Raw genomic sequence first — 67,514 nt, 5'->3', positions numbered from 1 at the left:
CTCCCCACAAGCCGTGGGGCTGGGCAAGTGCGGAGTGCTGCTACCGCCCCAGGAAGCCTCAGGCTCTGGTGACCCGGTCCCCCCTGCGCCCCAGGAAGGCGAGAGAAGCACACAGAAGGGCCTGTGGACAGCAGCACCTGCCTGCCGCCTCCCGCCTTTTCCAAGAATCAGCCAGGGAGGTGACCTGGAAGGTCACACTCAGGGGAAGGACTGCCTTCTGGAAGGAACCTTGGGGAGGCAGCCAGACCCGGTTGTGGGGCTCGTGGCACCGGCTCCCAAGCCCAGGCAGTGTGAGGGGTGGGGGTCAGCGGGTCACCAGGCCACCCTTTCTGTCCCTGCACAGCTCTGAGAGTAAGGGCAGCTTCTCCCCTCCTCCCAGATCCCAATGTTTGCCGCCATCGCCGCACAAAACAAGCTTGCTCCACGTCTTCCACGTGATGGCCCTCCAAATATTTGACGACAGCTCGCCTGCCCCTGCTGAGCCTCCTCTTCCCCCGACTAAACATCCCAGTTCTTAGGACCATTCCTCAGACGCGATGGTTTCAAGTCCCCTCAGCATGCTAGGCACTGTCTCCGACCCAGCACCCTGCTCACAGCGAGGCTCCCAGAACGGGGGCCAGGAGCCGATGGCGCTGGCTCCACTCAGGGGCAGCCGCCAACCCTCCAGTCCTCACCCCTACCTACACAGGCCCCTTTCTGCCATCAGTCAATCATGACCTTAATGATTGACTAAGTCAGGTCAATGCTAGGAGATCCCCCAACACCCTTCGCCTGTATCTTTTCCAAAGACCCAATTCTCTTCCAGTGACTTGTCCCTTCAAAGAGGCCTGGCTCACATCTGATGCTCATCACTCATTCATGTTCTTCAAAGCCTGACTGCCCTGGGAAGACTTCCCGGGAAGCTCACGCCCAGCTCAGGCCTGCCCCTGCCCTGGGCAACTCCCCCACTCAGAGACGGCGTGACATTCCCTGGTTTTCATCCTGCAGAGAGTCCGCACGCACCGTCGCATCTCCCTCCTGCCTTCCCTGCCATGCAGGCTGACCACACGGACGGGAAGCTGAACCCAGGGTGTGCGAGAGGAGGAGGCAGAGGGTCCCGAGCCCCAGGGACCATGCCCTTGCCCTACCTGCTCGTGGTACTCGATGCCCATGCTGAGTGTGTTGACCAGGATAGCAATCATGATTCCCCGACCAAAGTACTTGCTGTCCACAATCTTCCGGAAGGTGTCACAGATCAGCCTCCAGAAGGCCAGCACAGAGCCGGGCTCCACGTTCAGCCCCAGGCTCCGTCGCCGTCGACTATGGGGGTCCCGGAGGTCGCCGTGCTGCGCGTCCTGTGTGAACTCATAAACCGCCTCGCTGTCTGAGTCAGGCGTCTCGCGGCCGGCGAGCTCCACCTCTCCTGCCCTGGCCCGGGCACAGTACGGGCAGCTGTCTGGGCTACAGGCTCCACTGTCTGCCTTCAAGCAAGGGCTGGAGATCTTGCAAGAGCTTTGGCAGGTGCCTGAGATAGGAGGGAAGAGGTTAGAGGCTCCAAGATTTCTTAGTTGGGGTGGCCCTTCCCTCAAAGGGTGGATAAAATGAGTAAGGGAGCATGGGGTTGTTACAATGATGGGGGTGCTGGACACTTAGTGGGCCAGGGGTGCTGAGTGCCCTGCACTGTGGGCAGTTCTGAGCAACAGAACGCCCCAGACGCCAAGAGCGTCCTACTCACAGGCACTGATGGGTGTTCTAGGGTCAGGCAGGTGGCCGTGATGTCCTCTGAGGTCCTGGGCAACTCTTATATCCCAGGAGTCCTCAGCAAGGAGCCTAGATCATCTCTGTATCCCAGAGAAGCCAGCCCAGCCTCAACACTGCTCTCATAGTGTTTTCCAAAGAATCTAAGACACACACCCACACGTGTGTGCTCGTGTACACATACACTCACATGTGCACGAGATAGACACTCCATGTACATAAACACATGCACTGTGTATTCACACATACTACTTGCGTGCAGCATATCAAGCATGGTCAAATATATGTGCACATAAACACGTGCACATCACATAATACACATATACCAGGCATCTATGCACACATGGGCATGCACGCACACCAGACAAGAACATCACTCCTGTGTGCACACACATGCACCTACACACATCAGACACGTGTGTACACTTACACATGTGAACACCAGACACATGAAAGCACACACATACACACCAACACCTTCATGCATACACACATACACACACACACATATGCCAGCAGGTGTGTATGCATGCACAGAGACCTACCCTAAGACATCAATGTCCATTTAAATCCAGCTTTGGTATAGAATATGAGAGCTGAAAGGAACTCAGGACCCACCCAGGGAAAGCAGGAACGTGAAGGCACCAGGCTAAGGACCGACCCCCTAGTAGGCATCCAACCCTGTTTCCCCTGCTGACTGCACACGGGAGGGCGTCCTAAGCACCCACTGACAATGACGGGCCCAGTCCTGCCTCTTATACAGGAGGGAACTGAAATGTGCCTGCGTGTGTACGTGCTCGGGTCACGAGGTGGGTGGTGGGAGAGCAGGCCCCAGGTCCTTTTGCTCTGCGTTCTGTGGTAACACCTTCCTGTCCCAGCCCACATACCCACATAACATCCCACAAATACACCATTTCTCCCACGTGCCAAGTCCTTCCTGAAACACAGGTCCTGTGCTGCCACGGCAGTGCGTCTGTCTGTGGAAGAGGGCCCTCCACCCCTGCCTGACGCGGGGACCCCACAGGCAGCGAGCATCTCACTTCCCCTGACAGTGGGTGTTCCGCTCATCAGACTAAGAGCCCCCTATGGGCTTGCTGCTCTAGGCCCATGTCTCCCTGTGGGGAGGGAATGAAAATCATGCTCACATGAGTCCCTTTAATTTGGGGCACAGTGTTGGCCACAGTCATACACCATACCCCCTCTAAGCCTTGCAACCAGGTGGTCTCAACACAGAGCATGGGTCTCAGAGTCAGATGGTCCCGAGTCCACCCCTCACCAATGGCACAATCTGGGACAAGCCGTGTGAGCCATGCAACCTCTCTGAGCCTCCTACTTCTCATGAGTAAAGTGGGGTCAGTAAGAAAGCTTATCACCTACACCGTTTGGAGGAGCCAATGGGATTTTGCCCACAAATCCTGTGAGAGGCACATAGCTCTGCCACACAACTGTGAATCGGTCAACATCTGTTAGGTATTACTGCAAGCAGCACAGAGCGGAGCACGTAGCAGGTGCTTATTACATGATGGTTACTGTTATTATTACAATGTGGGAATTTTGATCCCATCTTAACAGGTGAGAAAATTAGGGCTCAATGAAGCCATATGACTGAATGAAAGTCCCAAGGCTGTGAGTGACAGAATGGGACCCAAGCCTTCTCTGTCCTTCTGACTGCGGACCCCTGACCCTCTCTGGGACACCGTGGGCCCTGGGCCGAGCGGCACCAACATGCTCCCACCCAGAGTCCTCACCTGTGCTCTGGGTCTCTAGCAGCTTGTGCATGGAGCTGTAGCGCTCGGGTGGGATGTTGAGGCTGGTGAGGGTGGGGGGGCCAGAGGTGGGGGCCGCCTCCACAAGCGCCTTCTCTTGCAGCATCTCTGGTGGAGGGCTGGTGTGCACAGTGGGGTACACCTTCCCGCTGCTCACAGTCCTGCCCGATGCCTCAGATGGTGACCTGGGAGGGGGCACCTGGCTGCGGACCGGCTCCAAGTGGCAGTCGGCATGGTAGAAGCTGTGCACAGCCTCTGCGCTCCCCGCAGGGCTCCCGGAGAGGGCGGGTGTGGAGGGTGGTGGCAGCATGAGCCGGCGGGACCCATTGGAATCCTTGTCCTGGATCTTGGGGCTGGCCCGGTGGCCCCGCAGAGTCCCGTTGCCCAGGTGATAGTGGTGGTGGTGGTGGTGATGGTGGTGCACCAGGTGGTGGACAGACGGGCGACGGTGGGAGCGGGAGCAGCTGCCACTGGGCTGGGGCTCCTGGCCCCCGAGGGATGCCGGGCTGCTCAGCAGCCCGGCCCGCACGCCCACGGCCCGGGAGACCTGGGCCAGCCTGCGAGCCGCCTTCCGCAGGATGTACACCAGGTACTTGAGCAGCTCTTCGTAGCAGCTGCCCGGCTCTGAGAAGCTGGCCAGGGTACTGGCGTTGGATAGGAACCGCACGCGCTGCTCCCGCATCAGCTGGCTCTCCCGCTGCTTGGTCTCGGAGAACTGTGTGGCAATCACCACCAGGCACAGGTTGATCATGAAGAAGGAGCCCACCTGTGGGGGTGGGGACAGCAAGAAGAGACGTCCTGAAGAAAAGGGAATCACGATGCCAGCCACAGAGTCCTAAGCACTTCCTATGGGCTAGGTGCTGGGCTTTATACTTGTTCAAATATTATCTCATTTCATTCTCAGGACAGTCTCAAGCGGTGATACTTCCGTATCTTTATTTGACTGGTGAGGAAACAGAGGCTCAGAGGGATTGAGGAATTTGCCCAAGGTCATTCGGCTAATGCACAGCAAAGCTAAGACTTGAACCAAACCCTATGGAATTCCAAGGCATTGCTATTGACCTGATACTATCTTGCAAAGATGTCTCCTAAACTCCCGGCCCCCAAACATGCCTGTCCACAGATTCTGAACACGCCACCCCGATTACTATTAGGAGTAGGGAAGGCTGGGAAATGAATACAGTCTTGGGGGTATGGTGTTTTCACATTGGATTAAGTGTTTGAGATGTTGGCAAAAACCTTGTCACAAGACTCCTTCCAGTCCCAATTCTAACTGTGTGACCTTGATTGAGTGAGAGCTCCTTAACCATGGGCCCTTAGTATCCTCCTGAGCATCGACTTCATCGTACCGCTTTTCCTCGGTGCCGCTCCCCTCCCCCCGCCGGTGACGGACCGAACCCGAACCCTGCCGACTAGCCAAGCTGCCACTGACTTGCCCACACTTCCCTCGTCCCCATCTCCATGCCTCTGTTTCCCCAGGATTCTGGGATGGCTGCTGCTTGGACAATAATCCAGAATGAAAGAAATGAATATTTATGGTAACAAAGCAGTTTTGTTTTTTTTTCTAGATTGTGTCCTAGTAATTATGATAATGAGCTTCACTAGTGTGATTCCAGAGAGCTGTTTAGAAAGATTTTTCAGGGTGTGTGTGGGAGGGTGGAAACTGGGCCCCTTACCTCCCTGTCTGCTTCCTCCCTCCTCCCTTCGCCCCACTCAGAAGGGAGCCACATAGTGGGAAAATCAGGCTTCCCATAGCCACTGGCCTTGCCGCCCTGGAGGCTGGGGACAGGCCCCACTCCTGGCCACTCTTCAACTCCAGGGAATGTTGCGGGGCCAGGAGCAGGTGGTCTGGAGGACTTGTTTTTCTCAGGGCCTACCTGCTGTCTCTCATTCACCCAGATCTGCCTTATTGTGTTTTCACATCTCTCTGGAGCCTGTCCTAAATTCTGAGTAGATCTTTTTTTTTGCCCCTGTTTTTTAATTGATTTTATTGGGGTGACACTGGTCAACATAATTATACAGGTTTCCGGTGCCTAATTCAACAACACATCTCTGTACACCATATTTTATACACCCCCCCCACACACACATGCACACTGAGTAGATCTTAATCTCCTTCTCTCAATATCTACCCCTGTCTGGCTCTGTCATTGGCTTCTTGGTGACACAAAAAAAGTTGAATTCTCAGCTCCAGCCACTTGCTTAGCCTGATGACCAAGCCCTCTGAAGCTCAGAGTTCTCGTTTTGGAGCTGGGGCCCCAAAGCTTGCATGCCTTCCCCCCTAGGGACTAGGAAGATTCAGCAGGCAGCAGCTGTTACAGTGCACATTAGCAGCGACGCCCCACCCCGCAGGATTAATCCACAGCGCATGCCAGGTCCACGATGGGGTCAAGCAAATGAGGAAACATTGGTCTCCTCATCTGTAAGGTGGAGACGATAACTGGGATCGTGGTGAGGATGAAACGCACCAGCACAATAAAATGCACGTGCTCAGAACAGGGACTGGCACTTAATATGTGCTCAATAAATATTAGCTAGAAATAGTAGCAATTAAAATTTTAAACTACGAATGGTAGTGATTTAAACTACTAAATACTCCGCTTTGCCTCTGTCTTCTGCCCTCATTAAGTCTTGGAATTTCTGAGCTGGAAAGAACAAGAGCTCACGCAGTGTTTCTCAATGTCAAACGATGGGAATTCGTGGTGGACCAAAGCTGTTTGCAGGATGTTTATTTACCATCTCCCGCCTGCTCCCTAACAAAGTGCCGCGATGCTAGACCTGGTAACAAACAGGACCAGCCTTTGCCACTTCCAGAGGTGTTATCACCCGGGGTTGAGGATTGCCTGTTTTACCAATGAAGAAACAGAGGTCCAGGGTGCGGCGGGCGGCCTTGTGGGAATGACTTGTGGTAAATGATACAGAGTCAGACCTTGACCTTGCATGTCCTCTTGACTGCTCTTCACAGGTGCCCTCTCTGCCCGCATCTCAATGGGACTTGTCCTGAGAGCTAGAACTTCGGACCAAGCCCGGTTTCCGCTCTCTGGCCTTCCCCGACCCATTTCCCCAGGATCCTCCATCCCCTCGGGGGCCTGAGGAATCACTCACGATGATGAGGAGGATGAAGTAGATGAAGTTGTAGAAGGAATGAGCATCCATCACAAAGTACATGATGTCGACCCAGCCCTCCAGCGTGATGACCTGGGGAAGTGGCAGACGGGCAGATTGACTCCGGGCCCCCTAAAGCCTCCTGTAGTGTCCTCCAGAGGCCCTGACCCCATCCCCACCCTGGAAACACCCATTCCCGCCTGGACTGGGGAGTCTCCTGGCACCCAGGCTGCCCCACCTGGAAGATGGCGATCCAGGCATAGCCGATGTTGTCAAAGTTGATGGCGCCCTTAAAGGGGTTGTGCTCCCCCGCGGAGCAGTTGGTGTAGTACTGGTTCCAGTTGACGCAGGTGGTGTTGCTGGAGCTGTTGTAGGCCTCGTAGTCCAGGCCGCAGGGGGGGCCTCCGCCCCCCTCCCCGCGCAGGGTGGGCACGCTCCTGCAGGAGCGCATGCCGTTCTCCCGAGGCTGGGAGCAGATGAAGGGGTTCTCGTCCTCGTTCTCGGTCTGGTAATAGCGCTCCAGGTCCACGCTCAGGGGGCTGTAGAGAAGACAGGGGTGAGGCTGGGGGCGGGGTCCCCAGGGGAAAGGTCCAGGAAGGCAGAGCTGGATGAGGGCGCCGAGGCATGCCAGGCGAGCAGGGGAGGGAAGAGATTGGGGGCAGGCACCAGGCAGGCATGGGGATTTGTGAGTGGGGACAGAGAGTGTGAGGACTGAGCGTGAAACTCCGGAGTCGGGATATCGGAAGGTTACATCCTAGAGCAGTGGCTGTCCCACGAGACTGCACATCGGGCTCACTGAGGATCTTAGAAAAGTCCGCAGGCCCAGGTTGACCCCCAGACCAATGAAATCAGAATACGTGGGGGTGGAACCCAGTCCTCAATAATTTCTTAAGCTCCCCAAGTGACCCCAGTGTGTAAAGCTTAAGAACCAGACACGTCACTGCTATGAGAACGGATATGTCCATAGCGGCAGGGACTGAGCATGGTCCTAGCCCCACTGCCACTCCAAGGGCGCCCCCCGTGACACTCACAGGCTGAAGTTCTCGGGCAGGAAGCATCGGTTCCGAAGCAGCCCTGCCCACAGCTGGACACCCACGATGCCGAAGATGAAGAAGACAAAAAAGCAGAGGAGCAGGACGTTGCCCAGCATGGGCAGCGTGTCCAGCAGCAGCGTGACCAGGATGCGCATGCCTGTGGGGGGCAGAAGCCGCGCTGGGGGTGCCAAGCTGGCCGGGCAGGCTGGCTGCCACGGGCCTGGCAGCACTCCCGGACGGGGCCCCCCAGGGTCTCTGAGGGTGAGACGCCCGGCTCAAGCTGGAGGGGAGACCGGCGGGCACCTCCAACTCTGCACGCAGCCCTTTGCAGCCGCTACCCCTTCCAGCAACGCCCCCCCCCCAACGTTAACCACTGTGCAGGACCACCAGGGGCGAGCCAGAGTAACCGCAGTTCTCAAAGCACCCTCCTGCGCTGCATCCCACCCACCTAACGCCATCACCACGCGGGATCGCCCCCAATTCACAGATGAGGATTGGGGCCCAGAGACCTGACATGACTTGTCCAATATCACATAGTGGCTACAGGTAGGTCCAGGAATTAAACCAAACTTTCTGCTCTGGAATCCCATCATACACACACACACACACACACACACGTACACACACACACTCCCCTCCTATTCCTGTTCTCACCGGACAGTCAGCTGAACTTTCCAGGTTATTGCCACTGCAGCCATTGGGGAAACTGAGGCAGAGAACTCCAGGAGGGATGTTAGCGGGCAGGAACCTCACTTTGAGATCCAGGCCACCATTTCCCCGCCCAGGAAGTCCTGTTAGAGAAGCTGCCTCCCTACACTGCTCCAGCTCTAAGACCAACCAGTCCCCAAGGTCTGACCCAGCCCCCAGGCCACCAAGCCCCTGTTAAACTCACTAACCACTAATGGCTGGTTTGGATGCCTAAAGTGCTGCTCGTGGCCCCCTGCCCCCTCCAGGGAAAAAGCTCCCAAGCGGCAGCTCATTAAGGGGCTTGGTGACAGCAACCACCTTATCCCAGCCCCTTGTAGCCCAGTGTTCTCACACCATCCTCCAGCCCCACCCCCTTCAGCTCTTCTGAGCTCCAACTGAGATCAATTCCTCAGGGTTTGCATTAAGGGAATTACACCGTGGTTAGACAGAAGCCTATAAATCTGCCAGCCATCACCTGGGGCGGGAGAGGAGGCGAATTCTTCTGAAGCTCCTGTTAACACCAGCACACCTCAACGCCTGGAGGACACTCTGAGCGGCTCTGCCCACCCAGAGGCAGCTGCATCACACATACACACACACACGCATGCACACACACACACACACGGATACATGGACACACACAGACATGCGCAGCAAAGGGGGCTTCTGCTCCATCGGGCAACGAGCCCCAGAGACCTGTCCCCCTGCCCCACTCCACTCCCGGGACTGTAGCAGAGACCGTCTGCAGCTGTAGTTTGGGGAGTTGCAAAGGGGGCCTGAGCAAGGGTGGGGGGCAGGATGCACGGGGAGCCGGAGCTGCCAAAGCTTCGCTGGCTCGGGAAACCAATGCGGTTTAATTTAGATAATGGGCCCGGCAGTCAATTGCTGCAACGGGTTGGAAAGGGGTGGGAATGAAGAAGGGGATACAGGCAGGGGGGTGAGGCATGGAGGGGCCTTGTCTTGAGAGAAGTCATGCTCGGTGTGGCCAGTGCGGTCTCACCAATGAGAACCAGACTGCATGGAGACTGCTCAGGCCAGAAAAGGCCATGGCGCCCTGTACCCGCCTGGCCTCCTGGCCTGCCATCCCCTCTACCGTGTTCTCACCACCCTCATTCCAGGGGAGGAGGGGTGAGAGGAAAGGGTCACCTGAGGCCTTTCTGAGACTCTGACCCCAAATCAGCTTAAAACGAGGACGAGGGGGGCTTTCCAAGTAATTCTTACAGGAGCCCAGGGGTAGGGGCTCCATCTGGGTCTACTGACCCCAGCTCTCCACTGAGCCTTGCCCTGATGGGGTCGGCCTCGAGTGCCCGGCCCTGACGAGGCCTGTGAGTGGCCAGGAGGTAGGGGTGGGGTCTGAAATCTCCAAATTTCCTCTTGAGGCTCTTTGTCCAGGGGCTGAAGGAGGGGTCACTCACTGGGCACCCGGTTAATGGCCCTGAGCGGTCGCAGCACACGGACTGTCCTGACAGCTGAGAAGCTGACGTTCTGCAGGTCCAGCGAATACTCCAGCATCCTGCAGGGAGGGGCCCAAAGGGAGGCCCTTTGAGTCTGAGGCCACCGTGGGGGTCAAAAGAGGTCAATGAGGAATCCTGCTGCACAGGGGCAGCACAACCTCTGCCTCCCCCCGCCTCCACCCGGGGACCCTGCAGAGGCCGTGGGTGCAGAGGGGTACAGGCTGGGGCGCTGCAGGCAGGACAGCCAGGGGAAGCAGCGGTGCAGGCGGGCTGGGGGCAGGGGCAGGGGGCAGGGGCCGGGCCTAGGGCCCTGGCCTCGGGGCAGGGTCTAATCAGATCCGTTTCTTGCCCACACCCAGCCCAGGCTCTCACCCTGCAATAACGATGAAAAAGTCCAGCCGGTTCCAAGTGTCTCCCAGGTAACACTTTTTCCCAAAGATGCCCAAAGCTACCATCTTCACCACCATCTCCACAGCGAAGAAGGCAAAGATGAAGTCATCAAAGGCCTGATGTGAGGAGGAGAGGCTGCTGAAACCGAGAAGGGGGGAACACGCCCACCCCCACCCCCATCAGTGGGGTCAGGGCCTCTTGCAGAGAAGGGGTCAGGGTGATTAAGGTCAGGAGCGTCCGCCTGGTCCCCACCACACACACACTCACCTGCAGGATCCGGCAGCGCTGGGAGTCACAGGCAATGTCCTCGCACGGCCGGAACATGCCCAGAGTTACGCAGTTGAGAAGGATGACCAACATGCTGACACGCTCAAACCAGGTAAACAGGCGGTCAAGGAAACAGCGGGCCAGGGCTGGGGCTGAGCCTACGCCCCCACACCTCACCCCGGTGCCTCCTGTTTCCCGACCTCCCAACCCCACCTGACAGGTGCAATGAGAAGAAGGCCCTGGCCCAGTCCCACCTCGGTCACCTCACCCCTCTGGACCCAGCTTCCTCATCTGTAAAGTGAGAAAAGCCACAAATACCCTGGCTATTTACCCAAGCCATTTGGGGAATAAAATCGATCACGCTTATGGAAATGCCAGACGCCAAGAGTTTGCTGCTGAATCTGAATCCCGTTCTCCCTACCTCCCAGGGAAGATGTGAGAAGCAAACGAGATGATGTGTGTGAACGTGCGACACAGACCTGAAGTCAGATTGTGCCTGCCTGACAGTTTACCAAGCACTTTCACACCATGCCACATTTGGTGTTCACAGCAGGCCTGCAAAGTATCTGGCGTAGATCATATTCTTCTTCCCCCGAAGCCAAGGAAACTGAGGCTCAGAGAGCTAAAGTCATGTGCTGAAGGTCACACAAGAAGCCAGAATGACACGGGGTTCCAAACCCCCGACCCGGGAAAGCTGCTTCTGCAGCTACCCAGGCACGCCGGGCAGGGGCTGCCATGATCGTGCTGGCACCAGGCGGGCAGGTGGAGGCAGACCAGAGGGTCCACAGCTTCACCACTGCTCAGAGTTCAAGGCTGCTTCTTCCACCACCAGCTCCCGACCTCTCCGTGACCTCAGGGGGCCTCTAGACACAGCCACTCATTTAAATAACGAGGACTCACTCGACACTCTGCCCTGTGCTGGACGCAGCCCCCAGCCTGTGCGGAGTGGACAGTACCCTGCACACACAGACCAGGCCACCATCGTACCTTCTCCCAGCAAAGCCCCAGCCCAAACCAACTAAAACAGACTGTTCTGTAGCAACGAGGAGAGAGGGATCTTTCTAAACCCTGAGTCTTTCCACATAAGGGGCTCGCTTCCAGCCCATCGACAAGAGAATGTACAAAATGGCCTCTGTAGCTTACAAATTCTGGGCATCGGACTCACAGCTAAGTGACCAAGCAGCCTATTTTTCTCAAGGAAAATATGAGAGGGAGGGGGACAAAGAGGGTAGAAACAAGCAGAGACTGGGGTCTGGGGGAAGAAGACCTCAAAGGTGGAGCGAGTGAGGTTGTCACAGCAGCTCACAGCAAGACCCCCCATGGCCCAGAGGAGATGGGATCTTCCTGTCGTAACCCCACCTCCGGAGTGAGAAGACTTTGACCAAGGACTCATGACTTTCTCACCAGCCAATCCAAGCACACCGCATCCTACCCTAAACCTCAGACCCCACCCCCTCCCCAGGAGCCCGTGACTCCCTCAGTCCCTTCCTGACCTGCCTACTCGTCCTTTGTCACCCACACCCTCTTCCACTCAGACTGACATCACTTCCCTCCCTCAAGTACCTACCTACCTGTCCCAAGGCACTGCAACTTCCCTAAGCTTCGTGTCCTTGCACAAATAAGTTCAAAAGGAAAAAAAAAGGTCCAGGATTTTAGGGTAAGTAGAGGGAAGTGGGAAATTAAAAGGGTGCTCTGTTTCTATGGAGCTGTTTTTCTGAGTGGAGCTAAAGCTCAGTGAGTCTCTCCCCTAAATGGGGGTCAGCCAGGGGTCACCCCGGAAAAAGGGGGACAAGGAGGGAGCCCCCCTGGGGCCATCATCTGGAAGGGGAAGGACACAATTACTCTCAAGAACTGGCCTTCTTTCCCCAAGCTAGCCCCCTCCTTCCCTCTTCAAGGAGGGGACCCTGTGAACAGGCATCTCTACATGGGAGAAGGGGGGCAGTTCTCCTGGGACAACTGTTTGACCCTCTCTAATGGTAGTGATCCCCTGTGTCATTCTGAGCACCGGTCACATCTCCCTTGCCAAGCAGGAGCACTCTGATACATCTTTTTGTTTTGTTTTGTTTTGTTTTTTAGAGAGAGAGACAGAGAGAGAGAGAGAGAGAGAAAGGAGAGGAGCAGAAAGCATCAACTCCCATATGTGCCTTGACCAGGCAAGCCAGGGTTTTGAACCGGCAACCTCAGCATTCCCAGGTTGACACTTTATCCACTGTGCCACCACAGGTCAGGCTGATACATCTTTATATCATCTACAATGCTTAGAGCAGTGCCTGGCATATAGCAGATGGTCAATACATGGGATGAATGAATGAATGAATGAATCAGTCAATCAATCAGTCAGTCAATCAAACTTCCTGCCTAGAAGCTGGATGTTTCTCCCCATTCATGTTTCCTGCCTTATTTGTCTTGATAGTGATGAAATGATGATAACCAAGGCGGAGGGAAGAGGGGAGAGGCGCAGAAGTGACACCACAGGGGAGCTGTCCCACCTGTCCTCACCTCACACATGCTCACCCTGGGGCCTCTTCTAGCCAAAGTCTGCCTTCATATAACTCCACTTCCAGTTCTTAACTACAGAAGCCCCTTCTCAAGGGCCCCATTGGCAATTCAGCATACTCCCAGACATATCCTGCTCTCTCTCTCCTTCTCTCCTTTCCCTGCAGGTAAGCAAAACCAGACAGGGAGGACACCAAGGCACGAAAAAATTTGGGACAATCTGAACTGAGGAATAAATAATAGGGGTGGGGGCCTTTACCCTTCTCAGGGTTGGGCTTGTTTCCTTGGGAACATAGCCGTATGTCACTGTGCGATGTTCCCCTGTTGCCATAACAACAGGAGGATGTGTCACCAGGTGGTGTGGATTTGTTGCCATGGTAATTAAAAGGACCCCTCACACATGAACTCCCCTTACCCAGATTGCTGTCTAGTCCTCAAGCAGGGAGACCCACAGGTTACCAGGTTGGGGGGGGGGAACCATGTGACAAATCTCCATGGCAACCAAAAGAACGGGGGACACTGGTTGCCATAGTGACTGTGAAAGACCTGTGCAGTCACATGTCTACTGTTGCTATGGTGACTGTCCGGCTGGAGTGGATCCCAAAGGGGGAGGTGGGTAGGAGAAGGGAGGGTCCTTCCTTTCCCCACAACCCACCATCAAAAGCAGAGAAGAGGGAAATGGCAGGGCGAGGGACCCCACTTCCACCCTTCCTCCTCTTCTCCCTCCAGGAGAGAGAACTAGAGCATGTTATCTGCACAACTGAGTCCTACCCGTGGGTCTTTATCAAGAGCCCTTGCCTGGCCTGGCAGCTGTAAGGGAGCGGGAGCTGGGAGAGGAGGGGGAGACCTGGGGCGCCTCACACAGGAGGCACGGGGGCTCTAAGCAGGGCATGGCGGGGAAGGGAAACGGGCCCCCAGCTGCTCCGTTCCCCACTAGCAGACTGGAAATCTGAACCGGAGGAGCACTGAGGAGCACTGGGCCCAGGAAGCCTGGCCGCCTAGAAGTTGGTAGGAAGGTGGGGTGCTGTTCTCGTCCACCCCATGGAAAGGCTGGTGTGGATGGAATTCAGGGACTCGGTGGTCCCTGGGCTGAGGGGGGATACAGGGGCTCAGCAGCCAGGCGCCTGCTAGGGAGGCAGCCAGGGGGATTCCCCAGCCAGCCCCCACTCCCACACGCCCGTTTCCCCGTGGTCTCCCTGCCACCGGCTCCAGCGTGTGGGTGTGTGGGGAGAGAGGTTTCCAGCTGAAATGAAAACCGAAGCCCAAAGAAAGGCAGCCGGGCCCCACCCAGAGACAGAGACGTGAGACAGAGACACAAGAGAGCCGGCCTGCTGGAATCTTTGGAGAGGAAATAGGCCAGAAATCTGATTCAAATGTCTGTGGCTGTGTGTGTGCGTGTGTGCGCATGTGTGCGTGTGAGCAGTTGTGTCTGTCGCCATCCTGGCTGAGGCAGGCCGGGCGGGATGGGAGCCTGGTGGTAGCAGGCGAGGGGTGAGGGGGGCTGGGTGGTGGGGGTGATCCCGGGAATGGCTCCAGCTGGCAGTACGAGTGGTGGGGAGTCCCCCAACTGTTCTGTGGAGCAGAGTGGGTGTGTGACCCAGAAGGAAAGCGGGCCTGGACAGGGGGTGCGCTGCACCCCCAGTCATATTTAGTCCCCTAGCCCCAGACCTGAGAATCCGCTCTGGACATCCCCGGGTTTGAAAATGAGAGGAGGGCATTGGTGAGGAGACAGAAAGAACACCCCTCTCCTATTTCCTCTGAGGATCAAAATGGAGATTGCTCCCTAGGTAAGAGACACAGGCAAACTTGGGGCACTGGGACAGGGGCAAGGAAAGCTCCAGAAATTCCAGTGACCCCTCCCCTCCACACGCACACACTCAGACACACATAGTGACGCAGTCGCACACTCACACTCACTTCTGGAAGCCATTAGGGTTCCTGCCCGTCCAGGCCTCCCCCTCCTCCTCCCCCAACTCCTGGCAGCCTCCTCTTTCCCCCTCTGGCCCCCCTCCCCTTCTCAGCATCCCAAATGCCAGCCTGTGATTTCCAAATGAGAAAAAGCTGTGCTGGGCTCTGAGCTTGGAGAAACTCCTACACAAACTTCCAGATGTGACACAACAGCCGGAGAGGGAATGCTCAGGATCTCCTTCCAGGGAGGGGAAGCGCGCTCCCTCACACTTGAAGAAACACATACTGGAAAGTCCGCCACACTTCCCTGTCACCTGGGGAGAGGGGGCCTTTCTGACTGAATTGACTGTCTGGAGGCACCTCTGGTCTCCCCAGTACCAAAACATGAACTTCCCAGTCCCTCCTCCTTCTGCTGCTCTCCCTCCCTCCCTCTCTCCCCAACACACACACACACACACACACACACACACACACACACACACACACACTTCTACCTGGGTCTAGATCTCTCTAGGAAACCTTGTCTCTGAAAGAGGCCAAGAGAGGAGGGGACTGAGAAGAATGACAAGAAGAGTCCAACCAGCTTCAGTTAGGTGGGGGAGGTGTCCTCAGGTCCCTCAGGCTCAGAGGTGCAGAGAGGAACCTTGTGTAGTAGAGGGGAGCTTTGAAGAAAACAAAAAAACAGAAGGAGAAACACGGAGGCCCAGAGTCGGTTCAGAGCCCCTCGGGGAGTAAAATACAGGTCTCCCTTGACACTTGGGCGCAATGGGAGTGGTGGGGGCACCCTTAGGCAGCCCCCTTGCCCAGAAATTGTTCTCAACCCATTCTCAGCCCATCTAGCCGAAGTGGCTTGTCTGGATCCAGTGATGACATGCCCCATAGCCCAGACTCCCACCGCCCCAGAGGAAAGCTTGCTCCTACCCTCAAGTGAGCAGGAGGCTGCTACCTCTCTTTTCATTCCAGTCTTGTCCACTTGCCTCCCTCCCAGAGCCCAGTAAGGAAGGAGTCTGCCCCCAGACCATCCATTGGCACCTGGAGGCAAGGCAGGAGGAGACATGCTAGCCAAGAGGTCTGGATTTTGTGGAAGGGGAGGGAAGGGGGCGAGATCTCTCGACCTCCCCTGAACCCCTGAGAAGGAAGGGATGGGGCTGGCACTTTTTCTCATTCATGGAGATGGTGGATAGTTAAGGGTGGAGAGAAGGGATGTTTGGAGTCCATACTTTTCAGAGATGTTTGGAGTCCATACTTTTCAGAGACATCATTCCCTATCTCCATCTCTGCCATAGAGAAAGGGCCTGGGGGCAGAGGAAAAGTCAGAGCTCCAGATGAGCCTATTCAGCAGATCCACAGGCCTCTGAGACCCCCAACTCTCTCTCTTCCTGCAGCTCAGAGAGTAAGGAAGAGGGGGCAAGGAATGGAGAGAGGGTGTGATGAAGGGAGCCTCCTAAAGACCCACAGGGTGTACGGAAGGGGGGTTGGGGGGGGGACCCAAGCTCACATCCCTGCTTTGCGCACTAGAGGCAGCAAAGCTGCAGAGTGAGGGCGGCACCAACCTTCTTCCCCTGCCCCCCCACCCCCGACTTTTTCAAAGCAGTGTCCTGGTTGGGCTGTCAAGGGTTACAAGAGAGACCTGCAGTCTCCCAGCCTGGGCCCCAAAGAGCCCCTGAGCTGGGAGGAAGGAGCAATGAGAAGCTGTCAAGACCTGGGATGGCAGCACACCCTCTCCCCTTTCCTTCCGGCAGTGGTGGGACCCACTGGGAGCCTGGAGCTTGGAGCCTGGCATTAGTCTAGCGATGCTTTGAGCTCAGGGCTTAGGAGTAGAGGCCTTGGGGACGAGGGGGCTGGGATATCCCACATCACTCCAGACTGGGCAGAGGACAGGTAGGGGGCAGTACTAAATCTCTACCCCTGGAATGCAGGACTTACATTCCATAAACCCATCCAAGGAGTAGGCACTGGGGCGGAGGACCCGAGTCCTCCCTACTGAACTGGCCTAAGGTCTCACTATCCCAGACCTGCCCTGGGATCCAGTGGGAGCACTCTTTATTTGCAAAAGGGAATGGATAACTCAAGCCGGCTTAATCCTCTCTCCCGCTTGCCAAAGCTCTTGCCACAGTCGTTCCCTCCACAAGAAAAAAAATCTAGCACAAAACTCCCAACCCAACCTTAAGCATCCCGCATTGAATAAAGAACTGTGGAGAAGGGAGGCGGTCCGGGCCTCGGGCTCCGGCTGAAAGGGTCTCTACTCCAGCTCTGGGGGCAGACAGCTTCCCCTCCACCACATCTTGTTCTCATTCTGCGCCCCTGACATCAGCCGCCGCTGGAATCTCCTTGTTGTGCCTCCAACCCGCGGGGTGGGGGTGGGGGTGGGGGGATTAGAACCTGGTCCCCGCCACCCCTCCCCCCCCCCAACAATTCCCTCTGGGTCAGTAAAAACCTCAGCCTCCACTACCAGGTCGAGGGATCAGACCCTCGAATCCACTGCAAACTTTAGAGCAGAGGCAGAAGGGAAACCCAGGAGACTGCGATCCCCCCTCCTCCGGTCCCCGCAGCTTCCTCCTCACCCAACCCCCCAAACTCGAAAACCAAACCCAGCTCGCTAACCGGCAGCGGGTGGAGTAGAGAGCTCCCAGGCTCCCGAAGCTTCCCACATCTGGAGGATGACGACCCTCTCCTGCCCACATCTGGAGAGCATCCAGAGGCAAACCAACGGGGCACGTCTCCTCTCTTTTCCTGGCCCGGATCCCAAACCCCTCTCCCCAAGGGGGACTGAGGTGTATGTATCGAGGTGGGGTTCGCCAGGGTATTTGCCAAACCTGCCCGCGTCTCCGCTCTCCCTCGGAGGCCCCCTCACCTCCCTTAACAGCCCCTGTCTCATCTGATCACCCTCCAGGCTCACTGTTCCGACTCACCTGGCCGTTGGTGCCCTCCGGTGGCGCGGCCCGCCCCCCTGCGGACCCCCCCAGCCTGGCCGTCGTGGCCGGGAGGATATGGGTTACAGACCGTGCGGAGACACCAGCTCCGCGGGCGGCTGTCCTGGCTCAAGTAGAAGAAGACCACTGGGGCCAGCGCCGGGTACGGCAGCCCCTCCGCCTCGGAGTCCGCACTGCCCGGGTCCTTTTCCGCCGACCCCGGCCCCGGCCGGCCCCCGGCCCCCGACAGGTCGTTGAGCCGCATGAAGCTCCGGGGCTGTCCTGACTCCTCGGCTCCCGCTCCATCCTCCTCCTCGTCCATCCTCTGGCCAACCGGGGCCCCGGGCGGTCTCGAGAGGGGCGAGCGGTGCCCCTCAGAGGAGGTGTCCTCACGCAACCGGGGGGCCCCGGAGGGGGCGCATCTGGGGGGCTCTAGGGCGCAGGCTGAGCCCCCAGGAGGGCCAGTTCAGCCCAGCTCCCCCGGCCCGCAGGGGCATGCTGCCCGCGGGGCGCCGAGTCGCAGGGATGCCCCGCCCGGCGCAAGTCCCTCTTCCCCAGGGCCCCTGGGGCCCCCCGGGCCAGCCGGCCGGCTCCCCTCACTTTGTTCCGGCTTCTTCGCTTCGCGCCTAGGCTCCGGTTGCCGAATTTGGCGCTACCTTCGGCGAAGCGGCCCCGAGAGGAGAAAAGAGAAAGGGGGCGGAGGGCGGGGGGTCCGGAGAAGGGCGCCCCCTCTTTCCGCGCCGCAGCTGGAGCAGGATCTAAGGGGTCAGCATCGTCCCGGCTCCGCGCCAGAGACGGCGGGGGGAGGGGAGGAGGGATCTCTTTGGGGTGGGTTTGGAGGGGGTGGGGGCCGGCTCCTTCCTCCGCCCCGCGGCGGGCTCACGGTCCGGGAGAGGCGGGGAGACCGTGGGGGGCAGTCCCGGGCGGGGGTGGAGGCGGAGATGCCGCCGCCGCAGCCGCCGCGGTGGCTGCCGCTGCTGTAGCTTTCGCCGGCGCCACTGCCTCCTCCTCCCGCCGAGACGCGGAGCAAGCAAGCGAAAGCGGCGGCTAGGAGCCCGGCGCACACCACAGCTGGATCCCTCACTCCAACTTCAAGCCTCGGCCCCGCCTCTCCTCAGCCAGCCTTGCAGCCAATCGCCGCGCGCCGTCGTCCCTGAGCAGCGTGCCCATTGGCCGGCCGCCGTGGCAGTGCGGGAGGGGGCGCCCCGGGAGAGAACCACAGCTGGAATCCGGTTCCCACCCCAAAGCCCAGGACCGCCCCTCTCCCCACCTCTTGTCCCTGGGTCTTTTCCCGAAGGCCAGAGCCAATTAGACGGCTACCGAGACCGAACCCACTTTCCTATTGGCCGCTGGGGTCTCTGGGACTCACCCAGAGGAAGCCCCGGGAAATCAGAGTATTCGGAGTGGGGTCCTGGGATAGCGCCACCAGACCCCCGGACTTCCTTTGTCCGAGACCCTTGAATTGGACCATAGCCGGAGGGCGGGGCCCAGCTTGGGGCCGGCCTAGAGAAAAGGCGAGGCAGGTAGCCCGGGATGTGGGGCGTGACCAGGGTCCCAGAGTGAAATCTAGGTACCCACCTGATTAATCGCTCACACTGAAGTAGAACCTGGGAGCGGGGCTGAGGAAGCTGGAGAGTGTAGCAGGTTGTCCCAGGCTTAGGGCTTCAGGCTAGAGGGAGCCTGAAGGGGAAACAGGTGGAGCCAAGGAAAGGCAGGGGTGGGCAAGGTCTGGGAGTTTCCTGCACCAACCTCTTGGGCTTGTTGATCCTGCTCCCAGTCCACTCCAATTACTTTGACCCTGGTCTCTTAATCTTAACCCACTGATCCTGAACTCACAGTGACACTACTGAGCTTCATTCCCTTGCCCACAGGGATCCTATGGAAGTGTGCATCCCACGCGGGGGCTTCGTGCTGGAACACGTGTGCCCTGGCAGGTCACGCCAGATCCAGAGCCCGGATCCCCAAGACCAGGCTCCTGAGAACGGACCTGGGGTGAGGGGAGGCTCAAGTGTGTGGGAGGGGATGCAAGCCCAGAGCTAGGCTTTACCGACTCCTAACCTGCAAAGTTTCACCAACCCTCCACTCTGTGCCTCAGTTTCTCCTCTCAAGGTCCAATATGGTTTATGAGGAGTCTGCTCGTAGGATAGGAGCTTCGCGGGCCGCTCTCCTCGTACACCTCCAACCTACCAGGAGCAGGCCCACGCACGTGCAGACCCCAGCCCCCACCCCGCCTCACCTTCCCAAGTCCCCGGGCTCAGTCAGCTCCAGCTCCCGCTTGCTGCCACCTAAAAAGGCTGTGGGTACTCGGGAGCAGAGCGCTGTGGGAGTGCGAGGCGCTGGGTGAGGTGGGGCGGGGTGGGCATCCGATATAGAGGCCGGGAGGCACTTCTCCACTTGTGCAAAAGGTAGATAGGGCAGATAGTCTCTCCCAAGCCTTCGGGGCGCATACGCCACTGCGGAAAGGCAGAAGGGTGGACCAGATGACCTCGCCCGTCCGCCCCTCCCCCACTCCCTGGCGTTCTGCGCTCCCGCAAGGCTGCGCCACTCACGCAGCCCCCACGCACCTCCCGCTGCGTGGGGTAGGTGTCTGAGCTCCCTCCCAGGCGGGTTGCGGGGACTGCGGTGGGGAGGGCATAGCGGCTGCTGCGCCGTCGCCTCCCCGGTTGCCCTTTCGCCGAATCCCGGCACCGAGTTGTGCAAATGAGGCCGGGCTCATTTGCATTTCATGCTAATGAGCAGATCCCTTAAGTGCCTCTCTCTCCAGGCTGGAGTCTCTGTTCTCATTCTGCCTGTGCCAGCCAGAGTTCTGAACTCGCAGCGGTCTTCTGGGAGAGGGGCCTATTTATGGTTGGCTCCACGTGTCTGACACCTTCTTCCCTCCTGCCGTCCGCAGTCTGCCGGGTAGTGCTGCCCTTCCCAGACAGGGTCAAGAGGCCTAGAGAAGGTAGTGACTCTAATCATCCCCCCTTTGCAAACAGGATAATGAGGCCAGAGAGGCTTGGTCAGATTTCCTGGTGGTCAGTATGCCCAACACCTTCCTCCATCCAGGCCAGTTCCAGAACATATACAGAAAGAGGGAAAGACACGGGCACCACCTGGACAGACTGAAACCCACATTTAATTCCCTGGACTAGGGGCCTGGAGTGACCTGCCACCTAAAGCATCTGGGTCTCTGTCAGTGGCCGCAGGGTACTCTGACATCCCCCTCAGGGATGCTCACTATTAGCCTGAGGAGAGGAGGGAAGTGGGGAGGCAGGACCCACAGAAAAGGCAAAAGAAACCTTGGAACCACTTTAACGCCCACCCTCTAAGCTTCATCTCCTATATCACCCCCTCAGAGTGGCATTATTTGGGCAATTTTGCAGTGCCTAAGTGCCAAGGTGCTCAGGACACGGCACTGAGCCAGACAAGAGCCTGGAACCTCGTAGCACTTTGCCCAGGCTGAGATTACATGATTATATGTGTAGTGATGAAATGATTGTCTCCCTCTCCAGGCTCCATGTTCCCCAAGGGCAGGAGCTACGTCCATTTTACTTCCCAGGGTCTAATTCAGGGTTTGGCATATTTGTAGGTGCTTAATAAGTCTCTGTTACCTTAGATGAATGAATAAATAACCTCAGGCAGTGAGAAGGAATGAGACAGACAAGAAATGCCTTTCTTTGGCCCTCAGTTTCCCAACGAAGAAGTTAGGCCTAAGGGTTATCTGAGATGTCTTTTGGGTTTGAGGGGGCGCCCCCATATAGGCGCCTCCAGCCCTCTCCCCTTTCTGCCTCCCTCACAGCCTGGCTTCCTCAGGAACCAAGATAATCTTCCCATCTGTGATACTCTCTGCTCAGTGATGATACATTGTCCCATTTAGTCACCTCCCAGCCTTGGGAATTGGGTGGTGGTTGTCCCATTTTTTACATAAAGAAACCGAGGCTCAGAGAGACTTAAGTGACTGCCTAAACCACGAGGCCCTGTCTCCAATGACCCCAGCCCACAACTCCTCTGGGACAGTTCTGCCCGCAGAGCAAGGAGCATAGCCAAGAGGGACCAGCACGAGGAAGAGAGGCTGCAGACTTAAACTCCCACATCTGAGCAAGAGTTATGTTCAGCCTTGTCCTCTCTAGAAAATGCAAGGACTCCCCAGAGAACTAACCCTTTAAGCCCCCAACTCCTTCCTCTGAACCCATCTACAGAATCCGTGTCATGTGCCTGCATGTTACCAGCAGGAGGGAAAGAAGAGACACAGCAGAAGGAAGCCTGGGACGAGGGGCAGAAGACACCAAATGCAACCTCCCCCCCACACACACAGCTGTGCCTGCATCTCCCGGGGGAAGAGGAAGCTCAAGTGGTCTCTACTGTACGCTAAAGGCCCTGGATGTGTTGAGCAGTCTCAGTCCACTCTCTTAACCTCTCTGGGCCTTGAATATCTTTATCCATATGAGGCCAAAGGTACCTGCCTTATCACCTCATTCATGAGGGTCAGTGGGATGACAGAGACAAGAGGATTTTGCAAATTGCCCAGACCCTTCCAAAGCCAAGGCTGGGACTGCCAAAAAGGCCACCTGTGCTTCACAATGCTCCACCCTCCCTCTTCACTGCCCCCAGATCAGCCTCCATTTGCCCAGCCCTCAGATTTCCTGGCAAGGCTGAGCAAGCTCCAGCCAGAAAGGGGCCAGCTGACCTTTTTGGCCGGAGCCCTAATCCCCTCCAGATGGGCCGGTGGCTTGCACAGAGGGCCCGGCTGCCCAGATAAACTCTGGTCCCAATGACCAGGCGTGGCTGTGTGTGACCATGCCCAGGGGCTGGTCATGGTCTTCAGCAGAACTTGAAGTGACTCAGTCCAGTCTCCCAGCTCCTTCATGCCCCACTCCTCCCCACTGCTGGCATCCCTATCAGCGATGGCCTCATTCGGGTCTTGTGTCCAGCAACTTCCGGCTATCTGTACTGCTTCACTCTGCGGCAATGAGGGTGCCCAGGCTCAGCGGACCCCTGAAGGTCTGGGGTGGGAGAGAGCTCCATCCCTTTCTCCCTGCCCGTCAGCACCGTCACCCTACACCTGCCCTTCCCAAAGTACGCTTCCTAGTCCCCTCCCCATGGTGGAAGCTAGAGAATGAGACTGGTATCTTGCAGCACTGAGGGGACAGGCGGAGGCTCCAGGAAGGCACAGGCTTTCCCTGCAGCAGGGAGGACTCCGATTTGGAGAAGGACTTCCAACTCAGCAGACGGGTTGAATGAAAGAGAACCTTTCCCTGGCCTGGCTTGTGTATATGTGGGGCGATGGGCAGTACGACGGCCTGCAGGAAGGCTTTGGCTCCATCCCGGTGAGGCTGAAGGCTGGGTGGAGATCCTAAAAGCAGTGTCCTTGGTCCTGATAACAGTAGCTCCCACAGTGTACTGGAGCGTTTGCAAATGTTGCCATTTCATGAAAAATAAAAGTTCGTATAGAAGACTTTTATACAAACTTTCCCCAATTCTGCCCTTTCCCCAGCTTAAACGGGAGGAGACAATGGGAAGGGGAGGGCGGGCTCCTTGCTTAACCCCACCCGAGGGCAAGAATTGGCCTTCCCTCTCCTGGGCAAGTCCACACCCCACCCCACCCCTAGAGGTCGGTACTGATCCCCTGACCTCAGTTTGACCCAGACCACAGTGACCATGGTCAAGAGCAGGGCCATCCTGGTGAGCTCTGGAGGAGATGGAAGAATTTGAGAAGGCAGAGGGGTCAGCTGGAGGGTCCCAGAAGAGGCCCTGGACTGCTGCTGGGTTCCAGGCTGGAACACAAGGCCCCTTCCTCTCTCATAAGCATGGCCGAGGCCCTGAGCTTACCACGGGATGCTGTTAAGTTTATTTCAAGGTGAGAGGATGCCCATGGGGGGGGGGGTAATGAGGATAGCCAGGTCACCTGGTGACAGGGTACTCAGGGATGGCCGCAAGCTCTGCAGGGCCCTGCAGGGCCCAGTCTCTGGTGGGTTGGAGTGCCCCACCTCCTGCTCCAGCCCCAGCTCAGGGCGGCCAGGCGGTCACTGATGCAGCCGCTTTCGCAGTTCGCTGGGCTCAGTGATGGGCATGGAGCAGGCTTGATTCTCACACACATAGGCGGTGGCCCGGTCTTCTAGCTTCCTCAGGGTATTCAAAAAGGGCAGCTGACGGGACAGGAAGCTCGAGGGGTCCCCATTGGCCAGAATCAGCACCTGGGATAGCGGCAGAGGAGACAGGATCACCTGCGGCTGTTGGGACACTGGCAGGGCCCCCTGAGGGTTTCCTCTCCCCAGGCCTTCGGAGGAAAAGGAGATATTGGGGAGCTGAGGGAAGGAGGGGGGAGCCAAGTTCACAGCCACCAACCTTGTTAGGGATGTAGATGGAATGGACACACTGCACCAGAGCCTTGGTGTCCTTGGCCTGGGGGTCTCCACAGATGACAATCTGGTTGTATCAGAAAGGTAACTCAAGGACCCACCAACCATAGAGGTCCCAGCCCCCCCTTCATCGGGGCACCACCCTTCAGTGTCAGGTGCAGGGAGGCTGGACCCAGACCTACCAGGGCTTCCCCATCGTCCCTCCACCCCCGTAGATCCCAGGAAGGAATGGAACTCAGCTCAGCATCCCCCAGATTCACTGCTCAGCAAGTGGGAACACACACACACATGCATACACACGCATGCACACGCATGCACATGCAAACACACAAGGTGGCGGTGTCATACACAGTGACAGAGACACAAACATAGGAGACACACACACAGGCAGAGATACCTGCACACACATACACACACAGATTCGATACACTGAAAGACATACAAACACACAGAGACCCAGATAGGGAGACACAGAGTCATCACATATACCCACAGAGACACAGATACCACACACACAAACAAAACACACACATACATACACAAAGGCAGAGAAATACAGGCAAACACAAATATAAGCAGGCAAACCTTAACACGGGCTATAGACATGCAGACCGGCAAACATACCCTGGATAAAACTCACACCAGCGCACACTCAGAAAGGCAGACACAATTACACACCTCCAGACATGCACATACAGCAATAACATACATAGAGACATACATGCAGATAAGCGTAGACCTGCACACACACCAGTAGATCCAACTACACAGTACATAGACATGCGGAGAAACACTTCACCAACCACAGGGACCCCTGCCTCCTGCCCCTGCTCTAAGAGCCCGAGCCACACTTGCCTGTGCCACGGGCCTATCTCAGACGCACGCTCACACACACTCCTCTACCTGCACGGAGCAGCCCTTACAGACATTCCCGCACAGACACCTGCACACACACACTCCTGGATGGCCACACACTCACGGACATGAGATCTGGTGGACAGCCCCAAGAGTCCCCCCCCCATGTCCCCATCCCCCACTGGGGCCCTAGCTTCCCTCTCACTCAGGATCCCAGCCCAAGTGCCCTCAGGCCCCAACCTGCTTGAGGGTCTGCTGGTGGGCCGAGAGGGCCCGGACCATCTCGGGCAACGCAACGGGGACACGGCGCATGCGCTCAGAGAAGGCAGTCAGCAGGCACACACACTTGTCGATCCAGTCCTTGTGGCCCGTGAAGCCGTGCAGCCGGAGCAGGTTGTGGGCTGACACCGAGTTGGCGCTGGGCTCTGCGCCGTCCTGGTCTGCAGGGCACAGGGGGGCAGAGCCGTAAGAGAGGATCCCTGGGTCCCCAGACCCTGCCCAGGACTGTGGCCGGGGGGCTCGGGAGATGGGATGGAGAAGGCCCCTGCCCACCCACCCTGGTCCAGGTCTGAGTGGAGTGCCAGCACCAGCAGCAATTAGTCCTTTGCTCTCCCACGGGCATAGTCACCTCCTGTGCCACTGAATGAACTGTTGGTTCCCTGGCTCCCTCATCTCACTTCCATCCAACCACCCAGCTGCTCCGGCCGGAGCGGCATCCTCCTTGCCCCTCTCTTTCCCTCACCTTCCACTTCTAAGTCCTCCACATGAGCACCGGGTCTGCAGCCAGAATAGACTCTCACATCCTCTGCTCCTCCCATCTCACACGTCTCCTTGTCCGAGCCTGTGCTGGTGCTTGCCTTGGCTGAACGCTTTAACAAGCAGCCTCCTACCTGGTCTCCCTGTTTCCCCCGCCCCCATCCCTTCTCCACCGTCAGAATGACATTCTTAGATCTCACCAGAGCAGGTCAGAGTCCGCTTAAAAACGTTTCAGAGCCTGCCGCTCCTTGCAGTGCCTAGAAGGCCCTGCAGGGAGCTGCCCCTCTCCTCACCTGGGCACCACCCCCCACAAGCTGGCCTCTGCCTCCATCCTCCATGGCGCACACTGCCCTTTTCAGGCCCCTGTGGGATGTCCCTGTCTGAAATCCCTCCCCAGCTCCTCCATGACAAGAGGGCCCCACTCTGGCCTCTGACCCTTGTCACTAATTTAATCTGACTTCCCTCCAGCTGAGTTCAGCCCCACTGATGTTCTTTCTCAGTGCCTTTCATTCATTCAATGACTGTTTATTGAGTACCTACTATGTGCCAGCCTGGGGATATAGCAGGGGCAAAGTCCTGCTCTCAAGATACTTATGTTTGGGGGGAACACCATTAACGGACCAGACACATCGGGTGATGGTAAGCACGACTGAGAAAAGTTTGGGGACAGGGGACAGAATGGAGTCCTCCTCCTTCTTCATGGCACTCACAGTTTTAACCATGCCTTTGTTGCGTGCATTTCTGCATCAGTCTACTATTTAGTAGTTGTCTCCCCTACTACACTGTAACCCTTCATGAGGGGAGGGACCAATTCAGCCTTATTCAGCTTATGATTCCAGGCATGATGGTGACTGTGCTAAGTGGCGTGTTCACTGACTAGTTCAATCAATCTTTACGGCAACCCTGTAAGGTAGTACCAATGTTAGCTCCATTTTGCATAGTAAGAAACCGAGGCTCTGAAATATAAGACCAGCTCAAAGCCACTCAGTTAATAAGCGGTGGAGAGGCGAACCCAGGAGGCCTTGGCCCCTGCCCACGGTGGCTCTTCACCATCAACACTGAGCTTACAGCTCCCACAGGGAAAACCCAGCCCCGGTGGAGTCCGGGACACAAGGCCAGCACTGACCGTCCTTCAGACGCAGGGGCAGGCCGGCCCCTAGCTCAGCCTCGCTGCAGAAGTAGCCGCCACCACGGGAGTCCCAGAAGAGCCTGTCTTGTGTGTCCTGCAGCCTCAGAGCCCACTCGAGCCACGCACTCTCCAGCGAGGCCTCGTACAGGTCCAGCAGGCCCCGCACCACGAAGGCGTAGTCCTCTAGGAAGCCCCAGCAGGGGGGGTTGCTGAGGGGACAGACATCGGGGGAGGAGCAGAGAGGCTTCCATCGAGGAGGCCCTTTGCGTGCACACTTTCACTTAACCCTAGACGTCTACCTCTGCAGGAGGTACTGTTAGCCCGTTACCTGGACGGTCAGGAGCCCAGGGAGGTCAAGAGCTCACAGTGGGCAGGTGGCAGAGCCAGAGGGGAGGAGAGGGGGCAGAGATGGGCCTGGGGCGCCCAGGGAGACAAGCCTTCCCCGCTGCCCTGCTGCCCAGCCCCCGCACCTGTGCTCCACGGTCCCCCCCGAGCCTGCGTAGCAGGTCCGCATCAGGCGGCTGCTGGCCACGTCGAACATGTGCCGCTTCAGGAACTTGGCACCGTTGGTGGCATAGTTGATCAGCCTCTCTGCACCCAAGACAGCCCCGGTCACGGCATAGCCAGACACCATCAGTCCTAGAGGGAAGAGACACACACCAGTGGTCGTGAGACGCTGGTTGGTGCCCTCCAGTTTGTCCCCTCCCCTAGACCCCTCCAAGGCCTGATGCCTCTCCGGAACAATATGGTGAGCGGGTAGGACTTGGGCTCCGGCACCAGGTATAGCTCGGCCCCTAACCCCTGTTCATGACCTTGGCAGCTCCTTAACTCTCTGAGCCTCAGAGATAATAAACCTGATAAGGGAAAAAATAATATACAGCAGGTGCCTGACACAGAGAAGCCTTGTGAAGGGTAATTCTATAAACGGATTGGGCTTCAGACTCGGCGCCCCCACCGTTCCAGGCGGCCAGCATCTTGCTGTCCAGGTGCGGCTTCGGCCGATGCTTCCGGGCCTGGAAGAGCTTCTCCAGCCCTGTACTGAGCAAGGTCCGGACAGCCTCCACCTCCAGGCCAAAGCGGGCGGCGGTCAGCTCCAGAGAATACCGGACGGTCAGTACGTTCTGGCCCTGCAGCTCCCCCTTGGGGTCCTGAAGAAAACATCCCTTGTCCAAGAGAGTCCACTGGCCTGTCTGCCTGTCCAGCTTCAGGGCCCTCCCACGTCCCCAGGAGTCCTCACCTGGCTGGGGCTGATGTTGCCAGCCTCCGTGAGCCCATAGTGCTTTATGAGGAGCTGGCCAGAGGTCAGAGGCTCGGTAGCCTCCAGCACGGGCTCTGGGAGCAGTTGCTGGACCTCTTTGATCGTCCATACATAGAAGGCACCCTCTTTGGGCCGCATGCCCGGCTCTGGGGGCGAGTCTGCGTCCTCTGCACTGCAGAAGCCTCCAGACTGTGGGGAGGGGAGAGTTGGCTGGGCCCAGCCTCCCATGCAGTGGAGGCCCCGAGCCCTCCCGCATCTAGGCCCGCCTGCCTCAGTGGACACACACCCGATGGACCAGGTTCCGAGCTACATACTGCAGGATGCCTTTGGCAACGTCAGAATAGAACTCATCACCAGAGATCTGAGGGGGAGGAAGGAGGCTGTCAGCAGGGGCCCCTGGGGCCCCACCTAAGTACAGGTGGGCAGTCAACATCCTCCCAAGAGGGTAAGGAGGAAACCTGGGTACTGGGCTTATGGGACAAGATTAGGGGTGAGCCACAAGTTACCAGGAAGACCATGGGAGGGACAGCCAGGGGTAGGTAGACAGGCGGGGGTTCAGGGTCACCTGGAAGGCCTGTGAATAGGCCACCGCAAGCTGCCCCTGGTCATAGAGCATCTTCTCAAAGTGGGGGACGTGCCACTGGCGGTCCGTGGAGTAGCGGTGGAAGCCCTGTACCAGGTGGGACATGGGTCTGGAGGCCGATCCCAGCCTCTGCGCCCAGTCCACTCCCTCCGGCTGTCCCCTCCCGGGAGTGCCTAGCCCCCTCACCTGCCCTACGTGGTCTCGGATGCCCCCGTTGGCCATCATTTTCAGGGTGTGCAAGGCCATCTGCTGGGCCCGAGAGCCATCCTGGGTGAGTCGATGGCTGAGCCAATAGGAGAAGAGGAAGTTCAGGATCACTGTGGGCACAAAGACCATATGGGTAAGAGAATGGGGGGGGGCGGGGAATGCAGATCTGGGTGGTCAGCAGGCCACTGACCAAGCTGAGGTCAGGAGTTCACACAACATGCTGTCTGTCTGATAGGCTTGGGCTGGGGGGATCAATGGTCAACCCAGAGCACAGAAGATCTATATCCAGGTCAGTGTCAGGGTCCCTGCTAAGCTCCTCAGTGAGGTCTTGATTGGACAGCTACTGACAGGATGGGGGTAAGGAGAGTAGGAGATTAATGACCAAGACATCGACCAGGACAGGCATCAGAAGGCCAGGCTGGGAGGGGTGCACACGGGGGGGGGGGGGCAATGACCTGGTGTGGGAAACTTGGGGGCCTCCGCAAAGCCACCATACTCCTCATCATAGCCCTCATCCAGCTGTTGGAAGCAGCGGCTGTTCATGGTGGCAGCAGAGGGTGGCAGCTGGCGGTCCCCCGTGCTGATCTCCGAGCGGGCCAGCAAGGCTGTGGTGACTCGCTGGCTGTTTTCTAACAGTGCATTCTTGTTCTGCTTCCACTGCGAGGCACGAGCAGACGTGGAGGTCAGCATGAGGCGGGGGCCCCTTCTTACCTCACCCTAGACTACCCACCCACCCCCACAACACACACACCCACCTGATCCCGTATCCTCAGCAACACTGTGCGGAAGCCAACACGGGTCAAGCCATCCTCAGGGGGGAAGTAGGTGCCTCCCACAAAGGGCTGGAGGTTGGGAGTCAACCACACACTCATGGGCCAGCCCCCACCACTGCTGGTGGCCTGGCGGAGAGAGGGCGAGGGTGAGGGGAACGGCCCCCAGTGCATGGGCAGTCCCCTCATGGCAAGGTCACTGACCTGCACGAAGGTCATATACACCTTGTCCACATCTGGCCGCTCCTCTCGGTCCACCTTGACACTGACAAAGTCCTCATTGAGCAGGCGGCCAATCTCCTCATTCTGGAAGGACTCCTCTTCCATCATGTGGCACCAGTGGCAGGTGGAGTACCCCACTGGAATGGGGTCATGGGGCCATCATGGGGACCAGGGACAGGTTGGAGGGTGCCAGCCAAGGGGACCTAGCTGTCCTGAAGAGGCCCTGACCTCTGGTTTCCCAAGAGGCCCCCAGATCCCAGAAGACCCTTCCCCTGTCCACCACCACCCTGCTCCCCCAATCCCAGGGGAGGCAATCGCAATACCTGAAAGGAAAATTGGCTTGTTTTCTTTCCTGGCCTTGTCAAAGGCTTCCTGTCCCCAGGGGTACCTAGGCCCGGCAGGGTGAGGTGTCACTCACTAGCCCAGGTGTCGGAGGGGTTGAGAGCCCAGCTCCCCCTAGAAAGGCATCAGGAAAGGTACTCACCAGTCCACAGGGTTGTAGGCATGTTGTAGGAGGTATGGTGACTTCTCATTGATAAGACGGTTGGGGACCTTCTGGGGTGTGGCTAGGGCATAGTTAGGGCGGCTTCCCTTCGATCCAGCAGGCATGGGCACTGAACTACTGACCGTCACACTTCGGTCCTTGTCCCGGGAGGAGCTACCCCTGGCATGAGCAAGTTGGGTTAGGCCAGGGGTCTCCTCCCATCTCCCTAGAGACCCACTCCACCCCTCCCTGCCACCTGGCACCCCTCCCGGGACCCGTTGCTCTCAGCCCAACCCACCTTTCTGAACCACGGGGGAGACTGTGGCCTTTGTGCTCCCCCTTGTGTTTGGGGGGAGGTGAAGAAAGGTGGCTCATTGGGGGCTCCTTGCCAGGTTAGTCTCCCCCAACCTCTCGGACCGGGACTTGGCAGTGAGAAGGAGGAGGACTGTGAGGTCAGTGTGGGTCACAATGGGCGGAATGGTGGTTCAGGCTCCATTCTTCCCTCCTAACGGGGCCCCCTCCCCAGGGGGGTGGTGCTGGAGGTGGCTCCCAGCATGCCTGGGTGTGTGATCTGGGCAGAGAGGCTGCCCGTTGCTGGTGGCTGGACAGGGCAAGAGTCTGGGACTAGAACAGGTTAGGGGCAACGCGAGCTCAATCAACGGGGAGGACTCCCTCACTCAACAGCGACTGACTGGGCACTTCTGTGGAGCCAGGTCCAGTCCCAGACCCCTAAGGCCCCAGGGAACTCAGAAACTGACCCCATCTCAAGGATCGGTCTGGAAGGGTGGTGCTGTAGGGCAGCCTAAATAATGACAGGTCCCTGCAGCAATAAGGAGGACAGCGACGGGCCAGTTCAGGGTGCTGTCAGACAAGGACCCTTGGCCCAGCATTGGGGTCCAAGGAAGGTTTCCTGAAGGTGGTGTCAGAACAGTGTATCAAGTGAACTAGCCCTGAAGCCAGAGTGGGGGAAGGAAAAGAAGGGCAGGAGAGCTTTATTGCCAGCAGGTCGCGGAAGCCGACTTGTGGAGGGTGGGGGAAGGAGTCAGGCATGAGGAACTAGCCGAGCAGGAACTGAGGACCAGCGATGCCCGGCCCTGGGGCCCAGCAGGCGCAGGGCATGCGGTAGCGGCCCACTCGCTCGCCTGTACCTGCGACTTGAAGCAAGGCCGGGCCTGGCGCGGGGCAGCAGGAAGCTGCGGTACAGCCAAGTCCGCATGCCCAGCATGGCTGCTCCAGGTCCATGCGCCGCCGCCGGGGCGCCGCGGACAGAAAGGAAGGGTGGGAGGCCAAGAGGGGCGGACCCGGGCACCGGCCCAACCGCCGGTGGGTGGTCTCCGAGCGCCACCCAGTGTCCGTGCGCGGGATTGCAGGTCGAACACCGGCTTGAGAGGCCCCTCCTAGGTTTGTGCACAAAATTGGGCAGCTTTGCCTCTGTGCTGCCTCTCCCTATCAAGGTGCAACTCAAATCCCACCCACTCCAGGAAGCCTTCCCTGACGAACAATAATGTGTCAACTTTATGTCCTATCATATACTTTACACACTTTTGCCACATTCTGCCAATATTTATTAAGTGTCCCCTGCCTGCCAGACACTCTGCTAGGTGATAGTGGGAGACCAGGCTCCTGCCCTTGTGTTGCTCACAGTCTGAAGAGGGAGGGAGGTAGAAGCTAATCCAACAGTCAAACAAATGAATGTACAACCACCCACCCACTGTGAAAAGTGCTACGACTCAGTATAACAAGGAACCTTGTCCAGTAGGAGAGGCAAGGGGGGAAGACTTCCCTGAGGAATCACATTTGTTTAGCAACCATCAAAGAACAAGAGGTTGGGATCTGGAGAGGGCATGTGGAAAGTACTAGAGGAACAGGAGGAGGAGATATGCAAAGGCCCTGGGGCAGAGCAGTCAGTCAGGGCTGAGGAACTGCAGAAGGCCAGCCTGGTGGCAAGACAGAGAAAAGGGAAGAGAGGCAGTGGATGAGGTTGAGGTTGAGGGGAGGTCAGGGGCTGAGTCTTGAAGGGATTTGTGAATTGTGGGAAGGAGTTTTGGTTATTGATGAGAACAGAAGAAAGCCGTTGAAGGCTTCCCAGTGGAGAATGGACTGGAAGGGGGCAAGCGGGGCAGCAGGAGTGGTTAGGAGGCCATAACAGGACCAGGGGAGGTGGCGAAGTCTGCACCAGATGGAGGTGGAGATAGAAAGAGATGCCTGTATAGGAGGAGAGATTGTCAGGGTTGGTGGTGAAGGAGAAGAAGGTGTCAGGAGTGATTTTCAGAGCGGGGCTTGTGCTGGGTGGTGGGTCCATTGCTGAGGAGGGGGTGAAGGGAGAGGCTTGGGTGGTGGTTTGTGAGGTCAGTTTTGGACATATTGACTTGAGGTGCTCTTGAGACGTACATGTAGACACAACAAGGCTCTGGAATGCAGAGGAGAGGTTGGTGGGTGAGAGGAATCGAGGTGTTCGGTGTGGGGACAGTGCGGGCACGGGACAGATTGTCCAGGTAGAGCGCAGCGAGAGGAGAGAAGCGGTTTAGGTGGGGCTTGTGGGACTCAGGGGTGTATCCATGAAAGGCAAGATGGGAAATGGCCAGAGTATCAAGGGAAAACCAGGAGAGGGTGCCGTCCCAGAGGCAGTGGGACAGAGAGCTACAAGGAGGGAGGGTCCACATGGTCAGACTCCAGAGAAGTCAGCTGGGATGGGACAGAAAAAGGTCCAGTGGCTTTAGCAACATGGAGATCATGGTGGGCTTAGCAGACGGTGCCCCTGTGAGGTGGGGCTGACAGCAGAGGCTGACGGAGTGGGTTGAGGAGGGAGGGGAAAGGAAGGAGACATAGGATGGACACGTGAAGCAAGGGGAAAGACACTTTCCAAATAGATGAGGCTAATTATGACAAATACCAAGGGGGAGGATTTGGTGTAGGGAAGGCGATTGACGATATAGAGAAGAGAAATCTCTCAAAAGCTAGAACGACAAGAGTTGACAAGCCGGAGGGTCAGCTGGGTGCTCCCTGGGAGGAATGAGGTTAAGATCAGAGAACAGGTAGCCTGCTTTGAATGTGGAGGAATTTGGGGTGGTGACAACTCCCGTGTGTGAGCATGGGTAAGAGTTGCTGAGACATCATGAGGCGGTAAGGTCATCCAGTTGGACAATAAAGTCACATGGGATGGAGCAAGGCCTGGGTGAGTAGAAAACTGTGAGCCAAGACTGAAGCATGGCAAGAATGAGGTAGAACAAAGCCCCAGGCAGGGAGGAGGCAGGGACGGTCTGCTGGCTCTAGCCTTCAGGAGGGAGGGGTCTTACAGGAGGAAGACCTACTGGAAGCAGCTATGGGGAGCAAGGGTGCCAACATCTTCTTTGTGGAATCAAAAGAACACCCCTTGGGGGAGAGGGTCAGGGGAGCAGTGACCACATGACAACCAGTTTAGGAGAGGAGAGCCCAAGTAGCGGAGGGAGTGAAGGGTGGTCAGTGACCGAGGACGAAGATCTATGTGTGTTTGGCAGAAGATAAGACAGGGGTTGGACTCCGGGCACTGCCTGGCAAACCAGGAATGAGGGGGGATGGCAGGTTCATCTTCCTGGTTAGAAGAGAGTGAACCTAGGACTGAATGGACAGGGACCTGGGAGGAGCCACACAGCAACCTCATGAGGAAGGAACTCTTGTTCCCATTTGACAGGAAACGGAGGCAGAGTCATACAGAGGTTAAGTAGTTTACTCAAGGCCAGGCAGCATAACCACTTATTACTAAGTGATTATATTATTAAGTGCAAACCTTGGAGCAGAGTTTTGAACTCTGTCCATCTGACTCCTAAGTAGGTGCTCTTGTCCATCCTGCCTTCAACGGCCAAGGTGGGACTCCCTCCAAAACAACAGAGCTGCTCCGTGCCCCACCCCAGCCTTAGGAAGGAGAGCGGCATTGTGTGTGTCAGCCGCTGCCAATTTTGGTGTTTTTGGCCTATAGAAGGCCATCTTTGCCCAGTGCCCCAGAGGGGTGGGGCTGGCCGGAGGCTGCCCGCAGGGCCAGACCCTGAGTGCTGAGGACACATCAGTGTCTGATGGTCCAGTGATCAGAGAGCATTGAGTAGAGAAGCAGGGAGTGCGACCATGGTGTCCCCAGGGTGAGGTGCCAGGCCCTCCCCCTCTCCCTGGTTTCCCAGATCCCCATAGGCCTTCGGGCTCCTCTTGCATGGCTGAGATGGAGTTTATTGCCAGCCCTGGGAAAGGAGAGGAAGGCAGAGCCAGGATTAAGTAAAACAAAGGAACATGGGGGCTTCCATACCTGGCTTGCCAGCGCCACTGAGTTCTGAGCTCCTGGAGGCTGTGGGCTTGGCAATTCTCTGCTCCTCCCAGGAAAGCCCTGCACTCTCTTCTCAGCAGACAGCCAATATTTGTGAATTAAACCTGCTGAGCGGCCTGCAATCTCAAAGCCTGTGAAGCCAAACTGTCTGACGCTGAATTCCAGGACCACTCCATGCTAGCTTTGTGACTTTGAGCATACCATTTAACCTCTCTGAGCCTCAGTTCCCTCACCTATGAGATGGGTTTTGCACTTGGTTTTAGTGTTCTGCTGCCCCCATCTTGAAATTCTTAAGCCAATTTTCAACAAGGGACTTCATGTTTTCATTTTGCACTGGGCCCCACAAATTACATAGCCAGTCCTGAGTAGGAGTAATGTTATCTACCTCAGAGGGCTGTTGCAAGGCTTCAGTGAAGTAATCTGTCTAAAGTGCTTAGCACATAAGTGCTCAATAAATGGGTTCCTTGCTATAAGATCATCCCAGCGACTATGTGTGATAAATGAATGAAAATGATCAAATGAGTGAGTGCCCAGGGAACATCTGGAAGCAAAGGTGCCAGGGGGAGGGGGCTGTGCGGGAAGTGAGAGCGTTTTTTGTGCCCCCCACATGGTGGAGCAGGTGATTCACACTGTGGTCCAGACCTCCACGCCCAGCAAAAAGTCTACTTGGTGAGAGCTGGGACCGTGGGTTCCAGTCTTTATTACGAGAGCGTGGCTGTCCACCCTCAGGCAGTTGTCAGTCTTTAGCTTCCGGACTGAGAAGGTTCTCCGGCCTGGACCTGGGTCAGCACTGTCCTCGGGCGGGCGGGGAGTCTCAGCGGTTCTCGGCTTCCCGGGGCAGGTTCTGGGTGGAAGCCCCGCCTCTCCCCAAGATCGGGGGCGGGGCCCAGCGCTGTCCGTGTTGGGGGCGGGGTCTCAAGCTCGCGCCCAGCAGCCGGGGCCGACCGTGCTCAGAGGAAGGGGTTGGTGCCGGCCTGCGGGGTGGGATGGAGCGGCCCGGCTGAGTCCGACGTGGGCAGCAGTGGTGGCGGCAGGCTCGCGGGTGGCGGCGTGAAGGCGCCGGCCCGCGGGAAGACGCTGACTGAGCCGGGGAGGGCCACGCCGGCCGGCACGCTGCTGAGTGGGAGGGGCAGGGAGGCGCTGTAGGTCATGGAGCTCAAGGGCGCCCCGATCGGCCTTCCGGCCGCCAGGCCCAGCGCGGGCGACCCGGTTCGCATCTGGTTCAGGGTCGGCCTGCCCTGTTCGCCCCCTCCAAACGGGTTGGTGGGGGATGGAGCGCAGAGATCTGCAGAACGAGACGGGGGGATTGGAGTGGGTTAGGGAAATAGCCCTAAACTAGGAGGCGGACAAGATCTGGGGTTTTGGAAATAGGGAAGAAGGGGGCGCTGCAGTGTTGAAACCTGGCAGGAGGTGTCCTACCTGTCAGGAAGGGGTTCCGGGTCTTTGCAGGCTGAGGTGTCTTGACCAAGGAGTCAAGGTTGACCAAAGAGGAGGCCGAGGGGCCCAGGAAGGACTCAGGAGTGCGAGCTCGGGCCTCCTTGCTGGGCTGGGTTAGGGCATCCCCCACGACAACCAGGTCAAAGGCATCTGGCTCCTTGGTACCATTTTGCTTGGAACTGGGGATGGGGTCTCCAAACAGGTCCAGCTCTGAAACACAAATGAGTATGGAGAGGGATTGATCACTCTGAAAGAGGAAGAGGGCAGAGGCCAGCTCTGGAGGGGCCCCCATTCCTCAGAGCCTCCTGCTTACCCACAGGACTGCAGGGCTTCTCAGAGGGCAGAGCCTGGGCACCCTCCAGCCTCTCCTTGGTCTCTGTGGATGCTGGAGGTTTGGCAAATGGGTCAAAGGTTGAGGTAACACCTAGACCTAGCCAAGGGAGGAAAGAGAGATGAGATGGGTTGGCAAAAAGAGCAGCACTGGACTGACCTCTTTCCAGGCAAGCAGCCCTCCTAAAGGAGATGGGATCTAGTGTGCCCTGGCCCTGGAGGGAGGGGTTAAAAGTCCACCAGCCCTTCACCCAGGCCCTCTGTCCCTTCACTTACCAGATGTGCTGGAAGTTTCCACCAAGGCCCCCCAAGGATCAGCCCCAGTGTTGGGGAGTTTGTGGTTGGAGGAGTTCTGTGCCCAGGGGTCTGTAGTTGGGGCTCCAGCAGGCAGCACTGGGGTCCGGCCCCAGGGCTCAGAGGAGGAGAGGGTCGGGGTCAGGTCCCATGGCTGGCTTCTGGACAGGATACTTCCTGAGGGGACCGGAGACCAGGGGTCTGCAGAAGGCCCCCAGGAGGAGCCACTGGGCTCTGTGTTGGGCCTGAGACCTGAAATGGGAACAGCACAGACATGACCCCAGATTCACCCTTACCCCCCCAGTCCAAGGCCTCCCCAGTGACCCAGGCCAAGTTTTGAGGCTAAGGGATCCATTTTACAGATTTGGGATGCTGACTCAGTACCACCCAGCAAGCTGGAGCCCAAATCTAGCAAGCTATCCCAGAAACCTAGACTCCGAGGCATGGGCAGCTCAGGCCACCTTCCCAGTCAGGGACTGGCTGGGGCAGGAAAGCCAGGGTGACAAGGGCACATTTCTGAGATCATTTCTCATGAATTGGGCTCTTCAGACATGCTCCCCCTTCTTCACTATGACACCATGTTACAGAGGAAGCTGAGGCTCAGAGACATGGTGACTTGTGCAGTGGCCCTCAGCTGTGGGAAAGAGGGTGCCAGCAAGTGGCCAAGAAGGAAGGGGCTCTCTGGGGCCAGCCTAGGAGGCTCTTGCAGCCCTGTATGCCCACCTGGGATGTCCCATGGGTCAGCAGAGCAGTGTGAGGAGGGCAGAGCTGGGGTGGGTGCAAAGATGTCCGCCAAGTCCAGGATGGAGGACTGTGGAGAGGAGAGGCAGCCGTGGCTCAGAGGAGGGTGGGGTCCAGGGGGAGGGCGGGGTCCAGGGAGAGGGCGGGCCCAGAGGAAGGGCGGGCCCTGACCTGTCATTCTGACTTCAGCTTATTCTCTCCTTCATCAGTTTCATAAACATCTAGTAATGATTCCTCATCTCTGCACAGTGCCTGTCAGTTTATGAAATATTTCTTCATCCATTTAGTACTTACTGATTTTCCTAATAACCCTGTGCAGTAGGTAGAGAAGATGGTGTACCCATTTTACAGATGTGCTGGCTGAGTCCCCGAGAGAGGAAACAAAATGGCTGAAGTCACACAGCCAAGGAGAAGCAGAGCGGGGCTAGAACTCAGACCTGCCTGACCCCTTCTTCAAGTGTGCTGTTCATCAGCCCATCAGTAGTAAGGCAGGTTACCTTGCTAAGTAGTGTCCAAGAGAAACTGGTCACAGTGAACATACAGAGCCAGCAAAAAAGGGACGGAGACATCCCAAGGGTAGCATGGACAGCTTTGGAGGGTGGCCTTGTTCCCAGCAGCTATCTACTCCCTTCTCTTGAAAAATAAGTAGAGGAGCCCGGGATGTTTTTCACACCATATGCTGAGTCCACCCCCAGCCTTGATCCACCCACCGTATCATCCTAGCCTGTCAGTGCTGGAACTATCCAACAAGCTCACTGTACAGAGAAAACTTGAGGCCAAAACAATGACGTGCCCCAACCATAAAGTGGCAGCAAAGCCTAGAATCCAACTCAAGGGGTCTCAGATCAGGATTCTTTGCATCCCACTTTGTGTCAGCTTGGTCACCAGCCTATGTGTATGGAACCAGACCCGGGGCTGCTGTACCCCCCCACCCCCATTTTCACTGAATAAACACTTAAGTAATACTCACTGTATACCAAACACTGTTCTACATTCTTTACACATACGAACTCAGTTTATATCCCAGGCTCTGCCAGCCCATGCACCCCAGTGCCCTCCCTACCTGGCTGGTTTTCAGCTTCTCCTCCTCCTTCCTCTCTCCTCTCTCCGGCTCTCTGTCCCGCCGACGGTGGCCTGCGGCCCCGGCACCATTGGCCATCGGGGAGTCATCTCCCCGCCAGGACCTCACCTCCTGCAGAAGGCACAGGAGTGAGGACAGCACGGGTAGCCCAGGTCGAACTTGAGGGGACCTGAGCTGAGTTGAGAAAAGTGCAGGGTGAGAAGCAGCTGAGAGGTTAGGAGCAGCAGGACCACCGGGCGAAGCGTGAGGAGCCTGGTTAGTGCCTAGTTAGCACCTCTACCAGCACCAAAACCAGCACCAGCACCAGCACAGGAGGCTCAGCCCACTACCTTCTGGTGCTCTTGCCGGCTCAGGCGCAAGGCCAGCTGCAACTGCAGGTCCTCGTCCCTGAGGGAGGCCGGGGGGACCGGCTGCGAGGGAGGAAGAGAGGGGTGAACTTGGCCCAGCACTCCCACTCCTGGGCCTGAAGACAACATAGCCCTGCATGGGGACCCTGAACAGCGAGAGAAACGCCCACCTCGACAGCAGTGTGGGTATGGCCTCCTCCCTGTCCAGATCTGAGATGCTGCTGAAAAGTCAAGAGACTCAATCCTTTTCTTCTGGGTCCCCTGAGTCTCCTCGAGCCCTGCTTCCAACCTGGTCTGCCTGGATCCACAGAGGTGATGGCAGAGAGGATGACAGCATAGCGGCTGTCCCTGACCCCCCCCCCCCCCAAAGGATAGCTGATGGCTGGGGGCAGGGGGAGCATGTCTCTGTGTCTCCTAGGAATGTGTCTGTCAGCATATTCATCCCCTCCCTTCCATGAGGTGGCAACAGGACCATACCACATTTATCTACCCCCAACCCACTGCACACTCACTGTCCTTTCAGACCAAGCCAGAGAGGACTGGAAGGAGGAAAGTGGTCCCTGCAGGACTGTCCCAGGGACACAGACAGGTCCTGTGCTGTCCTCGAGAATAGGTCTAGGTCTTTGGGGCCCAGAGTGGGGGAGCCTAGGAGTCAGGGTGTGGTGAATCCAGGCAGGCGCCTCTCCTTCCTCCTCCTGTTCCCTCCCCGTGCCATCCCCAGCCCAGCTGTGGGGCCTCCGGGGCTGCCTCAGGAGGGGGCCTCACCTTCTCCGCCTCCTCTCGGCTCATGGCCAGGGCCAGCTGCAGCTGCAGCTCCTCTTCTCCCGAAGTCTGGGGCCGGGCCTGCTCCAGGTCTGAGGCGTAGCGGGGGGATGAGGAGGAAGCTGAAATGACCATCATGACTTCTGTGACCACACAGGCCCCATGGGCTCTCATATCCCATCCCCTCCAAGAGGCCAAGGCTTAGAGAGGGAAGTTAGGGGGAGAGAACGGCAGGCAGCCAAGGGCCCCAGGGGGCCAGGCCTCGTGCTTGGCACTTTCTGTAAGTTTCCCCAGTCCACCCCATAAATATTCTAGTCCCTCCTTTACGGACCTGCAAATAGCTCTAAGGGGTGCCTGGTCAGGGTCCTGCAGTACGATTTGAACCCAGAGGGTTTGCAACTCAGGGGCAAGGGCCCACCTCGCTGGCTACTCAAGTCACCAACTTAAGGCTTGTCCCTCTTAATCTGAGACACTGAGGACCCAGGTTTGAAACCCTGAGGTCATCAGCTTGAGCGCAGGGTTGCCAGCATGATCCCAAGGTCCCTGGCTTGAGCCCAAGGTCGCAGGCTTGAGCAAGAGGTCACTGGCTCGGCTGGAACCCCCCTGTCAAGGCACGTGTGAGAAGCAATCGATAACAATAAAGTGATACAACTACGAGTTGATGCTTCTCATCTCTCTCCTTGACCCCCCCCCCCCATGGGAAAAAAGAGATTTAAAAAACGATTTGAATCGTTTTTTGAGCCAGGTCCCCTGACTCTTCCATCTGGGCCCCATTCAGCCTGAGGTCAAGTGGGATGGGAGGGTCAGGGGCTCCAATGAGGGTCACAGCTCTCACACCCCACAGTGCACTGTCAAAGGCTTTATGAAAGGAAGACCATTCTGATTAAGACTCAGGTCAGGGAAGCCCCCACCGGAACGAGCAGGAGAGTGGGAACTCTTGCCGTCCTACCAGTGAATTAACAACAGTAATAACAAACGTATACTAACATTAATGTTCACACTAACTTGTTGAGCATCTACTATGTACAAGGATTTTGCCTCACACTTTACATTCCTTATCTCACTGAATCCTCATGACATCCCTCTGAGGTTGTAGAGCCAGGGTTGGGACTCAGGTCACCTCCCTGTCCCCAGCCATGCACCCAGGGCTCACTCACAATTGTAGGAGGATGGGGAACCCCGAGAGCGGCTGTAGTCCTCGCCGTGGCGGCGGCTGAAGCCCAGCTGCCCGCTGCCCATGGCCATGCCCTCCAGCGCCATGCGCTCCTTGGTCTTGAGGGCGTGGGTCCTCTCCTGCCGGAGGCGCTCCTCGTCCTTGAGCAGGGCCATCACCTGCTTGACCTTCTCGCGCACATTGACGCCCTGGTCTTTGCCATCACGGTCGATGTACTGGAAGTCCTTGAGCGTCTGGATGGTGAAGAGGTTCTCACGGCACTGATGGGCCACCCGCTCGGAGCCCGTCTTGAGCAGGTAGTCCAGCAGCGTGAGCGCCTTGTAGACGTGCCTCCAGTTCTTGCCACTGTCATTGAGCCGCCGCCACAGCATGCCCATGACCTCCGCGAAGGCCACCGTATTGAAGGTCAGGTCGGCGATCTCGGACATGAGCGAGCTGGGCGGACCCCAGGGGTCATTGCTGGTGGCTTCGCGTACCTTGATCTCTGCCTCTGAGTAGTTGTGCACGATGTTCTTCACCTGGCGCCGCAGCGCTGAGGTCGTCATGGCTGGGGACTTGGAAATGGGCGCCCCCCGCCCCAGCCGGAGGTGGAGGGCCGAGGGCCACCGTCGTGAGGTCACGGTTTCCGAGGATGGGCCGCCTTGCTCTCAGCAGGGCGGCTGCGTCCTTGGGTTCCACATGGGTCTGAGGAAGAGAGGGTTTGCAACTCAGGGCCAATGGCCCACCTCGCTGGTCACTCAGTCACCTTCTTAAGGCCTGTCCAGGGTATCCCCACGGCCAGGAACAGCCTTCAGCAGGCATTTTTTATTTTTCTTAATTTACTTATTATTATTCAGTTGGCACAAGTAGCTTTGCATGCTCATTTATCTCCACTGTCACACTACAGAGATGCTATTGTTATTATCTCCGTTCACAGAGGGAGGAAATGAGGCTTAGAGGAGGATTCACTGATTTGTTCAAGATCACAGAGCTCATAAGTGGGTAGTCAGGATAAACCCAGGCAGACATACCTTACAGTCCCTGAGGGGGACTGTACCTTACAGTAAGGACTGAGGGACACAGCAATGGCCCCCAGCATGCCTACTCCCCTAGCTTCTGCTCGGTTACCTCTTCTCTTTCTGCCAGGATTTCGTGAAAGACCTGTCCCTTCCGACTTCTCAGTCCTCGCTTTCCTCTCTTCTCATAGTGTTAATTTGGTAGTTTGATTCATTTAATACCTATTTCCTGGGACCTTCTCTGAGCCAGACACAGGGCACAAGTCCTGGTCCACCCAAGTCCAATTGAGAGGGTACGGACAATCACAGCCCAGTGTGGGAGTGCTGAGGAGCACAGGAGTACCCAAGCTGGGAAAACCAGGGGAGACTGCCTAGAGGAGGTGATGTCTGAGCTGAGAGCAGAGATCTGAAGGCAGGGAGTGGTGGAGCGAGCTATCGCAGAGGGAGTGCTGTGAGCCGGGCAGGTGAGAAGGGAAGGGGCACCGACAGGGGAGAGGCTGCCTCTCAGAGAGACCTGGCCATCACCACCTCTGTGGTGCACACAGGAGCACCCGAGGCCACAGAGGGCATGTGGCCTGCCGGCTGTCAAATATCATGTAGGTGGAAGAGCTGGGACTAACAGCTAGGTCTCCAGAAGACTAATCCAATACTTATCATCAGTGTCACCGGTTTTGTAATTAATTCACCTGATTGCTTTACTGTCTCAGCCCCACCTTCTCAGCCAGAACATAAGCTCCCTGAGGGCAAGGCCAATCTGGGGTCCCTGAACCCCCAAGGCTAGGGGCACACAGCAGAACTCTGATACCGGCTGCAGGGGCATTAGGACCAGCCGGATGCCCTCCCCACGGCCACAGGACCGGGCCATCTGCTGAAAGCAAACCCAGGAATGTTCTCCCGGGCCCTGCCAGAAACCCAAACAGGAGTTTGCCATGACCATTCCTCTGGTATGAGTACACACAGGAGTGGGTACACACACACACAAACACACACACAAACACACGCACAAACAGGCGTGTGCTCGCTGGATCTGTAGAGCCTCTACTTCAACAACGAGCCCCCACCAATACCAGCACCCAGAGACTGCACCTCTCAGCTCCACCTTGGGACTCAGCAGGGATCAGAGGAGTTTGCTGTACCCCTCACCCCTAAATCGGATTCTCCCTCCTGCCAGCTCTGTTAACACAGGGCTCATCTCAAAGGGACTGGCCAGACTCCGTGGTTGTCTTCAGGGCCCAGGTGCCCGGGAGATCTGCTCCCAGACTCAGGGGTTTCCTGCGGGAGACCTGCAGGGATGGAGGGTGCTGGCTGGAAGCATTGCCTACCTTCTGTCTGCTGTCTTTCTGTCCAGCCGGCCTTCTGAGGGGATGCCACTGGCCACCACTTGTTTAACTTCTGCCCTCCCCCTCACTAATGACTCAGACCTGTCTCTACCTCTCTAACCGGTGGGCTGGAGGGTGCCGAGAGTCAAGATGAGAAGTAATTGTGCCCCAAAGCCCGCCCCTCCCGGTGCTGGGTGCCGGCCACTGAAACCAGCAGAACCAGTCAGGCATCGTGACTCCTGCAGGAGCTCTACTTAGCCCTCCTGCAGGTCAGGGGTATGGGGAGGGGTCCACCGTGTGGGCTCGGCAGCTCTGCCCGGACCTTTCTCCAGGGAGGTGGGCAGGGGGGAGCGTTCTCTGCACACCTCTGCCTGATCTGGGGGAAGGGAGGGATCAGAAACACCTGAAGTCGGAAGGGAACGGGGTAGGCAGGCGGAGGGGGAGGAGGAGGCCCGGGAGCGCAGGGGGGTGGAGAGGAGAGAGAGGAAGGAACGCGGGAGGGAGCGGCTGGGAGTTCTGCCAGCGGTGTTACAAGCAAAGGGTTTTATCGAACACAATATGCCCAGAAATAAAAGGGAGTGAAACAGAAACCCAGCAGCCGATAAGGCAGCAGTGGCGGCGGCAGCGGCAGCCGGGCAGCCGGGTATGGAATTACTGCAGTGACCTTGAGCCAGACCCTGTCAGGTGGAGGGAGTGACATTGAGAAGTCAGGGCCTGAGAGGCCAATTCAGCGATGGGGGAAGAGGGCAGGAGAGGCCGGAGGGCAGGGGAGGCAGAGGGGGAAATCTGCTGCGGGTGGGGCTGGGAATGAAAGAAGGGCCGGCAGGGGGTGGGACCAGCGTGGGGGAGGCAAGTCTTAGCTTGCTCCTATCACAGGGTCCCAAGGAGAACTCGACCCAAGGGAGGGGGCTACTCTTCCTGGGGCCCAGAGGACTGGGGGAACTGTCAGGGCTGAGGAAGCAGATGGCATCCCCAGAGTGGGCGTTCAGGGGGATGGAAAGCACCCAGATGTCGAGTCACGTGGATGAGTTTGTCCAAAGTCTGTGCATACCCCACCAGCCCACACCCCCTCCTCCACTAAGAGGGACTCTGGCCCCTGTCCCTGTCAGGTCCCGCGGTCCCGTGGGAACAGTGGGAAGAGTGGCAGTGCCCTAACTCTTGCTGCTGGAGGGGCAAGGGAGTGCCCTCCGACTCTGAGCTTCTTTCAGCTGTGTTCTGGGGGGTGAGGGCCGCCCTGAGGCTAAAGGGGCAGGGGGCTGAGGCAAAGGGGTTGGCAGGAGCAGAAGTGAGAAGAGAATGCCACCAGAGGTGCTCGTCTCAGGATGGGGAGTCAGCCCCCAGTTCTCCTTGCCGGGGTATCAGGGAGGGAGGGGTTGTGGGCAGGAGGACCACTTGCAGCCATAAACCCACTCCACATCCTGCCTGCCTCACCCCTTCCCTGGAACCTGGGAGGAGACTCAGCCCTAAACCTTCCACTGGGGCACCGCCGCTGCCAGGGAGGGGCCAGCTTACCTCTGGTGCAGGCTCCCTTGGCCCCAGCCCGGGGACCGCGAGCAGCCTCTGCAGTGACCCTCCTACCTGCACGGCAGGGGGACGGCACAGCTTCGGGAGTGTCCCCAGAGCCATCCACCACAGACCCTCTTTCCGGAGACCCACCCCTCCCAGGAGGCGTAGACCCCTCGGAAGGGCGCGGCAGGGTCCCCAGAAAGGCGGCTGCTCTGCCTCCGTCTGCTAGTCTCCTGGATGCCCAGCCGGCAGGCAGCACTCAGAAGGAAAGTTGCTCAGCTGGCCCGGCAGGTCTGCCTCAGCAGTAACAGGACACAGGAGGAAGTGCAGGGCGTGTTAACCCCTTCCTGCTGGCCAGGCAGGGGACACCTTCAGAAGTAGAGGCGTTCCTGCAGGCAGTCCCCAGGAGGTGCAGCCTCTGAGGGTGGCCCATCCCTGGCTACAATGAATTAACCCTTCCCCCGCCTGCCTCCTCTACAGGAAACACGGCCAGGGGGCTCCCACACCCACCCACCTGTCCCCCTCCCACTCTGGGCCAGGAAGACCTTTCTCTGGGGTTGGCCCTTTCTAAAGTTACTGCCTACTGTGGGCTCCCAGCTGGCCCCCTTGCCACTCTGACAGGGGCATCTGCCCTGCCAGGGCTTTGGGCACAGCCCCTTCTCCACCTCTCCAATGCCACGTGCCCTGCTCTCTCTAAACCTCCTCCTCTGTCTTAACTGAAGGATGCTGGAGGTCCATGAGCTCCTTACCAGAAGCGCCAGATGTGGATGGGAGATTGTGGCCACTCCCTCAGCCTCCCACTCACACCTCTGCCCCACCAGCACTTCAGGTCATAAGCCCACCATTAGCAAAGTTGTTCTTCAAACTCTGGGAGCCCGGAGCCCATGCCACACAGGAAGCCTGGCCAGAAAACAGTTAGGGCACTGAGCTTGCGCCAACAGTACCTTTCTTAGCGAGAGTCATCTCTTACCCACGTCACATTCCTCTGAGCAAGGGAGGATCACATCCAGAGGCTGCTTTTAAGGCAGAAAAGTGACTCAGCGAGGTCAGATGCCTTGACCTGAGGGGGGGGGGGGGAGGGTGACACTGTAGAATCTAGAATAACCTCTAGGACAAAGGGATCCAGCCCCTGGGATTAAGAGTGTGGTTAGTTAGCATGGTCCTCAGGTGCTGGGACAGATCCCTAGGACCCAGCTGAAGTGGGAGGGTCTCAGGGAGCCCAGCCCAGGGGAGTCTAGTTTTCCTAGTCTCATACTTTGTCATATTTGGTGATGACACTTGGGGAAGACCGAGTTCCAGGAAGCATGACCCAAAAGTGTGGAGCAAGGAAGGCCAGAAGCAGGAACTGTGAGTGGTGACGCTATCTGTCCCGTCATCTAATTCATTCCTTGTCCTGCTACCAACTTACTCTTAGGCCCATCGTCCCACATATTACCTCCCAGGTGTGTTTCTCTCTCCTCCTGTTGGATGACTGCAAGAACTGGGACAGGGTGGGGTGGGGGACACCTGAGGCCAAGTGGGATATGGGAGGACTGGGCCATGAGCAGAATCAATCAATAAAATAAATTTTTTTTTTGGTATTTTTCTGAAGTTGGAAATGAGGAGGCAGTCAGACAGACTCCCGCATGCACCTGACCGGGATCCACCCGGCATGCCCACCAGGGGGCAATGCTCTGCCCATCTGGGGCATTGCTCTGTTGCAACCAGGGCCATTCTAGCACCTGAGACAGAGGCCACAGAGCCATCCTCAGCGCCTGGGCCAACTTTGCTCCAATAGAGCCTTGGCTACGGGAGGGGAAGGGAGAGACAGAGAGGAAGGAGAGGGGGAGGGGTGGAGAAGCAGATGGGCACTTCTCCTGTGTGCCCTGGCCGGGAATCGAACCCGGGACTCCTGCACGCCAGGCCAACGCTCTACCACTGAGCTAACCGGCCAGGGCTTAAAATTATTTTTTAAAAAGAGGGCATTCAAGACATAGGCATGATGGAAACAGTAGGAATTTAAAGGTCCTTTATTGATCTGCTTGTTAACCAGTTGTCCAGAAGGCTCCCTGGGCACATGAGTCAAATGCAAAGATGCAAAGGCTCTTCAGCATTCTCTATGGGGCTGAGCTCGTCAGCTAGAACCATTAGGCCGGTCACCAGGGTTTCCAGCAGCCCATAGACCTGGAAGAACAGGACAAACATCACAGGCAAAGGTGTGCTCTCTGGAAAACACCTAAACAAGGGAGCACCCACCATGCTAAGAGAGTGGACATATTCACATCACATCAAGAACAGCCAGAGAGGGGATGAAACCAAAGTGGTGAGAATTTGTTTAGGAAAACTTTTATTTTTGCAAATAGTTTTATTTTTCAAACCAGTTTGGAGAGGTAATCCTGTACTGGCCCCTAGGACATATGGGGACATCAGAACATAGCATGGTTAAAGGGGCAATTCCAGGGAGTCCAGGGGCCAGTGCCCATTTAGTACCTTGGGGTGGCCCAATCCTACCCTGGCCTCATGGGTGCCAACTTTTCTTCTTGTGAGATCACATAACTGAAATGTTTTTAAGACTGTACCCTCAGTGAAGCTGGACCACACAAGCCTCAGCAAGTTGATTTTTTTGTTTTGTTTTGTTTTTTGACAAAGAGAGGGACAGCTAGGGACAGACAGACAGGAAGGGAGAGAGATGAAAAGCATCAATTCTTCATTATGGCACCTTCGTTGTTCATTGAGTGCTTTCTCATGTGTGCCTTGACCGGGGGCTAGAGCAGAGTAAGTGACCCCTTGTTCAAGCCAGTGACCTTGGGCTCAAACCAGTGACCTTGGGCTTCAAGCCAGCGACCTTTGGGCTCAAGCCAGAAACCCTGAGCTCAAGCCAGCGAGCCTGTGCTCAAACTGGATGAGCCCTTGTTCAAGCTAGAGACCTCGGGGTTTCAGACGTGGGTCCTCCACATCCCAGTCTAACACTCTATCCACTGCTCCACTGCCTGGTCAGGCAGCAAGTTGATTCTTAATTTTAGAAAGCAAAGGAAGTCTACTACATGGACCCTGAGAGACCTATGATAACTTTCTAGACTCCATTGACCTTCAGAAATCTCAGTGATGTCACCAGCAACAAACGGAGCTTCTGATCAAATGAGATCCAGAGTGTTACCACAATGCACGACATAATCCCAGCTACCCAGCTGTCCACATCAGAGGACAAAGCCTCACTCTGAATGTGGCTTTGTGAACCTCCCCTCCAAAACAAACCACAATACCTAAGAACCCAACACAACACTTGGATGAGTTTCTAAAGAGCTATTGCTTAAGAATGCATCATTATGGCCCTGGCCAGTTGGCTCAGTGGATAGAGCGTTAGCCCGGGTTTGATTCCTGGTCAGGGCACATGAGAGAAGTGACCAGCTGCTTCTCTCCCTCTTCTCCTCCTGAAGCCAGTGGCTCAATTGGTTTGAGCATTGGCCCCAGGCACTGATGGCAGCTTGGCTGGGCTGAGCGTCAGCCTCAGGTGCTAAAAATAACTCAGTTGATTTGAGCATCACCCTGGATAGGGGTTGCCAGGTGGATCCCAGTTGGGGCACATGCGGGAGTCTATCTCCCCTCCTCTCACTTAAAAAAGAAAACAATTGCATCATTATGAAGTCTCTCCAGTATTTCAAAGCCCTTAACACTTGCTGGGAATATACTCTACATGGTGCTCCCCAAAGAACACATCAGCCAAGACACCATCTAAAGTAGAGAGGAAGCAGGTGCAGCAGAAAGGGGAGGGCTTCTGTCCTGTTCCCCCTCGTCTATCTTCCAAATGACAGCCAGAGTGACTGATCTTCTAAAGCGTAACTCAGACCACATCACTCCTCTGTTCAAAACTCTGTAGGATTTTTTGTTTCACTCAGTAAAAAACCCGAGTCTTCACAGGGCTTACAAAGCCCACACTACCTGATCCCTCTCAGCGACCTCTCTGCCCTCTGTCCTCCTGGCTACCCTCTCCCCTTGCATTAATTAGTTGTTTCCTCTCCCTAGGGCACTCCCCGTCAGGGGTCCACATGGCCACTTCTCCCCTCCCTTGAAGCCTCTTCTTGATGAAACCCCCCTCTCCTCCGTTTGGGTCTAGCTCTCTCTGTTTCTTAGTGTTTACGGCCTAACATCCCAGAGTGTTACTGGTTCTTAATGAAACCCCCCCCTTCCCCCGTTTGGGTCTAGCTCTCTCTGTTTCTTAGTGTTTACGGCCTAACATCCCAGAGTGTTACTGGTTCTTAATGAAACCCCCCCCTTCCCCCGTTTGGGTCTAGCTCTCTCTGTTTCTTAGTGTTTACGGCCTAACATCCCAGAGTGTTACTGGTTCACGAACTCTGTCTCGCACACTAGGATGCCCTGCACGGGGCAGCTCTGCTTCCATCATGGAGGAAGTAGGCACTTGTCGTTTGTAGAATGAATGGGATGAAGGAAGGAGTGGAGGACAGTACACAGGGCAGGTGCAAGCAAGGGGAGGGCCCAGTGCGGGGCTCCGCCCTCACCTCAGTGTACAACCTCTGGGTGTATTCCTGCATGACCTGGGGATCTATGGGATCCTGAGAAGAAGTGATAATGACAGGGGCAGGGTCTTCCAAGAAAAGCTTGTCCCGACTTGGAGATTTCACAGGTTTCTTGTCATCCTTTGCCTTCTGCTTCTTGCTGTTTAAACGGTCCTGCGTGGAGAGATGAGACGTGCATTCAATAACTCCTGAGGGAGGCCCGGGACTTTCTCACGGGCAGCTCAGTGGGAGAGCCGGGCATCTGCTGGAGTGACCTCCTGAGGCCCCCCCGGGGCCCTCCCAGCCCCGCCCCAGGCCAGACCCTCTCCTAGAGCATGCCTCCTTCCCCAGCATCTTGGCTCCCTTTTTATCTTCTTTGTCTTTGATTCCCAGCTGCTTCTTTTCCTGGGCTGTCCCCTTCCGGTCCTCCTTCCCAGCTCTCCCCGAAGTTAGCTTCACTTCCATGACAAGAGGTGATTTTCGATCTGAGGGAGGTGAATGGAAGACGAAGTGGCCTGTGGCCTAGCTGACCCAACAGGCAGGAGTCAGGAAAAGCAAAGTGCGCCCAGCAGCTTTGAGAACATTCCCACGGACTAACAGCAGGCGTGTGACCTTGTGGGACCGGACTGGAGGGGGGCAGGGGCAAGCGACCTGGTTTAGTCCCAGCTCCGCCACACCCCCAAGGATGGCACAGGCAAACCCTTTCATCTTTCTGGGACTCCATCTGTGAAATGAGGGGACTGAACTAAGGTGATACTAAGGTCGCTTTGGGGTTCCACATCTTGGCAACAGAGAGAAGGGTAGGCGAGGCCTGCTCCATGGACCAGCGGGGGCTCCAGCCGAGGGGAGCGGAAGGCCAAGGCAGAGGGAGGGGGGAGACTACCGTGCAGGCATGGCTATCCAGAGTCTGACCTTGCTCTTCTAGCATGTCCAAGTAGATGGTGTCCTTCTCAGGCAGGCCCAGCAGAGCCCTCAGCCACAGGGAATGGTTCACCAGGCTGTCACTCACATCCCTCCACAGCTGCAAACTAGAGGGCAAGCCACGCTGGAGGAGAGCCATCACCCTTCACTTGCCCTGGAAGCTGCAGAGGTTTGGATCCTTCCCTTCCGAGACACTGGTGCCAGGGCCTGCCGTGGGGATGCCATGGCCCTGTCCAGCCAGCACCCTCACCAGCTCCTGCGCAAGCGCTCTGACGGAAATCTGGCTTCAGCCAAGAGAACGGCACCTGGGGCTCCGGCTAGGTCGGTCTAAACTCCAGCTTGAAATCATGACTGGACCTGGCACGAGGCTCCGGGGATGTGTTCTGAGGGCCTTGCAGAAACCAGTCCCTCCCTCCCCGCAAGGCCATCCGAAAACGTTCTGGAGGGGTGAAGCTTTTCATGAAATATGCCCCTCTTCTCACCACCCTCGGGTTTCTCTCCTCTGTTTATTCATCTGCTCGTCGAGAAGAAACAAGGAAAAAGGGAAAAATAGAAGTCTAGGTGCTCGGGCTGCCGTGACCGCTCTGCACGGAGCAGCAGGTGCCAAGCATGGACTGTTTGTAGCACCTTTTAGCAAGCTGAGCTCAAGGGGAGCTCAGCCCCCTTGAGTGGTGGGACGGCCTACTCAGAACCCCTGGCCAGATGCCACGAAGGGGAGGAGACGGAGCTGGCTCTCCAGGCGGGGCACCTACCACATCTGGTACAGGAAGTCGGACTGGAGCGGCCTCTGTTCCTGGCACAGCTCCAGCGCTGCTTTGTTGAGCCTGGTTAGGGCGTCTTCTCTCTGGTTCTCCTCAGGGAGTGTCATCATTGCCTGGCAGGGCCACAGGTACCATGAGCAACCCTTCCGCCCAGGATGCCAAGGGTCCCTGTGTCCTTTAGCGATAAGCGTGTTGCTGTGAGGACAGGTGTGCAGGCGTGGACACGGCCATGGGGAAACTCTAGGATGACTTCTGTGGGAGCCTGGGCCCTCCCTCAGAAATCTGCACCCACAAACCCCTTTTCCAAGATTTGCAAAGGTCAGAGAGGAGGTCTTTCTGGTATCACAGTGGCCTAGGCACCTGAGACAAAACAAGATGACCCAAGAGATGGCCTTCTCTGGACTTGTGGAGGATTTTATTTCTTTGTCCACGGGGCGAGAGGCACTGCTGGGGCCCTCCCTCCCCTTGCTTGCCACGGCCACTCTCCGCCAGCCACCCCTGTGGGGTCAGGGGAGCACCTTTCGGAGGTCCTCCAGGCAGAGGCTCCACTCGGGCACGGGGAGGCCCTCCAGCTCCCTGAGGCTCTTGGCTCTCTCCGGGTCCGGGCTCCCCTCCACCAGGGTCTCCTCCATGATGCTCTTCCGCACAGAACTCCTGGGCCCTGCTCGGCTCTTCTGGGCCCTGGAAGAATCTTGGGAGTTCCCAACGGCCGTAGTCTCCTTTTGGGGCGGCTGAGGTTCCAAGACCGGAATCCTGACGTGTGCTACAGACTCGGCGTTCGTGGAGGCCCTGTCCGAGTAGACCGACTGGGCCGTGGCCGCCCGGGCCCTGGGGCCGACGGACTCGTCCTCACCCGGCCTGACCTCCTTGGCCTTGGAGGGTAGGATCATGTACTGCCTGTACAGTCCATGCAGGTTCTGCACCACCTGGTACTGGTAATGCAGCTGCAGCAGAGACAGGAGGAGCCACGTGACGGGGAGGCTGGGCGTGGGGCCCCCGGAGCCCGGGAATGTGCTCCGGTGTCCCCATTCCCCCAGAGCACTGGTGGCGGAGGCAGGGAGGAGGCCAGCAGGAGTGGCTGTGGCCAGAGGGCATCCCCACTGCCCCTTCCACCTGAGCATCTCCAACCTCTAGTATTATTATTTTTTTGCATGTGAACTCCTACATAATATTGGGTTTGAATGAAAGGGTTTGTGGGGCAGTCCTCACCAAGGATCCACTTACAAGCTAAGTCATCCTGGGCAAATTACTTAAGCTCCCCGGGCCACGGTTTCCCCCACGTCCAGTGAGGATACACAGTGCCCATGTCCAGGGCTGCTGGGAGGGGAAAGTGAGCTACTCGTGGGAGATGGTCAGAGCAGGTCCTGGCACACCGGAGGGTCTGCTGTCCCTCCCACCCCGGGGCACACACGAGGGGCAGGGGCCAGGGCTGTGCTGTCCCTCCCACCCCGGGGCACACACGAGGGGCAGGGGCCAGGGCTGTGCTGTCCCTCCCACCCCGGGGCACACACGAGGGGCAGGGGGCCAGGGCTGTGCTGTCCCTCCCACCCCGGGGCACACACGAGGGGCAGGGGCCAGGGCTGGGCCTGTACCCGCGGGTTCCTGTGGCGGAACAAGTCCTCCTCCGTGAGGTAGGCGTCCGCGGGTGACCGCGCACGCTCCGGGGTCAGGACCCCCTGCAGCAGCTCCTGCAGCATGCTGTTCACGACGGTGGCCGCCTCGTGGGACGCCAGGTCTTCCTGGAGGAGAAAAGGTGGCATGGGACCTCAGCTCAGGCTTTCAAAAGCCATGTTACACCCCAGAGGGGACCTTGTCCTTTCCTACTTTCCTAGGGGTGAGTTCCTGCCATTGTCTGTCGCACACGCACACGCACACGCACACAACACTGAAGTGTTCCCAGACTCAAAACCCCCTGGGCCTTCCCAAACAGCCTTGTTCTCTGAAACAGACTGAAAGGACCCCCGAGAAGGAGCCAGTTCCAGAGAAGTTGCACCCTTGTGGGGCCAGGTCACAGTCAGCATTTCCCGCAGATTAAGAAAGGCAAGGGGTCCAGGCAGCATGGTTTGGGCCTTGCTGAGAATGTGACTTTGCCGTACAGTCATTATCACAGAAGAGAAGCCAGTCCTACCCTAACGAGTAAAGCAGACATTGCATTTGTCAAAATTATTTCTGATCGACACAGGTTGAGTGCCAGCGGAGGTAGCTGGCTCGTGCTTGGGGACCATGGTGAATTAAAACACAGCTTTCTGCAGAATCCCACAGAGCACAGCACTAGGTGGCCAGGCTACAGCCCTGGGACCTGATGGGGCCCAGCAGATTCCCAGTTCCCACTTCGCACTCGCTCCCGGGTGCTAGCTCCACCAGGTAAATTGTTCTCTGCGGTTTTTCCTGGTTTTGAAGTCTGGCTGGTTAAACACAACACCACTGGAGGGTACCAGACAGCAATGAGCAAATACAGTACCAGGCACAGGGCCGTTCCCTGCGTTTGTGCTCAAGTACTCTTTTTGGTGGAGGGAGCTGGGCACAGTGGAGCTCCAAGCTGCCCCTCCTCCTGCCTGCCCGCCCATCTTTTACATCACAAAGCCCTGAGAAGTATTTGTGGAGCAAGAGTAGCTGGCAGAGACCCCTGCAGGCAGTGCTAGAAAGCACATCAGAATAACCTATCTGATGTCCACAGGGGCCAAGACCCCAAGATCTGGGATCCCTTACCTCCAGTGACTTCCTCGCATCCCTATAAATGTCCAGGGCCAGGGAGACTGCATGGAGATTGACCTGCAGGACAGCACCTCCTAACAGGATGGGGTGAGTTCCAAACTCCCAAAATTCCCTGAAGATCCCAGCATTCAAAGATTTGAAGAAGAAGGAAAAGGTTTTTGTTTCTCCAGGCAGAATCACATCTGAGAGGGCCAGAGACAGGGGATTTCAGCAAGGAGGAAGCTCACTGAGCCCCAAGCCTGCAGGTCGAGAGTTAACTGAGCCCTAAGTCTATGCAGATACATTTAACTGAGCCCCAGGCAGGGTGACCAGCCATCCCTGTTTGCCAGGACTGAGTGAGGGGTTTTCTGGGATGTGGGACTTTCAGTGCTAAAATGGGAAAGTCTCTGGCAAACAGGCAGAGTTGGACATCCTAGCCCCAGGCCTGTGCAGATAGGTAACTGAACCCCGGGAGTGCTTCTGCTCCCTGGGGGGCTCACCTCCCTGTGTTCTCAAGAGTTCCCACCCTGCCTCCAAGAGACAGGAATAGTTAAGAGATGTGACGCACTGTCACAGAAGAAAGGAATGGAGGAAGCAGGGAAGAGGGGCTTAAACTTGCAGGAGCTGGGCAGTAGCTAGACTTTAGCTTCTCGGACATCAAGGTGAGTAGGGTCACTTCTTTTATGTACCTCCCCGATTATTAAAGTAAAACCGTTGTGTCCTGTTTTTCTTCAGGTCTTGGAAAGAGTCCCGCTGGGACCGCCGTCGCCAGTCGTACCGAATAGCTACCGTGCCATTATTGACCACAGTCAATTCCGAAGATGTTTTCTGCCCTTCTAAAGTTTCAAAGGTCAAGCGGACAGCAATTCCAACGCGCTTCTGGGGAAGGAGGAGGTATGAGACATGGCTCCGAGGGAGGCCCTTGCCCAAACCAAACTCATCCTGGTTTGCCAGGAACTTGTCTGGGTTTGGCGCTGCAAGTCCGGCGTCCTGGGCCTCCAGGGCCTGGCTGCTCTCAGACGGAGAGGTGTCGTACCTCAGTAGTAGTAGTGCTTGTGCAACAGTAAGAAGACAAAACAGACTTTACATCTGATGAGCATTTCTGCTCCTTAGCATCTGAAGACTAGTTTAGAATCTTCTTAAAGCCACACCCTTTGGGAAGGTTTGCTTATTTACATACTTGGGGACTAGATACAAACTGGGTGGCTTGTGATACTCTCTTTTCAGCCTTGTGATTTTATTCTGGCTCAGGTGAGCATGGCTGTTACCATTTTCAGACCTGCTAAATGCACGACCAGACAAAAATGCAAGTAGGAGACAGCAGGTTCCTTGTGACCGCCGGTCACCTTGAGACTCACCCAAGGGAGGTCCATGCAGATGGTTAGGGTAAAGGCAGGCTTACCTTGCCCTGTGGGTCACTGTCTCTGATCCAGCAGGCTGGCTTCCCACAGAACAGCAGAGAAGGGCCAAGAACAGGCATGGAGGCCTCATCAGGGGTCAATGAATCTCTGTAAGAAAAACCAATGACGTATTTTTCCCTGGAGCTGCTGTAGTCTTGCCAGACGAAGCCCCCGGAAATGGTGGCCAGTATGTCTGGGGAGGTGCCCTGCTCTGTCCTCCAATGGAGTATCAGCAGCTCCACTGGAGCTCAGCTTTGTCCTGCTCCGCCCCTGTCGGTGGGAGGTTCTTGGACACCCAGACTCTTCTTGCTGAGCCACTGAGTCTGCCCAGCCCTGGGAGAGTCTGGAGTGGCCTCACTTACCAGTGAAGGGACGTCTGGGAAATTCCCAGCAGGAGCTGGTTCCTGGGAGGGAAGAGGGCCACAGGGAAGCTAGCACAGGTATTAGAATGGGCTAGAGGAGGAGGTGGCAGCCACTCTGAAAGGCTAGGCTGAGGCACCCTGACTGCCAGGAGGGAAGCCTACCCTCTAGCACGGCCAGAGCTGGGGGAAGCCCCACTCTCCCACCTCTCCCTGGAACCCAAGCCCGACTCACAAGCTCACTGGGTCTTCCGGGGAACCTTCCTGGCTCCTTTCCAACACTGCATCGTCCTCCACTGTCACAGCTGAGAAAGGCTGCCCCCTGCCCACCACCTCCAGGCCATCAATGTCCTCCGAGAGACCAAGGAAGGAAAGATTAGAGGACTGAAGACAGGTGCCCCTCAGGGGCTCAGACAGGGCACAGGGGCACTGCTCACCTGCTGGCTGAAACCCAGCTCTGCCATGACGCTCTGCAGCTCTTTGCGTCGGTGGATGAGGAACAGACTCCGATCCCAGGTGTAGCGGTACCAAGCATCCTTCTGGCCCAGCAAGCCTACAGCAGGGAGCAAGGACCCCCGGCACAGGCTGCTGCCATGCTCCCTTCCCCTCGCTCTCAAGGGCCCTGAGCACACCCATCCCAGCGCCAGTTCTGGGAGAGGGGAAGATACAGCTGCCCCAGGCAGAGGGGCCCCGTCCTGCCTCACACCCACTGCCTCAGCAATCCTACTCAGGACTTCTGAAAAATTAGCTTCCGAACCATTAAATCTTTGGATGATAATAAAAAATAGCAGCTACCATTTATTCAGTGTTTCACAATGGGCCAAAACCTCTTAATACACAACAGGCTTCGTTTAACCCTCTCAGTATTTCACAGATGTGGACACTGAAGGCCAGCGAGGTCAAATAACTTGCTCTGAAGCAGGGGTCGGGAACCTTTTTGGCTGAGAGCCATGAACACCACATATTTTAAAATGTAATTCCATGAGAGCCATACAATGACCCATGTACTTTATGCATTATCCAATAAAAATACGGTGTTGTCCTGGAGGACAGCTGTGATTGGCTCCAGCCACCCACAACCATGAACATGAGCGGTAGGAAATGAATAGATTGTAATACATGAGAATGTTTTATATTTTTAACGTTATTTTTTTTTATTATTAAAGATTTGTCTGCAAGCCAGATGCAGCCATCAAAAGAGCCACATTTGGCTCGTGAGCCATAGGTTCCTGATTCCTGCTCTGAAGCAACAGTCTGGCAGCCCTTTAAGCAGTGCCACCCAATAGAAATATGCAAACCGCAAATGTGAGGCACGCAGTTTAAAATCATGTAGATGGTTTCAAAAGGTAAAAAGAAAGAGGTGGAATTCACTTTAGTAATAGAGTTGAACTCAGTGCATCAACAATAGTATCATTTCGACATGTAGTCAATATAAAAATTAACAGGATTTTTTTTGTTTTCTTTTTGTTTTTATTCAGTTTGAGAAGGGGAGGCAGAGACAGACTCCTGCATGAGCCCCAACTGTGATCCACCCGGCAAGCCCACTAGGGGGCGATGATCTGCCCTTCTGGGGCATTGCCCATTGCTCAGCAACCAAGCTCTTCTTAGCACTTGAGGTGAAGGCCATGGAGCCAACCTCCGTGCTGAGGCCAACTTGCTCCAATCAAGCCATGGCTGCAGGAGGGGAAGATATATATATATATATATATATATATATAGAGAGAGAGAGAGAGAGAGAGAGAGAGAGAGAGAGAGAGAAGCAAGAGGGGGAGGGGTAGAAAAGCAGATGGGCACTTTTCCTTTGCACTGTGACCAGGAATCGAACCGGGACATCCACATGCCAGGCCGACTCTCTACCACTGAGCCAACCGGCCAGGGCCTGGATATGTGTTTCATAGGAATCAGTGTGCTGTTGACACTGACAGCACGTCTCCATCCAGACTAGCCTCACTGCAGGTGCTCGGCGGCTCCAGCGGCTCACAGCAGCACTGCATGAGGCCTCAGCTCCCACTCGCTCTGCCGCCTCTTCTATCTGCACTGTCTTACTGGAGAGGAAACTGGACCTTCATAGGGTGGTTGGACGTGATCCCCCATTGGTCTCATGCCAGGGTCAGGCTGTCCCACCTCCTAGGCCCGTCAGTAGCTGCCTTGCTCCTCACCCATCTCCTTCTGGATGACGTGCGGCTTCCTGATGCGAGTGACGGGCTCCAGGAGGCCACGCTGAGATTTTGTCTTCGTTATCACCAGACCCGTCATTTCATCTCCCAAGTATTCCAGCTGACTCCAGAACCCGCTGGTCTCCTCAGAGCACTGGCAAGGAAGGGCCGACAAGTCAGGTCACCTGGACACCGCGGAGAGGGGCCAGTGGGGCTTGGAGGACAAGAGCACCGCAGGCAGCAGACGTGGGCTCTGGGAACTCGCCGAAGCCGGGGCAGCGGGAGGGCAGCATCGCTTTCTGGTTCTCAAGACGCCCTCTGGAGCCTTCCTCGGGCCCCGGGCAGTGAGTGGTACAAACACTGCACCAACATACCAGACACGACATGGTGCCCTGGGTCATCCCAAACTTGAGGCCTCAGCTTTTAAGAGAGAACACGAAGACTATTCTAATAACTCAGTACTCGTGCTGTCTCCCTCCTCAAATTCACTACCAGTGACCACCACAGGCTGAATTATTTAACTGGCAGTCCCTGAATGCCCAGTAATAGGACCAATAATATAATTTAGTAAAGGCCTTGAGGGCTTAACAATGCTTTGCAGTGGATAGATTTGTTTTGTCCCCAACTGTGTGAACGGAGGCAGCCATCCCTGTGTCCAGATGTCCTCCTCACAGGGCACTGGAGAACAGTGTCCTTACCTTCCCGTCATGCTGCGTCGGAAGGATTTGGTCAATGAGCTGCCGCTCCTCCTGGATCCGTCTGTAGGTCTCCCCGATGTGCATCAGCAGCTCGCCGACGGGTTTCTGCAGGCGCTCTGGAGGGAGAGCCAAGGATATAGCCCCTCCACCAAGTCGGAACAGTCGGGGGCCCAGCACTCAGCACGGGGCTGATTCCAGGACCCGCTACGTGAGAAACACCGGGGTGGCAGGGAATGGCACACACGTGCTCAGCCCGCATCCGTCTCTGGACAGGTGGAGGGAGAGAAGGCACAGCGGCGCCCCCGGGTGCCAGACAGGCCAGGCTGGAGTGAGGCGGGAGAGAGCCCGGCTCCCTGCTCACCGCTGAGGGACTCTTGCTGCCTCTTCCACAGGGCTAGGTTGCGCCGCCAGTTTTTCACACGATTGCGCTCAAAAGGTGGGGCCCAGGGAGGTGCCTTCTCTTCTTTGGGTGCTTTCTGCTCCTGCTTCGACTCCTCTGGGGTCGAGATGACAGTCATCGGACAGGGCGAGGTGTGTATCAGCTTGGCCAGCTGCAAAGGACAATGGCAGTGTGTGGAGGGTGGTGAGAGGCGCTAAACCCAGGCTGAGCAGAGATCCCCCGAGGCTTAAACTCCTGCTGTCCTCCCACTCTGCCGAGGATCCCCCCTTCAGGCCCCTAAGGTTGTGAGTGACAGAAAACAGGGCACAGAACCAGGGGGCCTTGGACACCTCTGTCAGCCCCCCTCCACCGGAACAGGGACCTCTATTCCAAAACCTTCCGTGCATCTGTCTTACAACCGATGTTAACTGGCACCTTCCTAAATGACTGAGCCATTTTTATATGCTCCCAGGCCTCTTAGGCCCTGACCAATGCGTTTCTCTGCCTGGAATCAGGAAAGCAAAGACACTGAGACAAAGAGCAGCACTGCATGATGAGAACGTCAGAGGGACAGGCTGAATTCCTGTGGCCCTGCGAGCTGTGGGGGGCCAGTTTTCCCCAGCCTATTACAGACTGAGGAGGAGAGGAGGACAGCCTCTGGGGGAGGGGAAATGAAGCCGGTGCACAGAGCTGCAGAAGGCGATGAGGGAGGGGGCCTGGAGCGCTGCTGTCTCTCTGGGTTCAGTCTAACTGAGTCAGACACACTATCGCCTGGAATCCCTCAAGGCACCTCTGTATCCTTACAGTGACTTCTCGACCTCAGCTGAAGCTAGCTTAAGTTGGCTTCACTATATCAGGCAGAGGATCTCATCACTTCAGACTCTGGTCCCAGAGACGGAGCTGTCTTTTTTTTTTTAGTGAGAGGAAGGGAAGCAGAGAGACACACTCCTGCATATTCCCCAACAGGGATCCACCCGGAAAGCCCACTAGGGGGCGATGCTCTGCCCATCTGGGGTGTTGCTCCATTGCTCAACAAGTGAGCCATTTTTAGCACCTGAGGAAGAGGCCATGGAGCCATCCTCAGTGCCTAAGGCCAACTTGCCTGAACCAATTGAACCATGGCTACAGGAGGAAAAGAGAGGGGGAAGTAGAAAAGCAGATGGTCACTTCTCCTGTGTGCCCTGACTGGGAATCAAACTCAGGACATCCACACGCTGGGCCAATACTCTACCACTGAGCCAACTGGCCAGGGCCTGGGCTGTCTTTTAAGCTAGCTTGAGACTGCCAGGTGTGAGACTGACATGACTTCAGTGACTTCTCTCGTCCAGGCAGGTCTGTGCTCACAAACCTGGCTGTTCCCTCGAGCAACTGCAATTCTCCGAAACTCCTGGAGACTCCCCAAGATATGGTGGGGCAGGATCTGGTCACCGCTATAGAGGCTGTCACCCAGACCTGGTGGCGGGGCAAGGAGGAAAGACAAGCTGTAGCTGGTGGATGTGAACAACTCGTGGGGGCTACTTCCTGACGGAGAACCCCATTTTCCTGCAAGGCTGACCCACGAATTCAGAGACCAGCGATGCCATGACAGAGGCGGGGCATACCGTAGTAGTCCAGGGGCTTCGTGGCGGCATCTGGAGTAGCGGGGTGTGCTACGATGTGGCAGACTTTCCTCCTAGGATCCTTGGGTCTGAGTTTACGGATAATAAATTTCTGGGTAATGACAGGTTTATCTCTTGTTTCAATAAAGCAAGAAATGTGTTGCTGAAAAGAAAAACAGCAGAGGAGAATTCCACTTGCGATCTGGAGGAGGAAAAACATCTCTCTCCTAACTCTTCGTGGAATTCCTGAAGGCTGACAAATCTGTTTTCTCCAGCTCTGTCCATATGGTCTGTCGAGGAAATGCCTGTGCGACAGACATGAGACTTAAAACTGTCCTGGAGGGGGAAAAATCACATTGTTTGCCTCTAGACAGTTAAGATGATAGTGGCTGACTCTTCCAGGTAAAGCCTGGGGTTGGGAAGCAGAGGCTTTATCCACATCTGTAACTCTGTATCTCAGACTCATTTTCCTTTCTGTGAAATGGGATGATGGCTTTGCCTCCGTGGGAAGCAAGATACCGCATCACCCCATTCCCCCGTGGTTCCATACAAATCTCAGGGATGTAAAAACAAACATTCCTTTAGCCGCAGAAGTGAAAAGAATTTGTGTCCAATGGATTTTTCCATGGCATGAGACTCTCCCCGTGAGCAGGGAGGCAGTAGAGGGTGGGCATGGTTGACGTTCTAGAACACATGAGCTGGGAGGGAAGTTCCTGCAGGGAGGCATCCCTGGACTTCATCCCTACCTTTTTCAAGTCCTCCTCCTTAATGGCTAAGGCAAGAATGTCATCTCCTTGCAAGACATTGCTAACAGGCTCAGGTTCTTCCTGAATGGGGGGTGTGATCTGTTCAGGGACCTTGGTCCGCTTCTTTTCTGAAGAGAAGCAGAAGGTTACAAATGCTTTACATAGATATCTATTAGCCTCCTTGGTGGGGGCGGCAGGGCTGGCCACATGATGGACAGCAGCGGCTGCCAAGGTGACCTGGACAGCACTTCCCCGGGGCTATAGGAGTTCTTTCTTGATGGTTCCCCTACCCAATACCTTGGCTTGCCACAGTGACTAGGGCTTCTGTAGCCAAAATTGAGATCAGAAGACGTTCCATTCCAGGCTATGCTACTTATAAGCTAGACAGCCTTGGGTATATCACTTAACCCCTCTTGGCCTCAGTCTTCCTTTTTGTAAAAAGAGGAAGCTAGACTAAATCAGTGGTTCCCAAATATCAGTCAAATGTCTGCCTCCAAATCTTCCGGAGAGTTTCACAAATACAGCTTCCTGGCTCCCGCATGGAGCCAGGGCCTGGGGAGCTGTGCTTTTAAAAACCCCTTAGGGCCCTGGCCGGTTGGCTCAGTGGTAGAGCGTCGGCCTGGCGTGCAGAAGTCCCGGGTTCGATTCTCGGCCAGGGCACACAAGAGAAGCACCCATCTGCTTCTCCACCCCTCCCCCTCTCCTTCCTCTCTGTCTCTCTCTTCCCCTCCCACAGCCGAGGCTCCATTGGAGCAAAGATGGCCCGGGCGCTGGGGATGGCTCCTTGGCCTCTGCCCCAGGCGCTAGAGTGGCTCTGGTGGCAACAGAGCGACACCCCGGAGGGGCAGAGCATCGCCCCTGGTGGGCAGAGCGTCGCCCCCTGGTGGGCGTGCCGGGTGGATCCGGTCGGGCGCATGCGGGAGTCTGTCTGACTGTCTCTCCCCATTTCCAGCTTCAGAAAAATACAAAAAAAACCCAAAAACCCTTAGGTGGTTTGGGACAACTGTACTAGATGCCTTTCAGCCTCCTCCATTGTTGGCACTGATCCATTCTCTTGGGTGAAGGTACAGGTTTCTTAAGACACTGATTAAAATATAGATGCTCTGGCCTTGGCCGGATAGCTCGGTTGGTTAGAGCATCATCCTGAAGTACAGAGGTTGCTGGTTTGACCCCCCAGTTAGGGCACATACAGGAACAGATTGATGTGTGTCTCTCTCTCCCTTCTTCCCTCCCTTCCTCTCTCATTAAAATCAAAAAATAAAATTTAAAATATATATATAGGTAAGTATGTAGATAGGTAATAGATAGGTAGATAGATAGATGCTCTGGGAAGAAACAGAACATTCATGGCTGACCATTTATTCCAAGCTTTTTCATTTAATAAATACTGCTTAAGTGTTTTCTGTGTGGCAGGCACTGTGTTAGGCTCTGGGGGTAGAAGGCAGAAATTCAGGCATAAAGAGCATGCACCTATGGAAGGCTGAACTGTGGGAGCATCCAGGGGGCCCCAGCCCAATGTTTGGGGTCATCAGGGAGGGCTTCGCAAGGAGATGATGTCTAAAGGATGAAGAGAACACAGACAAAGGGAAGGGTTTGGGGAGCAGGCATTCTAAAGGAATGAGCATAGCGAGACCCAGAGGCATAGAGCACACCCCTGGAACTCAAAGCATGTGTTTATAAAATAGCTGGAGTGCAGCGAGGTGGGAGGTCAGAAGCCGTGCCCGAGAGGGAAGTGGGAGCCATATCACAGAGAGCTTAGTGAGCCGTGTAACTTCAGTCTTCATCCCGTGGGCCATGACATGGCAAGGAATGGCTAAGGTGGTGCAAGACTGAGAGCGAGATAATTTAGGAGTCCACTGCAGTAATGAAGTGGTTGATGACGACAGTGGCTCATGGGGCTGGAGGAACATGGAGAGATCTGAGCCCCTTTCTCTAAGGCACCATGCTGGAGCCCCGCATTGAGAACTCATGGGGCAGAAGCAGGTTATTCTCCCATAAGGACACAATCCCTGCCTTCCTTCCACAGAGGTGGGTTCACAGTTTCAAAAGCATCTCTTTTCTCTGGCTGGTATCCTCTTGTCTGCTGCCCTCTGGTTTAGAATGGTTTGATGTAAGGCCCTACAGAAAATAATCAAAAGAAAACCTGAGTCGTGACTTTAGGGACTTTAAATCACAACTTGGTTTTGTCTGCTGCTTCTCACAGTACTCTGTTTTTTCGGAGGCAATATCACTAAAACATCAAAGCCGGTGTTTTGGTTACCAAACCTTTTTTAGAAAATGTCCACATAATTGGCGGCAAAAAAACCAAAAAAAAAAAAAAAAAAAAAAAAGCCAACCCAAAAATCAAGCCAGAATCATTCCAAACATAACTCTAATTTCTGCCGATGGGCCAGCCTTCAGCTCCTGAGCAATGGGGTCAGCAAAAACCCAGGAGTGCCGTCAGCTAAACCGCATGGCCCCGGTCCCATCCACTGCCACGTGTGCACATGCAGTCCTAAGTTCTGATTTCTACCTTCCCTCTCCCTTCTACACAGTCATCAGTGTTGGTGGCAGCCCAGCAGAGAATTGGTACCAATGGAAGATCAACTTTTATAAATATGTTTGTATTTTCCTGTTTTCCAGGACACCTGCTTCCTCTGTCCAGCGCGCTGGCTGGTTCATCACCTTCCCGAGGGCTTAAACATCTCCAGCTCCACGCTTTTGACTGGTGGTTATATAATTATCATGTTTGAATTTATAAAACTTCACCGCTGCTGAAGATTTCTGAAATAGTCAGTGGAAGTCTGGTCTGAGGTTTTTCTGAGAAGGTTATCTTAATCCATAGTTAGAAAATGGTGTGTTCTAGTTAATAAAATATTCAAAATCATACATACACTCTAAACTTCAATTCACCTTGGAGAATATTCACTAGGCACCTCCTAAGGACTATAAACTATAGAGAAGATGGTATGAAAGGTTAAAATATGGCTCCTTCTGTTGAGGAACAGAAATACGCAACAGACACAAACACACACCAATTATAACCTAAGGGCCTAAAATTAGTGGCACAGATAATAGGTTTGGTTAGATGTCAAAGCAGGAACAGATGGATGCGGGTCACACAGTTCAGGGCTCTGAGCAAAGGTTCAGAAGAGCAGCTGCAGGGGCCCGAGGAAGCTTCACTGTCTGGGTTAGGCCTTGAAGGACAGGAAGGCGGAAGCTTCACTGTCTCGGTTAGGCCTTGAAGGACAGGAAGGCTTTGTACAGGTGGAGCAGCAGACTGAGGCGTGCCAGATGGGGTCACAGCTGGAGCAAAGGTGGAGACAGGGCTGAGTATGGCACCTGTGGGCATGGGGACACAGAAGGCTTGCTGGGGAGGTGGGGGTGACACTGGGAGTAAGGCGGAGACCAGGGCATGATGGCTCCGTAAAGCAGAGCTGAAGCATCTGCTTTGCCTTTGCTGGCAGAAAGGTTTGGTCCAGGAGCAGGAAAGAAAGCGGCATTTCAGACTGGTTCATCCGGTGAGGGAAAGCCAAGTGGACTGACCAGAGGGGCAGAGGCAAGTTGGGGAGACCAGAGAGGAAGGACAACCCCACAGGGGCCCCTTTACGGCCTGCAGGAAGAGTCAGGAGGGTCAACGTGTGTCTCACTACTGAACTTATGGAGGCCTCGCTACTTCCTTTTCTCTGGTCTGGAAACTCAAGCTGAGTGGGGCTCCTGGTGAGTCACACAACTGGCATTTCTCGCTTGATCCTGACACCAGCCCCTGTGCGTGGGGCAGTCAGGTGACACCTCTGCTGGAGGCAGACCAGGCAGCTGGAAGCAAGGTGTTAAGGAGGGGTAAGGAGGAAAGGGGTAGGGGAGGAAGGGATAGCCGTGGAGAGAGAAGAACCCTGGACTCTATCTGCCTGCTTCTTGTTTTATCTCCATGTTATTTTATTTTGTGTTGATTCCATTCTTCAGGAAATTCTGACCTCAGAGCTGCACTTGGGGAATGCAGGGAGGAGCTGTCTCTACCAGTGCTGAGCCTTACCTGATGGAGGGGGTGATCTGAGACTGCTGGGAGACTCCCGTTTCTTAGCAACAAGACCTGAGAGTCAAATGGGCTGGGACCTCTAAACAGGTTTACAGTCACAATATTTGCTGGCCTTTTTGATTATAATTCAGAGACCTTGGAGAAACACTGCACAAGATGACATTCGTTGATTAGCTGTATTATAGTGGGAGGAAAGGCAACTTCTCCTTAGATAGGTAGGGGAAATAAACGCTTTGATTTTTTTCCTCTTCACTCTGGTGCATGTGTTTAACTCAAGGGCTATTTACTAAACTCAATTTCCCCGTATTGAAAATAAATACGTGGTAAAAAAAATCTTTCCTAGAGTTGTTCAGATCTGATGAGGTCTTCAGAAACTAGGTAAGCAGTAGCTGGGAAAGCCCTTGACCGCCCTGGGGAAAAGAGACCAGATAATCTCCTCTCTCTCTCTCTTAACTATTGAAAAATGTATTGAGAAACAGTACATCAATGCAGCCTAAATCAGATTTTCATACTGAAACGTGGCTGAGGCCTTGTTAGTGTGACTTCAGACGGGCCCCTCTCCTCACACTGGGCTTTCAGAGTCTGGAGCTGGGTCTCCCCAGGGCCTCCAAGGGCACAGAAACCCCTTTCGTGGTCTGCCCCCTGCCCCCCTGTGCAGGTCCCTCTGGCTCCTTTTCTTCTCCTCTACCCTGACCACTTCTGCTCTGGCCTCAAGGTCATCCCCATTCACAGTTCCTGTCCCAGCTCATGCTGTTCCCTAGACCTGGAGAAGGAAACTGCTTTTTTTTGGGGGGGGGGTGATGGCCACAGATGTCTCCTCCTACAGAAAACCTTCCCTCCTATATCTACCATCCAAGGCCTGGGTCAGGTGTTCTGAGCCCCCTTAATACCTACAGGTACCTTTATCAGCATTTATATTGTCTGGTTACTCCTCCGGGAGTTACTAAACTGAACTTCTACAGGGCTGGGGTCACACAGTTAATACCAATACCTGTGTTGCCCAGCACAACACACGTCAGGCCCTCAATACATGGAAACAGCAAAAAAAGACAGGAGGGCGAGCTGAAAACGGGGACATGTCCACAGAGGTCAGTCTGCTGCCAGGCACCCTGGGGCTCTCCGACCTGCAACCAGAGGGTGGCCGCAGGGGCCAAGAAGCTGTCATGTCTAGTGACTGTCTCCAGATTAAACAAGCAGGACTGATGTCACCCAGTGGAAGAGCAGCACATAGTGGGAAAAGGCGATCAGAAACAGAACTGGCCAAGTTAGCATTTTTTGGATTTTTCCAGCATGACTCTTAGGTGACACCACAAAGAATCTCACCAAGGTTGTTGGTTTCACCACTTCAACATATTTCTTGCATTCTTTCCTGAATTTCTTTTGCCAAGGACCCCTTGTCCTGGACCTTCTAGTCTTAAACTCTTTCCTCGCTCTTCTCCCCCCCCCCCCTTCCCTGGGGACTGTCCCTTCTGCACCCCATCCTATGATATGGTTCCAAGTAGGGGTTTCCTATGCTCTCCTGCCCAAGTCCATCAACCCAACAACTAATCCCTAAGGCCTCAGTCAATAGTCCCCCCTTCCTATGTCCCCATCCTCAGGGCCCCAGGGCCCTGTGCTCTCTGCGGGTATGGGGGGGGGGGTGTCTTCAATTTGTTTATCATCCTAAGGTATGGAGTACGCCTTGCCCCATATCCCACTCCCCAATGATTTTTGCCTCCATCCTGGTGTCACTCCTGTCCTCTAGGCCCCGTGTCCTGAATCCCATCCAAGAACCCCTGCCCCTGCCTGGCTCTCCTGAGCTCCCAGGACAGCAGCGCCAACCTTTGATGCTCTCTGAGACGGCCTCCAAGAATTTGGCTGGAGGTAATCTGAGGCGGGATTCCTTCTTTAGAGATTTCATAGTGTCGCCCGGCCTGAGAGCGTGGTCCCAGCCCGCGGGGACCTGGGATTGCGTGGCCGTGCGCGGCACGCCCCTGCGACCCCGCGACCCCGCGCGCGCGCCCCCGCCAGCGGCTGCCGCTGCGTCCATAGCAACCAGAGCCACGCGCACTCACCTAACAACTTGGGCGGAGACTGCTTGGAGGTAACCTTTGTCATCGGACCGCCTCCACGCACCCTCCAGGGGTCCCTTCTCTCTAGTGCGGACCCTGAGAACACCTCCAGCCTGACCGTGACGTCATAGGCAGCACTAGCCAGCGCTGTGACATCACCAGCCAGGTGGGGCGAGGTCCCAGGGAGCTGGGGGAGGTGGCCGTGGTGGCTGCATGACCTATCCCACCCCTCTGGGCACCAGGCGAGGGGATGTCGTGGCTGCCAGCCCCCTCCCAGACTTCCCCCACTCCCGCCCTCCCCTTGCCCTTCTGCATAGCCGTCACAGGATCGTTGCTTCCACCTGTGCCGGGAAGCTGGAGGGCTTCCTTTGGATTTTAGTTTCTGCGACCCCTGCCTGTCCCCTGGTTGTACCTGGTGATCTCTCCTGCGCACTCTCGAAGCAGCCACTTTGGCCTTCCATCACTTTCCATCACTGCCCCGCCCCGCAGCCCTGCCCCAGAGTTGGAGCCTTCTCATGCTGCTAGTTTGACTCCTTGACCCCCTATTTAAAGCCGCCCCTCTGTTATCTCAACTTTGTAATTGCACCCAGTTCATTCCCCTCCAC

General features: G+C 56.3%; 4 protein-coding genes across 17 annotated transcripts in view; all 4 read right to left on the bottom strand.

The window, feature by feature from the left end:
* Positions 1 to 18,551, bottom strand: part of CACNA1G (calcium voltage-gated channel subunit alpha1 G) — a 67,517-nt gene extending 48,966 nt beyond the window's left edge. For 5 of the 9 annotated variants that reach the window (XM_066364570.1, XM_066364572.1, XM_066364573.1 and 2 more), the window contains exons 1-8: positions 10,441 to 10,547; positions 10,156 to 10,289; positions 9,745 to 9,842; positions 7,640 to 7,799; positions 6,847 to 7,147; positions 6,609 to 6,701; positions 3,486 to 4,269; positions 1,128 to 1,504 (exon numbers count right to left, since the gene is read on the bottom strand). In XM_066364570.1, the coding sequence (XP_066220667.1) occupies positions 1,128 to 1,504; positions 3,486 to 4,269; positions 6,609 to 6,701; positions 6,847 to 7,147; positions 7,640 to 7,799; positions 9,745 to 9,842; positions 10,156 to 10,289; positions 10,441 to 10,533 (2,040 nt within the window). In that variant the 5' untranslated portion in view covers positions 10,534 to 10,547. Of the gene's footprint in view, positions 1 to 1,127; positions 1,505 to 3,485; positions 4,270 to 6,608; positions 6,702 to 6,846; positions 7,148 to 7,639; positions 7,800 to 9,744; positions 9,843 to 10,155; positions 10,290 to 10,440; positions 10,553 to 17,836 lie in introns of those variants that run through there. The other 4 variants (XM_066364575.1, XM_066364576.1, XM_066364577.1 and 1 more) reach the window with 1 other exon arrangement.
* A 5,012-nt stretch (positions 18,552 to 23,563) lies between these two features.
* Positions 23,564 to 31,617, bottom strand: SPATA20 (spermatogenesis associated 20). 2 transcript variants are annotated; one of them, XM_066364558.1, is made up of 16 exons: positions 31,510 to 31,617; positions 30,362 to 30,541; positions 30,201 to 30,265; positions 29,860 to 30,014; positions 29,641 to 29,784; positions 29,341 to 29,542; positions 28,865 to 28,995; positions 28,661 to 28,765; positions 28,382 to 28,456; positions 28,075 to 28,284; positions 27,793 to 27,985; positions 27,308 to 27,476; positions 26,835 to 27,046; positions 25,193 to 25,392; positions 24,084 to 24,164; positions 23,564 to 23,932 (listed from the first exon to the last, which is right to left on the bottom strand). In XM_066364558.1, the coding sequence occupies exons 1-16, from the start codon at positions 31,584 to 31,586 to the stop codon at positions 23,762 to 23,764; spliced, it is 2,370 nt and encodes a 789-aa protein (XP_066220655.1). In that variant the 5' UTR covers positions 31,587 to 31,617; the 3' UTR covers positions 23,564 to 23,761. The 2 variants fall into 2 exon arrangements, with proteins under 2 accessions (XP_066220655.1, XP_066220656.1); XM_066364559.1 differs by lacking the exon at positions 28,382 to 28,456.
* A 2,702-nt stretch (positions 31,618 to 34,319) lies between these two features.
* On the bottom strand, positions 34,320 to 45,535 carry EPN3 (epsin 3). 5 transcript variants are annotated; one of them, XM_066364556.1, is made up of 10 exons: positions 45,388 to 45,535; positions 40,802 to 41,502; positions 39,648 to 39,766; positions 38,865 to 38,945; positions 38,518 to 38,646; positions 37,437 to 37,524; positions 36,696 to 36,965; positions 36,403 to 36,519; positions 36,072 to 36,299; positions 34,320 to 35,937 (listed from the first exon to the last, which is right to left on the bottom strand). In XM_066364556.1, the coding sequence occupies exons 2-10, from the start codon at positions 41,361 to 41,363 to the stop codon at positions 35,603 to 35,605; spliced, it is 1,929 nt and encodes a 642-aa protein (XP_066220653.1). In that variant the 5' UTR covers positions 41,364 to 41,502; positions 45,388 to 45,535; the 3' UTR covers positions 34,320 to 35,602. The 5 variants fall into 5 exon arrangements, with proteins under 5 accessions (XP_066220653.1, XP_066220654.1, XP_066220652.1 ...); XM_066364557.1 differs by lacking the exon at positions 45,388 to 45,535 and adding an exon at positions 44,645 to 44,935 and having other exon boundaries at positions 39,648 to 39,736; XM_066364555.1 differs by lacking the exon at positions 45,388 to 45,535 and adding an exon at positions 44,711 to 44,934.
* Positions 45,536 to 46,651: 1,116 nt separating this feature from the next.
* Positions 46,652 to 66,805, bottom strand: MYCBPAP (MYCBP associated protein). Its single transcript, XM_066366422.1, has 19 exons — positions 66,680 to 66,805; positions 60,844 to 60,971; positions 60,101 to 60,260; positions 59,848 to 59,951; positions 58,482 to 58,671; positions 58,121 to 58,236; positions 57,426 to 57,576; positions 55,704 to 55,819; positions 55,502 to 55,617; positions 54,910 to 55,015; positions 54,197 to 54,386; positions 53,523 to 53,710; positions 52,406 to 52,552; positions 51,332 to 51,757; positions 50,805 to 50,926; positions 50,044 to 50,159; positions 49,471 to 49,616; positions 49,135 to 49,305; positions 46,652 to 46,801 (listed from the first exon to the last, which is right to left on the bottom strand). The coding sequence occupies exons 1-19, from the start codon at positions 66,756 to 66,758 to the stop codon at positions 46,700 to 46,702; spliced, it is 2,874 nt and encodes a 957-aa protein (XP_066222519.1). The 5' UTR covers positions 66,759 to 66,805; the 3' UTR covers positions 46,652 to 46,699.
* Between the last annotated feature and the right edge of the window lie 709 nt (positions 66,806 to 67,514).

Source organism: Saccopteryx leptura, chromosome 2 (genome assembly GCF_036850995.1).
Source record: "Saccopteryx leptura isolate mSacLep1 chromosome 2, mSacLep1_pri_phased_curated, whole genome shotgun sequence".
Taxonomy (NCBI): domain Eukaryota; kingdom Metazoa; phylum Chordata; class Mammalia; order Chiroptera; family Emballonuridae; genus Saccopteryx; species Saccopteryx leptura.
Note: the sequence above shows the minus strand (reverse complement) of the source record. Positions and strands in the feature narration are given on the sequence as shown.

Coding starts and splice junctions, on each gene's coding strand:
- SPATA20 (XM_066364558.1), bottom strand. CDS start 31,586: ATGCTGGGCATGCGGACTTGGCTGTACCGCAGCTTCCTGCTGCCCCGC. Junction 30,015..30,200: donor CAAGCCAATTTTCCTTTCAG/GTATTGCGATTG, acceptor ACCCCATTCCAG/TGGGGTACTCCACCTGCCAC. Junction 28,996..29,340: donor CCCCAAGTTTCCCACACCAG/GTCATTGCCCCC, acceptor TTGTGCCCACAG/TGATCCTGAACTTCCTCTTC.
- EPN3 (XM_066364556.1), bottom strand. CDS start 41,363: ATGACGACCTCAGCGCTGCGGCGCCAGGTGAAGAACATCGTGCACAAC. Junction 38,946..39,647: donor GCCGAGAGGAGGCGGAGAAG/GTGAGGCCCCCT, acceptor CCTCCCTCGCAG/CCGGTCCCCCCGGCCTCCCT. Junction 35,938..36,071: donor CCGGAACCCCTTCCTGACAG/GTAGGACACCTC, acceptor CTCGTTCTGCAG/ATCTCTGCGCTCCATCCCCC.
- MYCBPAP (XM_066366422.1), bottom strand. CDS start 66,758: ATGAAATCTCTAAAGAAGGAATCCCGCCTCAGATTACCTCCAGCCAAA. Junction 60,261..60,843: donor AGGAGGAGGACTTGAAAAAG/GTAGGGATGAAG, acceptor TTTTCTTTTCAG/CAACACATTTCTTGCTTTAT. Junction 55,016..55,501: donor CCGGAAGACCCAGTGAGCTT/GTGAGTCGGGCT, acceptor TTTTTCTTACAG/AGATTCATTGACCCCTGATG.